At 36.9% G+C, this 72089-nt stretch overlaps 1 protein-coding gene across 1 annotated transcript; it reads left to right on the top strand.

The window, feature by feature from the left end:
* Nucleotides 1-45530: 45530 nt before the first annotated feature.
* Nucleotides 45531-53146, top strand: LOC149187308 (protein CORTICAL MICROTUBULE DISORDERING 2-like). The gene is made up of 6 exons (XM_089409611.1): nt 45531-46393; nt 49393-49656; nt 49786-49877; nt 51513-51673; nt 51742-52569; nt 52780-53146. The coding sequence occupies exons 1-5, from the start codon at nt 45623-45625 to the stop codon at nt 52560-52562; spliced, it is 2109 nt and encodes a 702-aa protein (XP_089265737.1). The 5' UTR covers nt 45531-45622; the 3' UTR covers nt 52563-52569; nt 52780-53146.
* The last annotated feature ends 18943 nt before the right edge of the window (nt 53147-72089 follow it).

Genomic DNA, 72089 nt, shown 5'->3' with positions numbered 1-72089 from the left:
AAAGGACTGTCATTCCCAAACTGTTGCAAACATACAATTTCATTATCGTAACCATTTCCTAGAGATCCAAAATGTTACTAGCACACTATATTATTTTTAAAACAATTATATTACCAACACCCTTCCATTTTACAAAGGCTACTGTGTAGTTCTCGATGTCGAGCACTTGATTTTAATACTATGGCTTCCTCCCATGTACTCAACACTCAACCTGACTAAATACGTAAGGAAAACTCGTATTCATATCTATACAAACCAGACATATATGGATTAAAAATTAGCCCAAACTTCATTTCAAACTCCAATCAACAAATATATAGTAACATGTGATAAACAATATTTCTCCTTACTGGTATTATGATACTCAAACCAATGGGAAAATAAAAATAGAGCTTAGAACTATTAAAAATAACTTTCTTGTCTTTAGAATTTTGTCTTCAAATCTGCAGCAATAATGTACATTGATTTAGATTTGATCTTCACAAAAATAGTTGTTTCTAATAGGTTTACCTTATAGTTGTTGCTTGGTCTATAGGAAATTCCTTTTTCGCATGATCCAGGTTCCATCTTAATACTGCTTATCAATCACTGGGCCTCAACTTGCATTTACAAAAACTGATTTTTTCTTCATTATTGATAACTTGTCTTTAATGTACACATTGCATGATAAGATCTCTCATATCTGCAATATGTATTATGCATTTAATGGTAGCCTTGGTTTGCATTTCTCTGAATAGTTATTGTTGTTGTTGTGTACCACCTAATCTTCCACCTATCTATTGTCCTCGTTGACCTTGTCTCTAGAGATGAAAAGGGAGCAAAAAAATTGGCATGTGAACCATTCTAGGATGAATTCCAAGTAGTAGTTGTTGTTGATAACCAAATCTCGTAGGTTGTGGCAGAATTACACCATATAAAAATTGTTGGGGAGAAAGACTTGGAGCACCAAGATGATAATATGTAGATAAGCTAGTAGGCAATGTAGGTGTAACATCAATCAGAGCATTCATCTGAGCAAATTAAGCCTACAACCTTTCCCTTCTCTCTTCTTTCCATTGAGTCAAAGAAATATAGAGTGGTTCCCTTTCAACCATATTTCCATTCATCTCAGAAACAACACACATGGTTTCTTCTAGAGTAGAAAATGTCATTAATCTTGATCCCCTACTCTACCCTTGGGGATCCCTCATAACCTCACAATATGTTATAGTTCCAAAATCCAAAAATAATTCTCTTAGATTTTCACCATCAACAGAATCATCCAAATTTTTCAATGACACATTTTGCTGAGTCTTCTTGTTCAAAATGAACAAAACCATATTATTTTAACCTACAATTATTATGTGTGGCCACTTTGAAAGAAAGAATTGGACTAAAGCAGAGAACATATCATGCAATGCTCTGTTATCTATTAATTTATCAAGTTTCTTAATAAAAACATTTGCAAGCCCACTTTTACAAATGTTGGGATCACAGTGGGAAAGCATTATTCTCATTGGCTTTCCATTTATAGGACTCAAATTTAAAACATCTAGAGCACAGCTAGCTTCAAAACAAAACCCATTATTGTAATATCCAGAATGAGCTCATCTTTGAGCATCTCATGGAAACCATCCTTCAAATGGAGAACGAGCATTTTATCTTCGTTTTCTAATAGCCCTAATTGACCAAAAGCTCTGAAGCCATCAAGTTTGGACATAAATCAAAAGCCTCAAGCCAAGGTTCTCTTAAAAACTCTTCACGGGGGAAAAAAATCACTTGATTCTCAGATCTAGGTTGACGTAATTTGCTAACCCTTGACACTCTTGATCTGCAACAACCACCTAACCTTCAACCCTTCTTTCAAATTTCCAAAGATTGTAAGTTTCTTTTCTAAAGAGGAACTTTGAAGAATGATAAATCTCGAAGTTGGTAATAATTTCATCCACAATACCTCCTTGTGCCTGAGTTGTATCCCATAAACCATAAGCTATTTGTGGGGGGTGGGAGGGTCTAGGCAAAAAGTTATTTTTATGAGAGGGGTGCACACTTCACATCATGCTGCCACATAATGAAAATTGGTTTTTATAAAAACAACTAATTCCCCCGCCCCCCACATTAAAGTTTGAAAAGCAAGGGGGTGACACAATTTAACTCCATCCATTGATCTTTAACTGCCAACACCTACCATTGAAAGTTGCACATATTTTATCTTTTGTTTCTCCATCATATTGGATTGGTGACACCTGTTTGGATTTGGGTATTTTTTTTAAATGAATTGAGCATTTATGTGGACTCCTCCTCATCGATGTTCTTGGCACCTAACAATTGAAATATATCATTGTTTGAAATATTCACATTAAAGAAATTTTGAGGTCAAAAATAGGCCTCAAAACTAAAATGTAGAGCAAAATTAAACTTAATAGGAACCAATAGGATTCAACATGATGATGCCAACCATGGCGGATGATTCACTGTTTTTAGAGTAAAAAGGTAAAAAGATTAAAAAAATAAAAATATTATTTTTTCAACTCGTATTTTCAACTTATCTCCCTGTAATTTTACTCAAATTTCAAGCAGGAGCACTCGTTGGATGCAGAATATTTTGCATCCAAGGAGTACCCATGTTGCATACTTTCAATGAGCCCTACTATATGAAAAATGTGAAATACATGAAAAATGTGATTGCAGTCACAATTTTTCATGTATTTCACATTTTTCACGCAGTAGCATCCATCAAAAGTATGCAACATGGGTACTCCTTGGATGAAAAATTAAATTATACATCCAACGAGTGCTCTTACTCTAAATTTGAGTAAAATCATAGGGAGATGAGTTGAAAATATGAGTTGAATATTTTTTTTCTCTTTTCCCTCCAAAACTTGATGAGGTAATCTAATCTTATTTTATTATTTCCACTATTATTTTATAATATTCCTTAGGAGGTCCATTTTAGACCTAAAAAATTCTCTAATGTCAATTCTTCTCCTCTCAATGCATTGTATATACTAGTACTTCCTATGATTGCGTGATTATTGATGTGTTAAGCACTTTTAATGATGTATACATTGTTCTTTTTAGTTTTCCTTGGGAAAAACAATCCCACATCGATAGAGTGAAGAAGAATTTTGGTGTTTATAGACACCAAAGCTTGAGAGCCTTATTGACTTGTTGTATACCCTTTTAGCTCCTCTCTTAGCTTGGTGCTTGAGTGTCGAGCTTTGACTTGGCTTGTGATTAGTTGTTTGGTTGTTGCTTGGACTTTGATGGCATATATAACATGACCTAGACTTGGAGGTGGGCCTATGCCCAATAATTTTTAATAAAAAGAATTATAACCCTGCTAATAAGCCCGAGAATATAAATAGGCTTATAAAACCAATTTCTTTTCATAAAACTCTTAAAATTTTACATTGAAATTTATAAAATATTTGCATTTTCCTAAGAGTTTAGCTAGGAAACAAATTGGTGATTTCAAAAAGAATTGTAGCCTTAGTTTGACAAGAAAAAACTATGACACCAAGCCCTCACTTAAAGTTGGGAAGCCACCCCTACTACTAGAACAACTAAAAACGGTCTCTTTGTTTAAAGCGCTAATTTCCTAAATTACATACCCAAAACATCAGTCACTAATAAGGGGGGTGTGATTCTCCATTAGGAAATAGCACCACCAGTTTTGTCGCTCCCCCTACGACTTCCTTTGTCAATCCACCAACGTTGCATTAAAACTTCACTTCCCATGTAATTGCATGCATGAAGTTGCCACGCCACCTCTCCATTAATGTCTCTCGTGTTGCCAAAGTGATGAGTGTGGATACCCACACCCCCACTATTCTTAAGCCTCACTCATCAAAGATTATTATATATTTTATTAAAAATGTGTAATACAAAAATAATACCTACACCCTCACCTCGTTATGCTTAGGATCGTTGCGGAGGAATGTCGTAATGATAAATCCAATTTATTTTGTTGCTTTGTGGACTTTAGAAAGGCTTTCGATACGGTTCCTAGATACAACCTTTGGAATAGATTAGAAGAGCTAAAGGTTCCTCTCGAGTTAAGAGCTACCGCTATAATGTTATACGAGAATGTAATTGCCAAGCTAAAGAGCAATGAGGGGTGGTCAAAAGATATTGAGTGTAACATCGGAGTGAAACAAGGTTGCCCCCTCTCCCCTACCCTATTTGGCATTTACATCGATAAGCTTAAAGGCTACTTAGAGGAAGCAGGGTGTGATGGCACGATCTTAGCTGGGATAGTCGTTATCATTCTTCTCTATGCTGACGATATTGTTCTTTTGGCAAGGTGCCCATCTGATCTTGATAAGCAACTTAGGCTTCTTAAGGATTTCTGCTCTACCATGGGTATGACTGTTAACACTGACAAAACAAAAGTTATGATTATCAAATCCAAGAAGGACACTTACGCTAATTTTATGTATAACAATAATAACTTGGAGGAAGTGTATTCTTACAAGTACCTAGGAATTGATATTCATCACAAGCTCAACTGTAACCATAGCATTGAGAAAAGGTTTAATGGGGGGTGGAAAGCTTATTTTGGTCTTGAAAATAATTGTAAAACAACAAACCTCGTAATGTGGGATAAAAAGAAGTTCCTCTTTGAAACTTTAGTCACTCCTGTTATCTTATATGGCTGTGAGGTTTGGGGTTGCAGCATCTCCAGAGAATCATGGAGAAATATTGAGCAAATCCAGAAGCGTTTTATAACTTATAACCTAAAAATTAAAAGTAATACACCCTATCCTATTCTCCTTATAAAAGCAGGTCTTTCCCCTATTGAGAGCCTAGCTATGATTAGGTTTCTGCTGTACAAGCACAAACTCAATAACATAGACGATCATAGACTTCCTAAGCTAGCTTTAAATTCCAGCCAAAACCACCTAAGGCTCAATCGGGGGTGGCATAAAGACACAAGGGCCTGGTTAAACTATTGGGAGATCAACGAGAATGATGCATTGCAAGACATAAATAACGTTAAAGATATTGTTATTTCTAAGTTCAAAGAAAAAATGTAGTGTGAGAAAGATTTAGCGGCTAAAAGAAAATTAAGTTATTATAAGAAGGTCATCAACCCCACCCTAGAAGATCAAAAGTATCTCTCTATTTTAACTAGCTCAAAGAAGAAAATTAATATAGCAAAGATTAGAACGAATTCTCATGAGCTCCATAGTGAAACAGGTCGTTGGGCAGTTCCTAAAACGCCATGGATGGAAAGGATCTGCCATATATGTGAGAATAAGAACATCGAGGATGAAAACCACTTCTTCTTAGAGTGTCCCGCATACAACCACATTAGATCTCAGTTTCGCAATCTTTGTTACAACATTGACCTTCCTAGCGTTTTACAATGTCAAAATTATAGTGAGCTCGGAAGGCTTCTCTCCAAGCTTTTTGAGCATAGGAATAAAATCTTAAATCAAATTAAATAATTTGTTTTTAGGTTCGATAGACCAATGTTTGGTCTCAGAGGACGTTAACCACCATCATCATCATCATCAATTAATTATTGATATTTTAAATTAATTTAAATTTTCATTAAAAAAAATAAAAATAAAATAAAAGTAAAGATTTAGTCCTCTAAAATTACTATTGAATTCTTTATAAAGATTATTACTAATTATTTATTAAGGGATATGGCTATAATTTTGAGGTATTGTAAAATAATAAACTTGTTAGAAAGAATTTTTTGGTGTTCTGGTCGATATAACTAAAATTCATATGTAATAGTTAGTTATGTAAGAAACCTTGCTTATGATAAATTTTAATTTTTTAATTAAAGTATACTTTTATATTTATTTTTTAAATTAAAATAAAATTTTATACTTATTTTTTATATTTATATTTGAATTTAAAAATTATTTAATTTTAAAAATATTATACATAACAATGTAATTGAAATAATAAAAATTATCATAAAATACATAATTAAATATATAAAATATAAATATAAATTTTCGTTAAATTAAAGGAAATGTGTGGGTACAAAGTTATTTATAAGAATTTTCTTTTCTAAAGAGGTAGTGCAAAATAACAAATCTGTTAGAAGGAAATTTTTGGCGTTCCAATTAGAAATGGTTAATATAACTAAAATTCAGATGTAATAATTAGTTAGGAAGCAAATCTTGGTTTATGATAGAGTTTATTTCGTAAATTAAAGTAAAATTTTATACTATTTTTTAAATTAAAGTAGAATTTTATATTTATATTTATATTTGAATTTGAAAATGATTTAGTTTTAAAATATTAAACATAAATAAATATAATCGAAATAATAAAAAATGTCATAAAATATATAATTAAATATATAAAATATAAATATTTATAAATTAAATACAAGGAAATTTGTGAATACAAATTTATTTATATAAATTTTCTTTTTCCAATAAATTAGAAAAAAATCTATTTATTATTTTTTAATAATATTTTAAAAATAAAAATATTTTAATTTTAATAATGGTAAATGTAAACATTAAATACTTATTATAAAACAAATTTCTTTTCCAAATAAAATTTAGAATCCTTTTTACTTATTATCTTAATTTTTTTATATTTATTATGATTTTTTTAATATTATTTAAAATGTAAAAATAATAGTAATTTAATTTTAAATTATGGTTAATTTAAATATTAAATTAATATAGAAGATGATCCGGATTTAAATAGGAACATAACAAATTACAGAGATAACCATAAACACAGAGATGCAGCGGAAATAATACTTCATTTCTCTAATGTAAAATACTGAAATATGTTTACAAACAGAAATGGAAATACACTGGCTAAGGCGATGGTAGTTTATCTCTAAGAAGAGATGTGGCAGCTACATGCCTCTGAATTGCCTTACAATGAGGCTCAAGAGCCTTTTTATTATTGAACAATAAGAGCAAACCCTAAACAACCAAAACCCTAACCCAAGGAGATGTAACACCAAGAGTTGGACAGCCAACTTCCCGGGGTCATGACTTGGTCATATTATCTCCATTTGACGCGCATGATAACCAGTTGGAAAGATCTCTCCAAGGACTACGACGGAAAAGACGATTTTAGACAAAAAATCGCTCACGGTAGATTTCCAAAAAAACATCATTTAGGGCCTCAAAACGGGGCTCCAGAAGTTTAGGACTCGAAAAACTGCTAAAAATAGTAAAATGTGCTACAATTAAGGAAACTGAAAGACGCAATGGTGGGGGTCCAAATGGAATTGGCAGGTAGCCACCAATATCTACGTGGATCAGAAGATTTTTTTTTTAAATGTAACAGTTAAACAATAGTTTAAATAATTTGACAGGCCTATAAAGTTCTACATAATATATCTTTTTGAATTTTAATTTATATACATACTTTATTTTGTTTGAATTAGAATTTATAATTTTATAAAAAGTAAGATATATTTTATTTTAATTGATATTGTAATTAAAAAATATTTTATTGAAATTTTTACTAATTTATAAAAAAAAAAGTTAAATTTTAATTATTTGGAAAACCAAAATTATTAATCGTAAATGATTTTATTATTATTTAATATTATTTTTAATAAAGTAATAATAATAATCTATTTTTAAAGTTATAGTCAAACAACATACCAAATTGATATATGAAATCTCTTATCTATGGGACAAAGGACAAATCTGTAAAGAATGATTTAGCTAATAAAATATGAAGAAATGTACATTTTCACCTATTAAATTTGAACATTTAATCTCTAAAAAAACATACTCTTAATTAAATTAAACCAAAAAATATTATATTATTATTATTAATTTCAAATTGTAAAATTTATATAACCTTTTATCAATTAATAATGAATTTAATAATAACTACATATATTTATAAATTATTTTTTATATAAATATTCATCAACACCATAAAAATACAAAAATATCTTAAAATAAAATAAATTCCATTTACTACAAACTTTTACATTTTGTTTTATTGCATTCCACCCACTTTTATTTGGAAAGTTCCAATTACAAATAGATTTTCATCAATTTTATCAGATAAATATGGTTAAAAATCCACCCCCAACCCTTATTATTTTTATTAAAATAGATTCTAACCACTTTTATTGGGAAAGTTCCAATAAAAAATGGGTTTTCATCCATTTTATCAAATAAATATTGTTAAAAAAATTCTTCCTATTATTATATTTATTAAAATATTTTTGAAAATAAATTTAGTTGTTATTAAAATTATCAAATTTATCTATTAAATAAAATAATTGGGTTGAAAATTATTAGGTACCATCATCGTTTTTATAAAAATATTGAAATAAATAATACATTATCATAATCATCAAATCTATTTAATCTTTCATTTTTCAAATTCCAACTTAGTTTTCCATAAGAATACCCCTTCTCAAATTCCCACTTTGACTTAGTGATCTGCCATGCCATAATAATTGCAAGTCTTCGAAGCATATACCACCTGATGTGGGACTAAGTTATTGATGGAGCTCTAAGAAACATAACATGGTGGCCTACATTCCTACATTATCATTAACTGTCGAACCTCATTTTCATCACCACCAGAACCCATATGCACTCATATTTCGATTCCCCCATCGGGCCCCTTTTGTTGGGTGTGTGTTATATTCTTTCCACAACTAGTTGCACACATGGGGGGTCACAGGGGGGTGAGAGTCCCCCCTATTCGTTGCGCCAAGCATAGTAGGGGGGTCACATGGGGTCGCAGCCCCTGTTATCGGGGGATTTCAGGGGGGTGGTAGCCTCCCTACATGAGGTCCGGGGCAGTGCCCCAGTAAAAAAAAATGGACCCTATATTAGGTGGGTGGACCTACCGATGATTTTGTGCATGGGTTTTGCACATGGTTTTAGGCATGATGGTTTTTTGCCCATGGTATTTTTTAGATCCGGTCAAGGGAACTATGGTTATGTTCTAATCCAAGGTTAATGGATTGGGGTTTATGAATGCTTTGGCATGTATATATATGTATTGTAACATTGAAAAGAACATAATGAAAAATCAATCTAGTGGTCATGTTTTTGAGATCCAGGGGAAAATATCTGTGTATTTGTTTTATATTCTCGTCATTGTTTATTTTCTGTTTTTTAGAATTCGTCTGCAAGTAATTTCTGTATAGGGTTAAAACCTACACCTTCTACAAGATGTACACGTACTAGTAATTGCTTGTGTTAACGTGTGTGACACCTTATCTTTAGTCGTGTTTACTAGACTATTCCAATCCCTTGATGCTACGTTGCTTACTACAAAACAACAGTGCCCAGCGTATGTCACAACCAAAAAATCCACTAGATAACCGACACGATGTGCAATCAACCCGAGAAACTCGTTCACATGGCAAGTCATGTACACTGCCAACCACTCCACTATAAAATATGTTTATATGATATGTATATATGAGAATACTAATAGATGAAATAATATTAATATATAAATAAATAAAACAATAAATAATAAATAACTTATAATAATAGAAAATAAATCAATAATACAAGATAATAATAGTAAATAATACTAACACTAAATAATAAATTGAAGTTATATATATGTATATAGTAAGAATAAGTAAAGTTAACAAAAAGAATAAAAGAATTAAATTAAGAAAACAATCGAGTTAAATAAAATTTAAGACAAAGAAATAAAAGTTAGTAAATATGTTTATATGATATGTATATACGAGAATACTAATAGATGAAATAATATTAATATATAAATAAATAAAACAATAAACAATAAATAACTTATAATATTAGAAAATAAATCAATAATACAAGATAATAATAGTAAATAATACTAACACTAAATAATAAATTGAAGTTATATATATGTATATAGTAAGAATAAGTAAATTTAACAAAAAGAATAAAAGAATTAAATTAAGAAAACAATCGAGTTAAATAAAATTTAAGACAAAGAAATAAAAGTTAGTATGTTGACATATGGATTGTGTGCATGTGGATCTCTTTCCAATCCCCTTCCATTTTTGGAACGTTTTATTTAATGGACAAAAAAAGGACATTAGAAGCATGAATTCATTCTTTATAGAGGAGAATGTTGTGAGACAAAGGATTCCCTGTTGGTAGTAGTTGCATTAGGGAAATTTTGATGTATAAATGGGCCTCCTAAGGAAATTATAAAATAATAGTGGAAATAATAAAATAAGATTAGATTACATCATCAAATTTTAGAGGGAGAAAAGAAAAATCTATTTTTTTAACTTGTATTTTCAACTTATCACCCTATGGGTTTACTCAAATTTCAAGCAGAAACACTCTTTGGATGAAACATTTGATTCCTCATCCAAGGAGTACTCATGTTTCATACTTTTGATGGACCCCACTACACGAAAAATGACAAATACATGAAAAACGTGGTTGCAATCACGTTTTTTCATGTATTTCTCATTTTTCGTGTAGTAGGGTCCATCGAAAGTATGCAACATGGGTACTCCTTGGATGAGGAATTAAATTTTCCATCCAAAAATTTGAGTAAAAATTTAGGGAGATAAGTTGAAAATATAGTTTTATTATTTTTATTTTTTTACTCCAAAAATGGTGAATCATCCCCATGTTTGACATCATTATCTTGAATCCTATTGGTTCTTATAAAGTTTATTTTGGTTGTACAGTTTTCTTAGGAGGCCCATTTTAGACCTCAAAATTCCCCTAATGGTTGAGGGCTCGGGGGTGGCCAACTGTAGAAAGAATCTATGCCACAAAACCTACAGTTAGGTGAAGAGTCATCCCCAAAACTTTGTTGTAGTCAGCAGGATTCAATTAGTGCACAGCTCCATAATTGATAATAAGGCACATCTTCGGTCTACAAATAAGTATTCACTATCCGTGCTTTTATAAATTTTATGCTAAAAATAATTAAATATTTTTGTGTCAAATATTAATAGCAATATTGATATAATTAATTCATATAATTTAATTTTACATTATTACATAAACAAATAATTTTAATGAGATTTATTTGATAAAAAATCACCTTCATTTATTTTTCTTTTCCATCTTTTTGTTTTTTTGGGTTATCATTTAAAGTCATACCAACATTCTTATGGTGCAATAGATAATTTGTCGTGAAAAGTAATTTGTAACTAAAATGAATACTCCACCTCGACATGGACTCTATCAAAAATGAATAAACCAAACACACCCTTTTCTTGCTCATTTGGATTTGCATTTGAATTTTCTTAATGAATTTTTAAGAGTCTAAATAGTTTTCTTTTTTCATCTATAAGGTTAAGAATTAAAATTTTATGATTAAATTATAAAATACATAAATTTGAAAAAAAACAAACATTATTCCAAAATCATAATCCATCTCCCTAACTATTTTGATATTTTCAAAATTATTATTATAAACATTAAAAAATATCCTTAAATAAAAACTTATTTTCTAACTTTAGTCTAGCTGAAATTAATTTAATCTAGAGATTATGGATATTCACTCTCTCCAATTAAATCTACAAACCATATCATTTCTATCATAATTATATGCACATTGACATTAAAACAATAAAATAAAACACAAAAAAATATTATTATAGTTTTTTATAATAATTGTTTTAATTAATTTTTTCGTTTTGCGTATTACTTTAAAATTAAGTTAAAAATAAATTCAAAATAATTTTGTTATCATAAAAATGGGAAGAAATCATAATTATGACCCAAAAAGACTCTCTGCAACCTCCTTAACATTCTTCTGATCAAAAGAGAGTGCAAGTATCAGATACTTTATTGTTGAATCTTTTCTTCCCTTTTACCATTGATAATACTAAAACAATGTCAGACAATATGGTTTAAAAGTAAATTATTTGCAAAAATTCTTTTCTTCCCTTTTACCATTGATAATACTAAAACAATGTGAGGCAATATGGTTTACAACTAAACTATTTGCAAAAATGAAATTCAGTTGCAAATTTTATTTTTTAACAAGAATGGGTACTTTATATATATTTAAAATCTGGAATTATGCAGCGAGAACCACATTTACAAAACTTTCATCAAAACTGGTAGCAGTTTGTGTATCAATTTCCAGATTCCAGTACATCCACAAAACTAATTTCTTCCTTCTACATTCCTTGAACACTATTACATAACACTAATCATTCCCATAATATCTATAAAATAGACCTAATATAAACACAAAGTGACATAACATATGATAGACATTAAATTGAGCTTAACTTACTGACTTCCTTGCATTCCTCCTCCTGCCCACTTGATCCTGCACCTACATCTCCAGCTTCGTCTCGAGTCTCCAATTGAACAACGACCTCCTCAGGCAACCCAACTATGATCTCTTGCACTTCGCTAAATATGCTATCACTTATCAACTCTGAGTTGGAGGAAAGAAAGTTTGTTTCCATCTTCACAATTCTCCTTTCTAGAGTGCTTTCCACACTTTCGAACTTGGCATTAATTCACTCAGCATTCATTGAACGATCTTTCTCCAGTAACTCAACATGGTGTGTAAGGAGGTCCATCTTGCCCATGAGTTGTTTGAACAAGAACTCTGTAGCCCTTTTCCGCCTAGCTAAGTCCTCCACTGGGGGTTTCATGCCCTGAGCATTCTACAGCTCCATCACGGTACCCTCCCAAATTAGACTATGCTCACACTCATGCTCTCTGATTACCTCATCAATGAGATTCGATAGAGGCTACATCCATATATATACCAAAACTTATGTTTCATCCTTCACTCATGCTCGTGCCATAATCACTTGTATATCCTCGATTTGAAGGCCCATTAAATAATTATGCAAGTCGATGGATCTATCGAACCACCCCTACAGCCAATTCCCTGTAGGATAAGATATCCATCACTTCACCATTAAATTACATCTAATTTCTGCAGGCTCAATTCCTTGTTGAAAGGACAAGGGCGTTACTCGCTGAATCAGAATAAACCAAACCTTGTGCGAGCGAACAAAATGAATGTCCTAGGGATTTGCATGAGCTTCATGCATTAATACCATACATCATATCCACCATTTGTCCAGCCACCTTGCCACGAGTTCGCACATCTTCCAACCCTCAGGCTGATCGAGGGCGATCTCAACTGCTTTGATCAACATATTCTTATGGGATGAGGGTGAGATATATCTCCCCTCCATCTATCTCACACTCACCAACACCCAAGAGAACCCCGCGATTTTCCAAACCATTGGCAGTGGAATTGAGGTGACATAAAATATGAAACAATTTAAATTTATCAAATAATTTTAATTGAAATTCAATTCTTAATACAAGGGTTGATTTTTTATCCTTTGAATTTGCAACGAAAGGAGAGAACATCCTTAAGGCTAATGAGGAATCACGTATCACTTTAATGTTTTTTATCCCCCCTGGATAGAGTTATATCCAAGCCTTTCCACATTGATATCAATTCAACATTTTTGTTTGTTGCTACTCATAATCCCCGTGAGTATTTTGTTCCGACTTATTCGCCAAGGAAAAAAGGTACCCCTCCCACTCATGTCGCCCCTTTTTCTTAATTAAGTAGTTTAGATCCATCTTAAATTGGTATCTACCAAGTGCCAAAAGGGATCAAGTCCAAAGTTAAGATGAATCTAAGTTGACACTCTTGCAATGGCAAACGCAAATTATATTAACTCTAGAGGATGCACTTAATTTATATATTTAAAAAAAAAATGTTGCAACTTTGACATTATTTTTAATAAAATTAGTAGTATCAGATGTACAAAATATATTTATTAAATATTTATAAATTTTATATTATTTTATATATATATATATATATATTGTATTTTTTCATCTATACCAAAAATTTAGCATAGAGTTCAGTTATATATTGTCATTCAATGTTATGGTAGATGCTCAACCTATCCAGTGGGAAATTAGGTATTTTTTACAATCTTCCTATAGAATAACATGTTCGAAATTGTAGAAAATGAAGCATTTGCAATATAACTAGAGTATATATGAAAACATCAAACCATAAGAAAATAAAACTTAACATCTATCAATTTTTAGTTGGAAGAGGTAATGAGTGTCAAATCTCTTGCACTGGATCCTCGGGGTGCCAACGAAGTGGTATGTAAGGTATATGGTGCTCAAGTTGAGCTAAATGATTATCCATCTTTTCTATCTGGAACCTCAAATTTCTCTACTCTCATTTCACATATGCAAGCCTCACAAAAATATTATACTTATCAGTTTGTCTTTTCATCAGAGTTCTTCCAATCAAAGTTTTCAACTTCCAATACAAGAATAGAGCATGTAGGTTCTTTTTTCGACCTCTAGCAGGACCAGGGTCTGAAATCATTTGTATAGATTCCTCTAATAACTTCAAGTCTGAAAATGCATGTTTATCTTTAATTGCCATATTTTTAGGGTCAGAATCTCATTGTGAATATAATTGGGAATGGTTCTTGGGCTTGCTATTGGGTGCCAATTTTGTTGAAAAAAGCAGCACAAAATTCTCAAATTGATTTTTCCTTGATTAAACTGAGAAAAATTGAATTTCCACGTCAACAAACAACTTGGATGATGTTAACTTGTGTGACATGGCTTGTGTCAGCTAGTTTACTCAGTAAATTGGAGCTAGAAGAGTTAGAGTTCAGTTATGCATATGTTATTGCTAATTTGTAGCAATCAAGGTCAGTTATCTCAAGTTGTTTTCAGTTAAACTAGTTCCAACTTTTGGTGGAACTAGTGGAAGGTCGGTGAAGCAGTGGGACTTGAGTCAAACTCAATGATCATCCAACTAATTGATCAATCAGCCCAACATAGCTAGTTCATGTAGAGAATTCGAGTTACCCAGTTGAGGTGGAGATGTCAAGGCAGTGTAACATCAATTGTAAACCATTCTTGAGTATACAGGTGTTGCATGCAGTAAGATGATCAGCCTAAAGGAATTGCGCAATTCAATTGAGGGAATTTTCTAAATAATAGGGACTAATTCCTCAAGGAATAGCACAAGGAAATAGGAGCTCAAGTCGAGGCAAAATTTGACTAAGTTTTGGTTAGAGCCTTCAGTGAGAAGAGAGATAGGTTGTGCACTTGCAAGGTGAGCTCAGTTGAGCAAAGAAATTATAATGTACCTCTATTCATTTGATTAATGCAAGCAGGCATTGGGGTTTTCAGCAGATTGTGTTCCCGAGATAAAAACACTTTTTGTATGTGTGTTATTCACTCTTGCGTGTCTAAGATTTTTTTTTCTAAATTGTGAATTAATGTCTGTAGAGCAGTAGTGTAGATTTGTGTCTTGTGATTTTGATTAAAACTTCATGAGCAATTGCAAATTTACAACCTAATTTCTACATGGTATCAGAGTTGGATTCACATTAGAGTAGAAAATTTGAAGTTGTTTCTCAAAGGTTCAAATTTGAAGATCAATGTAGCAGGATTTCTTCAAAGCTGGAAGATGACCTTCAATGGACTAAGGCTAGAATATGCCTTAAAAGGCACCTCTAATTTTGTTGCATGGAAGGACTGCATGGAGGAAGTATTGGATGACAATGGATTGCTAGAATACATCAAGAAAGATGTTGCAAAACCACAAGCATCTAATTCCTAGAACGTTTCTGAGTAGAAGAAAGATGTGTAGTGAAGGTGAGGAGAATAATCTTGGAAGGAGTATAATATCATATTGTCTCAAATATCCATGGAAAATAAACTCCATCCACAATATGGAAAACACTAACATAATTTTTTGAGAACAGTAGTGACCATGAAAAGTTGGCACTCAAGGATAAACTTCAGAGTATCAAGATGTAGAAGAATGACAAAATTCTACAGTATCTGAGCAAGTTTACACAGTGTCGTGATCAACTTGTCGGGGTTGGTGTTAATGTCCCTGAAGAAGAGTTGGTAACCTTAGCCTTTCTGGGCCTTCCCAAGAGTTGGCATAGCTATCAAGATTTTGTGAATGGGAGGGAGAAAAGTTGGAAGCACTTATGGTCTAATTTGGTATAGGAGGAAACAAGGAGGAATACCAGAGATGGGACTTCATCCAAGGGTGAGGATAAAGAGAAATTTGCATTCGCTGGAAAGGAAAATAAGGAAAAGGGAAGAAATCCCAATCCAAACCAGAATCCATTCAGTGGGGAAGAAGAAATATATGTCAAAAATTAAATGCTTCCATTTCCATGAATTGGGGCATTATGCCACAAAGTGTCCACACAAGAAGGCAAGCAAGAAGACCTTAGGAGGAGCAATAGGTGAAGCTTTGGCTTAACAGTTTAAGCTTAAATTTACCCTCATTACATGTATGGGCAACACAGTGATGGAGAGTGTGTGGTACTTGGACTCAAGTGCATTGTTCCACGTGACGGGCAATAAATATTTTTTTAGTGACCTGGAGGAGAAATATTTGCAGATACACAACTAGATGGGGGAGAACAAAAGTTATAGCATGACCAGGATTGGATAAAGTCACCTTTCAAAGGGGGTTAGGCTCCCCCCCAGGCTCAAGGATGTCATGTTTGTTCCAAGCCTAAAGAAAAATATGGTCCATGTTGCAGTTTCGGAAGATCGTTGTTATGATGTGATCTTTAGCAAAGGAAAGGAATTCCTAAGACACATAGCCATGGGATAGGTGAAGTAGATCGAGGTTCATGTGAAGAACTTATACAAGATAGCTGTGGAGGATTGTGTTGCATCGAGCACAAAGTAGGAGAAGGTTGATGCAGGGTTACCCCCGCACATACCCACAGTATGCATAAATATGCATAAAAACATCTGTCCCAGGTATTTGACTCTCAAAGGAGTCAAATATTCAAACCATAAATGATTAAGGCCCCTTTATCATCGGTTCCTTTGTATCGGAACTCAATCACCCCGCTTAAACCTCCTATCGGGACTATTTATCTCCTCATAACCTTCATTATCCCTTTTATTAAAGCCTTCCATTAATTCTTCCTTATCGGGACTTTAAAACCCTTCGTAACCTTTATACAACCCTCTAAGCCACATATATATAACCTTTCCCTTTAATACATTGGTTACATATGTTTTAACGTATAAAACGCTCTTTTCCTTTATAAACCATTTACAAAGGAAAACCCTGCAAAACATACCTTTTTCTGGCTCGGTACGGTCTCTGCACACTTCCCGAGGATTTCCTTTATCGCAATCGGCTATCGCTCCTTTTGTAGGTCATTCATACATGCCTCATCACCCCTCCGATTCCGATATGCGACTATCGGAATCATTAATATATGTTTTAGCCTTAAAAAGGCTCTGCAACACATCTATCGCCAATACATGGAAATACATTGAAATCCCGCTCCGAACACATATAAGTGGATCTCAAATACTTTCCATCCGCATCTATAACTTCATCGGGTTCGCACCTTTAGTCGCTCCACAGCGCTGCTTCTCTGAACTCCGATAATCCAGATCTTCAATCGTCGATTGGCTTTATCGCTATCAATGCATCGGCATTTCACAATCCTCTAGCCTTCGACCTCTATCTAATGTGATTGCGACTAGATCACGACCATTGATCGGTTCTCGATCCAACTGTCGATATCCTTTCCCGATGCAAAGTTGCCCGACAGTCGATCTTCCTCCTTCAAATCTGACGGTTGCTGTTTATTTCAGACAGACAACGAGCACGGGGTTTAACCGCCTGATAAAGCGGTTTTCCCTTATTCCTCCGCTGCTACATGTCCTCCGATTAGTGGAATCGGCGCTCGTCCTTCAATACCGCTTACGGTTTTGAGGCCGCCCAAAATCCACTTTCACTGTTACAAAACTGCCTTCCTTCATTTAAAGTTCGCCGATGCGATATTTCTCCATCTCCTCTACGATTGGATCCTAGTCGTTGATCTATAAGATCTAACGGTTGTTGTTCATCGAGTTCTTCACTTCACTGATCTTCCTTTCACTTGCGTTTTTATGCTATTTCTTCAATTTCTCTTTGTGGTTCAGTTTTCTTCAAAGGTTCTCGTCCTCTGCTAATTCGTTGCACACTCTTCCTCCTGGCTTAACTTCGTATGCTCCTTTGATCACTGTCCTCTTGGATCCTTCGAATGGATTCAATGATCCATTACGATTCTCTGTATCATTTTCTCCCTCTGCATGTTCTGCAAAACTCTGCCTGCAACCCCTGTTACAGAACCTACGAATTCATATACAATTCAACACTCGAAACACACATTCCAACTCGAAATTGAGTTGATTGTATTAATAAATATCAACAATGGTTACAGAATGAGACCTCTGTCTCTCACAGGCCTGTTCTTCAATATCAGTGGCCTCCTCTTTGACTCTGCCCGTAGGCTTACATATATGCCAGTGAGTTCTGTTGAACTCATCCTGGTTTGACTCCTAAATCCTCTATCCACTTCTACTTCAATTAATTCCTAAAATCTCTCTCTCATTCCTTGAATCCTGAAACTATTTTAAGAGTCCTAATTGACCTCTATCTCTTGTCATTTATTCACCACTCATGTTCTCCTTTAATTCGAGAGCATTTACAACTTCCTCTCATTATCTAATTAAATCACTTAAAGGTCTAATATTACATTAACTTGAAACTTAGGAAACTAACTTCTCTAAAGATACATGACCCCCTATGTCTACTTAATTACAATGATTTTCTCTTGGGTTGAATGCTCTTGTATCAGACTCCTAAAGTATAAAATATTCATGATCTCCTGATCATGTGTCTTCTGATCTTTGTCTTCCTGGATCCCATACTTTGTTTTGTAATTGCTCAAATGTTTTGCTCCTTTGCTGTTGTTGTACTTCTATTGTCTTTTGCTCCATCTTCTTCTTCTTGTCAATCAGGTTCAAACTCTGATTGATCATGCTTCCTTCTACTACCATTTTCCTCCATTTGGACTGCTTCATCATTAGCTGCCACATTTCTTCAATCTCTGTCTCCAGTACATCTTTGGACTGGTCCATATTCTACTTCTTACTTCTTCCTCTTTCTCTTTGCTTTAGGTTGTTGCTGTTGTCCACTAGTTCTTTAAACTACTGCTGGTTACTTTCTCTTTGTAGCTGCTAGTTTACTTTTTCTTCTTCTTTTTCTCTTGTTCCAACTTTTGCTTTGCTTACTATGCTTACTGCCTCCCTATCATCCTTACCCTCTTTCATGTTTATTTCTGTCTACTCTGAATCATGACTTTGCAACATTCTCTCCAGCAATTTAGCATCTCTGTTCCATGGATTAAATTCTTCCATGGAATCTTCTTCTTTCATTTTTATTTGGCTGTTCATCTGTGCCAAATTTCCTCCAGCATCTGCAACTAAACCTGCATTCACAAAAAACTTGTTAAAATAAAAAACATAAGGCTTCAGTGCCTTATCTTCCTTTGGCAACAATTTAGTTTGTTGCTTTGTTTCTTTCTCCTCTGTCAGCACATCAATATGTTGTTTTGAATTCTCAAAAGAACTCATGAGGCTTTCAACTAGTCTCTCTTCCACATCATCTGCTCTAATGATGTCTTCCTGCTTTTTTCCACCATACTGAACTCCTCCCTTTGCAGTGTCAATTTGCTGAACTTTCATATCCACCTCCTTTTTCTTATGATTGTCTTTCATGACAATGTTTTTGTTTTCCTTTTTCAACAATCTCTCTTGAAAATCTATTCTCTGTTTTTCCAACTCCCTTCTTTGAAAATATAATTTTCTATATAACTCAATAATTTCAATTGGAGTAGATTTTGGAAATTTCACACAATTTTCCATACCTTCCTTTGTTATTGATAAATCATCATATGTCCTTTTTCCCTTTGCTAAGATTTTTGCATAGATTTCTTCCTTCTTAACATCTTTCAGTAGATGTCCTTCTCTTTTTCTGACTGTCTCAGCAGCTTCCATGGCTATTTCCACTGTTCCTATCATCATTGATGATCCTTTACTATGTTTTCAGCTAACATAGTCTCTTTTTCTTCAGTACATTTTGCCTTGCTATCCCTTTGTAACTCTTTTTCTAGAGTTATCCTTGTATCACCATCTACATTAACATTCTCCTGTATTTGGTTTTCATCAATAACATTAATCAAACTCATTTGATTAACTTTCTGAGACAATATTCCTTCATTCTTCATCAGAATAACATCTTGATTCTTCATTTCTATGACAGCTTCTTTAGACTCATCCATAGTCTTTTTCTTCTGTATGCAGTCAAATTCTTATTCTTCTGAGAAGTTTTCTTTTTCACCTTTTACTTCTAGATATTCATCTACTCTAAAGATATCTTCAATAGGTTGCCTTGCTCCTACAATACCTACCATCATACACAAACTATCAGTTTTAAAAACATAAGACCCTGCTGTTAAAATTGGCAACCAGGGCAAAACTTCATGTGGTTCATCTTATTCATGGCTAATAATATTTTTATTAGATTCCTCTCGTCAAGAGGTGTATGATTGATATAAATATCATCCAATTCCGATAAGTATTCATGGAGATATGAATTTATTTTGATTATGGAATTATTATCAAGCCGACCTACAACTCATGTAGGCTCAGAAGCCCAACAGTCGCATCTATTCACCCACCAACCTTGTGTATAAATATAAGAGGACTTTTCCTCATTTAGACTCAGTCATCTCATCACATCTCTCTCTCTCTACTGCACAGATATGAGTCTCTTCTCTACTGCGCTAAAATGGGTCTCTCTCTCTCACACATGTGAAGCCGAAAGCTGTTGAATTTGAAGCTGCAACTGCAGAAGTAAAGAATGACTTGCGTGGCCTAGAATATCTCCTCTTTGGAACTGTGTTGTAGGTTCATCTGAACCTCCTTTGGAAGCCGAAACTTTTGGTGGTGGAAGGAAGTCAATCCGACGAACGGTTTGCAAGATATCGACTGCCCTAGTTTGAAGCCAGAAACTGCTGAAACTGAAGCTGCAACTGCAGAAGCAAAGATTGACTTGCGTGGCCTAGAAGATCTCCTCATCTGAACTGCGTTGTAGGTTCATCTGAACCTCCTCTAAAAGCCGCAACTTTTGGTGGTGGAATGAAGTCAATCCGACGAACGGTTTGCAAGATATCGACTGCCCTAGTTTGAAGCCGGAAACTGCTGAAACTGAAGCTACAACTGCAGAAGCAAAGATTGACTTGCGTGGCCTAGAAGATCTCCTCATCTGAATTGCGTTGTAGTTTCATCTGAACCTCCTCTGGAAGCCGAAACTTTTGGTGGTGGAATGAAGTCAATCCGACTGTCGGTTTGTGAGATATGGTCTGCCCTAGTTTGATAATGAAGCCGCTAATGCTGATGCTACTGATCTAGGGTTTGCTACTGCTGATATGAATCAGATTTATTGTACTATTTCTCTCTGCTGAATTATTAAAGATAAAAGAAGATTTGATCAAAGGTTTTCCCCACACATTGTGGGGTTTGTCCCTGGCTAGCCGCCACATCTTGTGTCTCTTGTCTTGGCTCGTTTTCTGTCGATTGTTTAATGTTCTATCTGCACTTTACTTTATGTACATGTGATTGCTAATCGGTGGAATATAATAAAAAAAAGAAGTAAACTGTTATAAGCATAGAACATACCATAACTTAACATGGTATCAGAGCTGAGGTGAAGACAAAGCCCGAGCAATAGCAAGAGCAATCATTGAAGAGAAGATTGGTAAGGCTATCCTAAAAGAACTATGGGGTCCTCAACACTCTTTCCTGCTGAAGACAAGCTCCGTGAGAAAGCTGACTATCACAGATGGAATATGTCTATCGATCTAACCCTTGAAGATCAAGGAGTGTTGGACCATGTAAGAGGCAATATTGTTGAGCCTTCATCAAATGCATCTGCTGCTCCCTGGAACAAATGGAAAAATGGAGAAGTCAAAACAAAGAAGATCATCCGGGACTCTATCGACAAGCACTTGGTGGCCTACATCTCTGATCTAGACATCTCCAAGGAAATCTATGACAGACTGGTGAGTTTATTTAAAGTCAATGATGCAAATCAAGTTTTGTTTCTTAGAAATAAGTTGAGGGAAATCAAGAAGGGTAAAGATGCAAGTATGCAAGTATACTTCTTAAGAATAATCGAGATCAAGAACGATCTCCTATCTATTAGGGAAACCATTACTGACAGAGAAATGGCACTCAGAACTCTCGGAGGATTACCATCTGAATGGTATGTGTTCAGGACTACTCTTCTGAACAATAATGTAATTCCTAGTTTCGAGGAATTAATGGCTAGATGCATTCAAGAACAATCAAGGGTAGAAGAGCAGGAAATGCCCTTGCCTAAAGGTCCTCCTGCTGCCTTTTCTTCTCATGCAAAGAGAAGAAAGGACTCACACCAGGACGATGATCAAAATCCCTCTGATGGCAAATCAAAGGAATGACAAATTCAACAACAAAGGTAAGAGGAGAGCTGGGGATCGAGGAAGAGGACAACCATTCAAGAAGGCTAGAAAGTACAGGATGTATTAAATGCACCTGACCTCAAAAGGAACCTAGTGTCCATCTTGGCAATGGAAGACAGAAGCTACAAGGTTACCTTCAGCAATGGCAAGGTATGTATATGGAAAAATAATGTTAAAGATGCCTTTACTCTTGGGTTTAGTGTTGATTCATTATATCAGGTCGATGGAAGTCCGCTAGGTGTCATGTCTTGTGACACAACTCTTTAGTCTGAACTTTGGCATCAGAGGTTTTCCCACCTTCATTACAAAGCTCTACCCGATGTAAGACAGATGGTAACAGGGATGCCCGAATTCCAAGTAGAGAAAGAAGGTGTATGTCCGGGATGTGCCAAAGGAAAGCTCAAAAGGGGACCATTCCCCTCAAGCCAAAGAAAGACCTCCGATATATTGCAGTTGGTTCACTCAGGCATACCTGAGGTTGGCATTAAGAGGGAGACTACTACACCACATACTCCTGAGCAGAATGGTGTGGTGGGAAGGAAGAACCACACGATGATGGAAGTTGTCTGGGCCATGCTACATGATCAAAGACTTCCAAAGTTTCTATGGGTTGAAACTACAATCACCGCCGTATATGTACAAAATCGATTCCCTCATCAAGCATTGGATTCCTAAACTCTTGAAGAAATGTTCACCACCGGTCAAAGGGAAGTTGTGATTAGTCATGATGTCACCTTTGACAAAGATATGGCTCTCAGCAAGGTGGAGAATCTATTGACTTTGAGTAGCTCTCAAGAAGCCAACACCAGGGAACCGAAAGAAAAGGATGATGAATCAATGCCTGATGTAGAATAACCCATGGATCTGATTGATCCTCATCCATATGAGCCTTCCTCTTCTAGGAAGAGGCCTTCATGGCTTAGGGGGATACTTGATGATGCTGAAGGACATGCTGCACCCTGAGGAACCTTCCATCAAAGTAAGAAACTTAACAGGTATCAGGGATACCTGACCATCATGAGCACGATCATACAAAATGAACCTTCATCATTCTCAGATGTTATCAAGCATTAACTATGGAAGGATGCTATGACCATAGAATATGAGTCTATTATGGAAAATGATGTCTGGGAAGTAGTTCCCAGACCCTGGATAAGACAATTGTTACTTCAAAATGGCTTTACAAGATAAAGCATGCAGCAAATGGAAGTATGGAAAAGTATAAGGTTCATTTTGTTGCTCGTGGTTTATCCCGAAGGGAGGTATAGACTATGATATTTGCACCTGTTGCCAGATATACGACCATCCGCTTGATCATAGCCCTTGTGGCTTCACAAGGATGGAACCTACATCAGATGGATGTTAAGACCGCGTTCTTGCATGGTTCTATCAAAGAAGAGGTCTATGTGGAGCAACCTTTAGGATTTGAGATTTATGATTGAAAATCTCATGTATGCAGGTTGATGAAGGCTCTCTATGGGCTGAAGCAAGCACCCCGAGCATGGTATGAGAGGATCGATAGCTACTTGATGAAGCTGGGATTCACTAGGAGTGAAGTTGATCCTAACCTTTACTTTAAGGTTGAAGATGACAAGCCTCTCATATTGGTGTTGTATGTGGATGACCTCTTTCTAACAGGTGCAAACCCTCTCATTCACAAATGTAAGAGGGAGATGGCTTCTGAATTTGAAATGAAGGACCAAGGACTTGAAGTGTGGAAGAAGCCAAGGGAAATTTTCCTATCTCAAGGAAAATATGTGGTAAATATGTTGGAAAGATTCGGTATGATGGACTGCAAGCCTGTGACTTCCTCGAGGATCTTAACTTTTAGAAGTTATATGGTAGTGATGTCGGACCAGACTTGGGAAATGCCTCTGAGTTTCAAAAACTCATTCGCATTGATGTTCTTGGTGAACCTCCGTCCGAACATATGTTTTGCAGTTAGCATTGTGAGCTCATATTTGGTTGAGCCTCACTGGATTGATGCCAGGAATCTTCTGAGATGTCTTTAGGACACAATCTCTCATGGATTAAGTACACTGCCGAAGATGTGAGACTACTTGGATATACTGATGTTGATTGGGTAGGCAGTGTGGTGGACCGTAAGAGCACTTTCGGGTACTGTTTCACCTTGGGATCTGCTTCGATATCCTAGATGAGCAGGAAGCAGAAGTCGGTGGCTTTGAGCACCATCGAACCAGGATATATTGTTGCTAGCATAACCTCGTGTGAGGCAGTCTGGTTGCGAAAGCTCTTCAGTGAGCTGTTTGGATTTACATTGGATACCACTGTGATTCTCTGTAACAACCAGAGGTGGGATTCGATTATTGAGGAATCCCGTATTCGTCAATTGCTCCAGCAGATAGACATCATCTGGGATATGGTAAGTTGATGAGCAAGGAAGTTCCATCACATTAAGATGATGTACAGGTTGATACACCTTGTCAAAGCCCTGAGGAAAGATCTAATCTGTGATTTTCCTAAACGACTTGGAGTCGGCAAGAAACCCTTGTACAAGGGTCTTGCATGTTGCATACATTGAGCTCTGGGAGCTCTGAGGGCTTGCGGTTCCTACTGGAGCAACATATGACCACATGGTGACTCACCCTCCCCTGGTGGTGCACACTGGAACAAGATGATTCGCTCTCTTGTGGGACAAGATGATTCGCTCTCTTGTGGAACAGGATGATTCGCTCTCCTGTGTAGCAGGATGATTAGTTCTCCTGTGAGGCCTGGATTGATGTGTTCTCCATGGCAACCTGTATTGATGTGTTCTCCATGGTTATTGTAGCAGGATTGATGTGTTCTCTTGTGAGGCCTGGATTGATGTGTTCTCCATGGAAATTGTAGTAGGATTGATGTGTTCTCTTGTGAGGACAGGATTGATTAGTTCTCCTATCGAGGCATCCTACCCATGCAGTCTGGGACTCATGGGAAGTACCTCTCATCTGATCAATGAGCAGGGAAATGAAGTTAGGGACCATAGTAGTATCGATGGACGCATCGTTGTAACTACCGTACTCCCTACGCTAGGATGACCTCCATTGATTTGGGATCAATGATATTGGTCTGGGACCAGTGGTAGGAGTTGTACCATACTATGACGCTGACTTCGGGTCGGTTGAGACTGGTCTGGGATCAGTGGTACATACTCTGAGACTGACTTTGAGTCAGTGGAGGATGATATTGGTCTGGGACCATTGGAGTTGTACTCACTATGATGCTGACTTTGGGTTGGTTGAGACTGGTCTGGGACCAGTGGTACATACTCTGAGACTGACTTTGAGTCAGTATGATACATCCTCGATCATTTCTTCTTCTTCATAATTCGGACAAAAGCAGAGCAGAACAGAACAATGCAAGAGCAGAGCAGAACAGAGCAAAACAGTATAGATCAGTGCAGGGCAGAACAAGACAAAGCAGAACAGGCAGAATAGAGCAGAGCAAGGCAAGGGTCAGGTTGTACAGGGCAGTGCATTTGATGGATGAATAGTAACGACCGTTAGACAGATTGCAGATGAAGTTCTCCATGGTTGAGAGGGAGTGTTAAAATTGGCAACCAGGGCAAAACTTCATGTGGGTCATCTTATCCATGGCTAATAATATTTTTATTAGATTCCTCTTGTCAAGAGGTGTAGGATTGATATAAAGATCATCCAATTCTGATAAGTATTCATGGAGATATGAATTTATTTTGATTATGGAATTATTATCAAGACGACCTATAACTCATGTAGGCTCAGAAGCCCAACAGTCGCATCTATTCACCCACCAACCTTGTGTATAAATATAAGAGGACTTTTCCTCATTTAGACTCACTCATCTCATCACATCTCTCTCTCTCTACTGCGCAGATATGAGTCTCTTCTCTACTGCGCTGAAATGGGTCTCTCTCTCTCACACATGTGAAGCCGGAAGCTGTTGAATTTGAAGCTACAACTGCAGAAGTAAAGAATGACTTGCGTGGCCTAGAACATCTCCTCTTTGGAACTATGTTGTAGGTTCATTTGAACCTCCTTTGGAAGCTGAAACTTTTGGTGGTGGAATGAAGTCAATCTGACGAACGGTTTGCAAGATATCGACTGCCCTAGTTTGAAGCCGGAAACTGCTGAAACTGAAGCTGCAACTGCAGAAGCAAAGATTGACTTGCGTGGCCTAGAATATCTCCTCATCTGAACTGCGCTGTAGGTTCATCTGAACCTCCTCTAAAAGCCGCAACTTTTGGTGGTGGAATGAAGTCAATCCGACGAACGGTTTGCAAGATATCGATTGCCCTAGTTTAAAGCCAGAAACTGCTGAAACTGAAGCTGCAATTGCAGAAGCAAAGATTGACTTGCGTGGCCTAGAAGATCTCCTCATCTGAACTATGCTGTAGGTTCATCTGAACCTCCTCTGGAAGCCGAAACTTTTGGTGGTGGAATGAAGTCAATCCGACTGTTGGTTTGTGAGATATGGTCTGCCCTAGTTTGATAATGAAGCCGCTAATGCTGATGCTACTGATCTAGGGTTTGCTACTGCTGATATGAATCAGATTTATTGTACTATTTCTCTCTGCTGAATTATTGAAGATAAAAGAAGATTTTATCAAAGGGTTTCCCCACACATTGTGGGGTTTGTCCCTGGCTAGCCGCCACATCTTGTGTCTCTTGTCTTGGCTTGTTTTCTGTCGATCGTTTAATGTTCTATCTGCACTTTACTTTATGTACATGTGATTGCTAATCGGTGGAATATAATAATAAAAAGAAGTAAACTATTATAAGCATAGAACATACCATAACTTAACACCTGCGGTCTCACTAGATGCTTCAACCATCATATCTCCTTGTTGTTATAAATCCTTCATATGATTTAGAAATTCTTCGATGGTCTCCCCTTCAATCTCTTCAAGCCCTTCACTTGGTTGCCTGATATCTTTCCCCAACTGTATATGAGACCTATCTATTTGATCCTCTTCTAGAACATAATTTAGATTATGTTTGTCTTCTTCCTCCTTTATGACAATATCAGCAAATTGTTCTTTACCTGTTTCACCTGCAATCATACACAAATTGTCAGATTTAAAACCATGTGACCCTTTGGCCTCACTTGAATTTTCAGTCTTCATCTTCACTTTCTCCCTATTCTAGTTCACAAATGGACTCCTCCATTTCCAACTTAGTTTCTTTGAGTTTTTCCATCAGCCACCTTACTTGTCTCTGTTGTAGCTTTCTCTACAATTTATGCCACTTCACTGGCTTCTTCCTCAAGACCCAACCTAGTCTCTGGCTTTCTTCTAGTATCCTCCTTAATGCATCGAGTTGTTCTTTTAACTCTGCAATCTCTTTGTCAATTTCCTCTTGACTCATCCTCTTGCCATCTGCTTTGGCATCCTCTTTCTTCATCTTTCTTCTATTGTGGCTTCTCTCTAAACCTCTGCTATGACTATCAGTAGTCATCTTCTTCTCCTCTTTCTTCATGAGCTCCTTACTCATCTGCAACAAGCCTCTGCAATAACTAGTCCTCCTCGCTGCAATCTTACCTCACTAAGCTCTCCTCACTCAGTATTTTGGTAAGCACGGGTCCTCTGTCTGGAACCTCCTCTTGAGCAACACCTTTGCTCCTTCTAGGCTTATGAAATCTTTTACTCCCTCTTGAGAACACTTAAGTTGTCCTCTCTCTGTCCAATCTTTTGTTTAACTTTTCAGGTTCACTACCAATTTTTCTTCAGAGTGTTTTCCTTACTTTGTCTTCAAGAACACATTTGGTTCTCCTCTCATAGCTTCTCTTCCTGTCCTTTGCTGAGATACTTCATCTGCAACCACAATCTTCAATTTCAATTTGAAACCAAACACACTATCTTACCTCCAAGATCTATGTATGATCTTCTTCTCCCATTTTTCTGCACTTTGAATGGATTGTCCTCTATTTGGTCTCCAAGTCCTCTTTCCTTCAGAACTTGTACTAAGCAATCTTGCTCTCACTTTTCTTCAAGGAATCCTCTGTTCTTATCTACTCCAAGCCTCTAGTGGAACTGCTACAATCTCCCAAGAACTCCAAAAGTTCCCCTACAATCTTCTGTTGTAGCCTTATGCACATTACTTTCTTCTGTGTGCAACCTCCTTTTCATAGGAAATCTTTCCCCGCTCTGATTACAATTCTGCTCTGATACCACAAATGACGCAGGGTTACCCCCGCACATACCCACAGTATGCATAAATATGCATAAAAACATTTGTCCCAGGTATTTGACTCTCAAAGGAGTCAAATCTTCAAACCATAAATGATTAAGGCCCCTTTATCATCGGTTCCTTTGTATCGGAACTCAATCACCCCGCTTAAACCTCCTATCGGGACTATTTATCTCCTCATAACCTTCATTATCCCTTTTATTAAATCCTTCCATTAATTCTTCCTTATCGGGACTTTAAAACCCTTCGTAACCTTTATACAACCCTCTAAGCCACATATATATAACCTTTCCCTTTAATACATTGGTTACATATGTTTTAATATATAAAACGCTCTTTTTCTTTATAAACCATTTACAAAGGAAAACCCCGCAAAACATACCTTTTTCCGGCTCGGTACGGTCTCTGCACACTTCCCAAGGATTGCCTTTATCGTAATCGGCTATCACTCCTTTCGCGGGTCATTCATACATGCCTCATAAACCTTTCGATTCCGATATGCGACTATCGGAATCGTTAATATATGTTTTAGCCTTAAAAAGGCTCCACAACACATCTATCACCAATACATGGAAATACATTGAAATCCCGCTTTGAACACATATAAATGGATCTCAAATACTTTCCATCTGCATCTATAACTTCATCGGGTCTGCACCTTTAGTCACTCCACAGTGTTGCTTCTCCGAACTCCGATAATCTCGATCTCCAATCGCCGATCGACTTTATCGCTATCGGTGCATCGACATTTCACAATCCTCCAACCTTCGACCTCTGTGTAATGTGATTGCGATTAGATCACGACCGTTGATTGGTTCTTGATCCAACGATCGATATCCTTTCTTGATGCAAATTTTCCCGACAATACTCCACCGTCGATCTTCCTCCTTCAAATCTAACGGTTGCTGTTTATTTTGGACAGACAACGAGCACAGGGTTTAACCGCCTGATAAAGCGGTTTCCCTTCTTCCTCCACTACTACGTGTCCTCCGATTAGTGGAATCGGCATTCATCCTTCAATACCGCTTATGGTTTTGAGGCCACCCGAAATCCACTTTCACTATTACAAAACTGCCTTCCTTCATTTAAAGTTCGCCGATGTGATATTTCTCCATCTCCTCTGTGATTGGATCCTGGCCGTTGATCTATAAGATCTAACGGTTGTTGTTCATTGAGTTCTTCACTTCACTGATCTTCCTTTCACTTGCGTTTTTACGCTATTTCTTCAATTTCTCTTTGTGGTTCAGTTTTCTTCAAAGGTTCTCATCCTCTGCTAATTCGCTGCACACTCTTCCTCCTGGCTTAACTTCGTATGCTCCTTTGATCACTGTCCTCTTGGATCCTTCGAATGGATTCAATGATCCATTACGATTCTCTGTATCATTTTCTCCCTCTGCATGTTCTGCAGAACTCTACCTGCAACCCCTGTTACAGAACCTACGAATTCATATACAATTCAACACTTGAAACACGCATTCCAACTTGAAATTTAGTTGATTGTATTAATAAATATCAACAATGGTTACAGAATGGGTCCTCTATCTCTCACAGGCCTGTTCTTCAAGATCAATGGCCTCCTCTTTGACTCTGCCCGTAGGCTTACATATATGCCAGTGATTTCTCTTGAACTCATCCTGGTTCGACTCCTAAATCCTCTGAACTGACTCCTAAATACTCTGTCCACTTCTACTTCAATTAATTCCTAAACCTCTCTCTCGTTCAGTGAATCCTGAAATTGTTTTAACAGTCCTAATTGACCTCTATCTCTTGTCATTTGTTCACCACTCATGTTCTCCTTTAATTCGAGATCATTTACAACTTCCTCTCATTATCTAATTAAATCACTTAAAGGTCTAATATTACATTAACTTGAAGCTTAGGGAACTAACTTCTCTAAAGATACATGACCCCCTATGTCTACATAATTACAATGATTTTCTCTTGGGTTGAATGCTCCTGCATCAAAGGTGCACAGTCATGATTTCAGTGAAATTTTGCATAGAAGAATTGGCCATTTGCATCATTGCGCTTTGAAGATCATGCGACAAATAACGATATGCCTCCTCAAAGGAGCACTTGAGCAACATGATGTATGCAAAGGATGTACTTTTGGGAAGTACGAAAAATCCACATTCGATGATCGGGACAACAAAGCACATGCAGCCCTGGAAAGGATCCACTCTGATGTCCACGGACCTTTCTCGACAACCTCCATGGCCATACACAAATATTTTGTCATTTTTATTGATGACTTCTCATGGAAGTGTTTGATCTTCTTCATGTGGAAGAAGGATGAGACATTCTCCAAGTTCGTAGAAATCAAGGCACTAGTTGAGAAAGAAATGGGTAAGAAGGTGAAGGCTTTCAGGAGTGATAATGGAGGTGAGTATGTGTCAAATGAATTTAAAAATTTATGTGCAAAAGAAGGAATTCAATGATAGTTGGCAACACCCCACAACCCACAACAGAATGGGGTGGCTAAGAGGAAGAACCATAGCATTATGGGAGAAGCAAGGGTGATGTTGCATGATCAAGGCCTACCTTTGCATTTGTCATTCGAGGCATGCAACACAAAAGTCTATTTGTAGAACTGGAGTCCTCATTGGATTCTGGGCATTATTACATCAGAGGAGGCTTTCTCAGGGAGAAAGTCAGATGTGTCGCACTTTAGGATTTTTGGAGCCTCTGTTTACTACCATGTCTCCAAAGAATCAAGGAAGAAGCTAGAGCCGACATCATAATTGGGGGTGTTTTTGGGTACACAAAACTCCCCACAACTACCGTGTGTACTTTCCATCCCTTAGAATGACAGTTGTGCGAAGGGATGTAAAATTTGATCAAGACAAAGCGATGTGGTGATCTCTTGAGAGGGATCTTCATATCCCACCAGAAGAGGATATGTTAGCTCCAAAGGAGTAACCTCAAGAAATTGTGGAGTAGCCACTAGTTGAGGAGCAGAGAGTGGAGATATCCACTCAAGCAGAACCATCCAGAGAAGGTAGGAAATAGACCAGGGAAGCTGAGAGACTTGTGCAAGATGTGAGGGAGAATGTGGGTGCTCCTTGAAATTAGTGCAGGAAGAGAAGGTCACCTAATCAGTACACTAGGTACATGGCTCTAATGACTGAGCTTGTAGAGACTGAGTCATCCTCTTTCTAGGAAGCAGTAAAGTAACCTGTGTGGGTTAATGCAATGCTAGAGGAATACAAATACATTATAAATAATAGTGTTTGGGAATTGGTCCCAAGGCCAGCAGATAAATCAGTTGTGGGTTCAAGATGGATCTTCAAGGTAAAGCATGCAACAGACAAAAGCATAGAAAAGTATAAGGCCAAATTTGTGGCCAAGGGGTACTCTCAAGTTGAGGGGATTGACTGTGAGGATACCTTTGCTCCTGTAGCAAGGTACTCATCCATCAAATCAATTCTTTCTTTGGCTACATAGATAGGGTGGAAGATCCAATAGATGGATGTGAAAACAACATTCCTCAATGGAGTTATTGAGGAGGAGGTGTACATAAAGCAACCAAAAGGCTTTGATACTTTTGATCGGGAGTCTCATGTGTGAAGACTCAAGCAAGCGTTGTACGGTCTCAAGTAAGCACCCCATGCTTGGTACACCAGGATCAATAGCTATCTCACCAATTTGGGATTCACCAAATGTGAAGCGGATGCCAACCTCTATCATATCTTGGTAGAAGGTAAATTGTTAATTATTGTCTTATATGTTGATGATTTGATTTTAACTACCGATGAGAAGTTAATCAGATCTTGCAAGGAGAACCTTGTAAGAGAGTTTGAAATGAAGGACATGGGTATCATGCACTTCTTCCTTGAATTGGAAGTATGGCAAGGTAATGGGGAATTTTTTGTCTCTAAGGGAAACTATGTCAACGAGATACTTCAGGGGTCCCGCATGGACATTTGCAAACCCATGGAGATACCTCTAGTGACCAACTAGAGGAAAGAGGATGCCACTATTTACTAGAAATTAGTGGGTTCACTAATGTATATTATGAACACATAACCAGATATGTGCTATGTAGTAAACCAGCTGAGCCAATCTATGGTTAGGCCAACCAAACTATTTTCGAGGGAAGCTAAGCATGCTATAACTACCTCATACTCACTACCCAGTTTGGACTATGGTATAGATGGACAGAGGGAGTGAAGTTGTGTGGCTTCACAGATGCAGATTGGATGGGGATTCCATCAGACCAAAAGAGTACGTCAGCTGGAATTTTAGTGTTGGGTCCACAACGATTTCTTAGTACAGTAGGAAATAAGGATCTATGGCACTCAGATCGACAGAAGCAGAATACATGGTTATCAGTCAAGCAAGATGTGAGGCAATATGGATGAGAAAGATACTTGTTTGATTGTTTGGTAAGATCATGGATCCAACTGTGATATACTGTGATAATCATAGTTGCATCAAGCTCTTTGAAAATCCCGTTATTCATGATCAATCCAAGCATATATATCTATATTCTATGTCACCATTTATGGGACTTTGTGTAGAGGTGGATAATGTTGTTGCAGTACATTCTGATAGAGGAACAAGATGTTGATATTTTGAAAAAGGCCTTGTTAAGAGGGAAGTTCGAGTTCCACGGGTGTAGGATAGGGGTGGTTGATAATCCCTTTCTTGTTGAGAGGGGGTGTTGAAAAATGCAGCAAGAAATTCTCAATTTGATTTTTCCTTTATTAAATTGAGAAAATTTGAATTTCCACATCAACAGAAAACTTGGATGATGTTAGCTTGTGTGACATGGATTTTGTCACCCAGTTACCTCAATAAATTTTAGTTGGAAGAGTTATAGTTTAGTTATGCACATGTGATTGCTAATTTATAACAATCAAGGTCAGTTATCTCAAATTGCTTTCAGTTAAACTAGTTCCAACTTTTAGAGGAACTAGTGGAAGGTTAGTTAAGTAGTGGGACTTTAGTCAAACTTAGTGATCATCTAGTTGACTGATCTATCAATCCAAAGTAGCTAGTACATGCAGATAATTCGAGTTACCCATTTGAGGTGGAGATTCCAAGGCAATGTAACATTAGTTGTAGACTAGTATTGAGTGTACAAGTGTTCCATGCAGTCAGATGATCAACCTAAAATAATTGCACAATTCAATTGAGGGAGTTTCCTAAATAATAGGGGCTAATTTATCAAGGAACAACACAAGGAAATAGGAGCTCAAGATGAGGCAAAATTTGACTAGGTCTAGGTCAAAGGCCTTCAGTGAGCAAAGAGATAGGTTGTGCACTTGCAGGGTGAACTCAATTGAGCAAAGCAATTGTAATGCATCTCTATTCATTTGATTGATGTAAGAAGGCAATGCGGTTTTTAGCAGATTTCTTTACCCAGATAAAAATACTTGTTGTATGTGTGTTATTCCTTCTTGCATGTCTGAGATTTTTGTTCTAAATTGTGAATTAATGTCCGCAAAGTAATAGTGTAGGTTTGTGTCTTGTGATTTTGATAAAAACATCATAAGCAATTGCAAATCTACAACCTAATTTCTACAACTATGACATTGGGGCCCTCGGCTAACCCCCCTCCTCTTCGACTCCTCATGTGTTGACCCTGCATGGTGACTGGCGAAGAGGGGTCTATCAAGAAATAACCAACACACTTTATACTACTGAAGGTACACTAGGGTTAAAATCTTGGCTAGACTCTAAGCATTGATACTCCAGGAAAATCAGTCTAGCTAAAATGAAAAGAGGAAAAAGATCTCATAACAAAAATCCTAAAGGCAGCTAGGTCTCAACTACCACCACTACTAGCATATCCCTGTGTTCAAGACCAAACTCCAACTGACTTTAGACACCACAATTATACCAAATCACGCAAGCAATAATCCAAGTCCCACTACTGTCACTAGGAATTACAAGCAATCCATTGAACCATGCCCTAATAAAGAAGACACTTGTAAAACAAAGGAGTTTGAGAAAGTTTAGAATTACTCCATAGGAATCAAGGTCCACTTTTGCAAGCAAGGAGTGCAAGATGTTCTAAGAATTCCAGGAATGATGCTCACCCTCAAACCTTCACTCTCCTCTATCAATTGAAGCTCTAGGTTGCAATCCATTTCTCCTAGTGCAGATTCTAAAAGATCCGTGGCATGATTGTTTAGGTTTCTTGTCATGCAGAGTTTTGCTTAATACTTTTGGTTTTCTAGGCCCTCACTTAAAGTTGGGAAGCCACCCCTGCTATTAAAACAACCACAAATAACCTCTTTATTTAAAGCACCAATTTCCCAAATTACATACCCAAACTTTAGTCACTAACGAGAGCGGAAGGCAACTCTCCACAAGGTAATAACTCCACCAATTTTGTCACTCTCCTATGGATTCCTTTTTCAATCCACCAACATTCCTTTAAAACTTCACTTTGCATGCAATTGTATGCATGAGATGGCCACTCCACCCTCCTCCATTAATGTCCCTCATGTCACGAGGGTGGTGAACACAAATACCCACACCACTATTTTTAGCCTCACCCTATTAGGGATTATTAAATAATTTTATTAAAAATATGTAATAAAAATAAATTTTTATTAAAAAATTTAAATTTCCCCGAATTAGATATATTTCGTTTTTTAATAATAATAATAAAATGTATATGCTAAATTGATTTAAAATTTGATCAAAATTTAAAAACTTAAAAACGAAAGTTGAGTCATGGTAAAAGTAGTTTTACTTCTCTATAACATTACCACTGAATTCTTCATCAAGATTACTCCTAATTATTTATTAAAGGATATAAGTGTAATTTTGAAAGGAAGTGTAAAATAATAATATTTTTACGTGGAAGTTTTTGGTGTTGATATAACTAAAATTCATATGTAATAGTTAGGTAACCAATTTTGGTTTATGAGGAAAAAAAAAAATCATTAAAATATAATTATTTATTTTTGTATTTATATGTATATTTGAAAATGATTTAGTTTTAATAATAATAATATTATTAATATTATTTAGTTTTAAAGATATGGTTAAGTTAGATATCAAATTGGTGTAGGAGATCTTTTTGTTTGTGGGACAAGGGATTCATTTCGGTCTGGTTCTTTCATTGAAGTCTATGAAAGTATACATACTCTGCCTTTCTAGTTTTGAACTTATGGGACTACAATTGAAAATGTGATTTCAAAGAAATCGTGCAAGTGATTTCATTGCCAAAAAAACGTCGTTTAGGGCCTCAAAACGGCTTCGAAAGTTCAGGACTCGAAAAAATGCCAAAATAGTAAATTGTGCTACAATTAAGGAAAAAAAAGGTCCAAGTGGAATAGGCAGGTGGCCACCAATATCCACCTGGATCATTCCCCCCCGCCCCCCAGGAATAAATGGTCTCCATTGCATTGAGTTCCTCCATGAGATGAGGAAACTTCTACTGAACTTGGTCCCTTGTGAGCCATTTTCCTTAGTGTAGGAGTTGGACGGCTTTGAAAACTTGATACAGTTGGATCTTTTGCTAGCAAGTGTTCTTGATATGTGTGTCCATGATCTGATCAGTTGCAGCTTGTTCCATGCAATCTATATTTAACTCTGTTGGTGTGAGTTGTTTTGCAATGTCGAATGTGTCCAGTAATGGTGGAAAGTATGGCCGAAGGCGATCCACATTGAACACTGGGTGCAGGCCAAGGAATGGGGGAATGTTGAGCTCAAAATCATTATCTCCCATAGCCTTGGTGATGGTGTATGGCCCATATCGAAGCGGGTGAATCTTGCGGTGGGGCCCAACGAGGCACTCCTTCTGCAAATGTAGCCAAACTTTGTCGCCCACCTGGAACTTGTGTGGCACCCGATGTTGATCATGCCGCTGCTTGTACTTAGCATTGGCTTTGTCCAATATGTCATGGACCTGTTGGCAGATGTGTTGAATGTGCTCAATGAATCTATTTGCCTTGTTAGCTTCGGACTAGACATGAACCAAAGCTGCCCGAGTCACTGCAAATGGTATGGCCACATCAATGGGACATAGTGGCTGGAATCCCAAACCCACTTGAAAAGGGTTGTGGCCAGTCGAGCTGTGGAGAGCCCGATTGTAGCTGTGCTGGACACAAGGGAGGCTCTCATCCCATGTGCGTGGATGCTTTAAGTTGTACATACGCAGAATGTGTACGATCATCCTATTGACGACCTTTGTCTGGCCATTAGTTTGGGGATGGAATGTTGTGGACTTAGTGAGCTTGGTTTCTAGCATCGACCAGAGACTGGACCAAAGTGTATTGAGGAACTTGTTTTCCTGATCTGAGATGATAGACTATGGGATCCCAAAGTGCATCCACACTCGTTCAAAGAAGAGTTTAGTAGTGGCTTCTACTGTGATAATCTTCTTTTAAGTCGCCGTAATGGCCATCTTTGAAAATATATTGACGACCACAAAAACACAGTCGTTGTCATGCTTAGTAGAAGGAAGGCCTTACATGTAATCCCAAGGTCGACTAGGGGTAGGCAGTAGAGTATAGAGACCTTGCTTCTTGATGGTCGGTTTCACAGTGGCGTAGGCAGTGCAGGATCTGATGTACTTCTCAACATCTTGTCGAGGATTCAGCCAATAGAATTACTTCTGCAATACTGCCACCATTTTCTTGACCCCGAAATGCCTAGCATCTTGACTGTAGTGCACTTCCCAAATCATCTTCACATGCTCACTTGAAGGAACACAAAGGTGTCCAAGATGGCATAACAAAGCATCTTGGAGGTGAAAATATGGAACTTTTTGACCCTCCAAGAGCGTATGGTATGTGTGGCTGAATTCTAGGTTGCTTTTGTAGAGAAGTGGCCAACCAAAAGTCTCGTGCCCACAAGAGTTGAGCACGGTGGTTAACGCCATGATCGGTGGTCAGCTGAGGCAGTCTGCAGCATTATTTATGCTTCCCTTCTTGTACTTGATATTCAAATGGAACTATTGCAGGTATGTGGACCACTTCTAATGGTGATCATTCTGCAACTTCCCTTGCATTTGTATGAACTACAGGGGTCGATGGTATATGTGGATGACTGTTTCCTTCCCCAAAATGTAATTCTTCCATTGTCAGTAGGCCTTCACAATGGAATACATATCTTTGTATAAGTGGAATATTTCCAAACTGTGTCTGAAAGTGTCTCACTGTGATATGCCACTGGATGCCCCTATTGAGTAAGGACTGCCCCAATAGCATAGTTGGAGGCATCTGTCTCAATCTCAAATGGTTGTTGCAATTCTGGTAATGTGAGCACTAGTGCAGAGTAGAGGCGATGTTTCAACTCTGTGAATGCCTTCTGTTGAGATTCAGACCAAAATATTTTTTCTTTCACTCCTCCTTTGGTGACTTGACTCAAGTATAGAGTGATGTGAGAGAACCCCAGCACAAACCTGCGGTAGAAATTGGCAAGACCCAGAAAGCTGCGAAGCTTTGTCGGAGTGGTTGGGACTGGCCAATCCTGAATGACTTGGATCTTGGTTGGATCCACGTGCACCCCCCGGTTCATCAATAATGTATCCCATATACTGAACCCGGGTCATGCCAAAAGTGCATTTCTACAAATTAGCACACAGCTTGTGTTGCCGCAATGTTTGGAGAACCTATCAAATGTGGTGGAGGTGCTCTTCCCAACTCTGGTTGAAGATTAGGATGTCATCCAAGAATACCACTACAAATGAGTTGGTGAATTGATGCAAGATGTCATCCATCAGCCTCATGAAGGTTGCAGGAGAATTCGTCAACCTGAAAGGCATAACCAACCATTCGAAAAGGCCCTCCTTGTCTTTGAAGCCAGTCTTCCACACATCGGAGGGTTCGATAGCTACCTGGAGATATCCAGACTTCAAGTCAATCTTGCTGAAATATTCCCCCCCGTTGAGTTGGTCCCTAAGGCCATCAATCCATGGGATCGGGTACCTATTCCAAACAGTGATCTTGTTCAGCACCTGATAGTCAATACAGAGTCTCCAAGTCCCATCCTTCTTTTGTACCAACATGATCGAGCTCCCAGAGGGCGATGAACTAGGCCAAATGTGACCTTTCTGCAGAAGCTCTTGAATTTGCCTCTTGATTTCATTGTTCTCTAGAACGTAGCACTGATAGATTGGTCCATTGGATAATTGATCAAGCGCTCAATATTTAGCTCAAAAATCATAGTTCTCATAATGGCTCAAAACCTAAATGACCGCGTTCGTCTCGGAGAAACGATCCTAACGCAATTCATTTCACTGAAAACCAAGTTTGTATGAGGAAGTTATTATGTTTTGTTTGCTTTGAAAATAGTGAAAATTTGCAAAAAAAATACATGGTCACTGCACAGTCACCAGTCCGTATTGCTGACGTGGCAGGTGACTGTGCAAGGTCAACTTTGGTCAACATTCAATCATGGATCGCCAAGTGTCGTGATATGATTGGTTGCAGTTGGTGATGTGGCAGGTGTATTGGCGCAATTGGGTTGGTTAGTTTTGGACCAATGAGAGAATGCCATGTGGCAAGCTTGGAGGCCACCACGTGGCACCTCCCAATGGCCTAGGCAGAGGGCAGTTCAACAAAATTTTATTGCAGGTGCCGGGGTTCGACCCCATGACCTCCCTCCACAGACCAAAGCTCTCTACCACCTCCGCTACCACATGTTTCTTAATTGTATAATCTTCCACATATATTTAAACTGTGATGTGTTAAGGGTTGGCAGTTAGGGGAGGGCCAGCTCACAGGCCAACCCTCCCCATGTGAATGCGCCCACGGTTACTACAAACAATTAACGCAATGGCTCCACAAACCATTACCCCGACAGTTAAGTGTATACCATATGAACGCGCCACAACTAACGGTTAAGGTTATGGTTAATTAACCCAGCGGATAATGTGACACTAACCACAACATGTGACCCTCCGATGAAACCGCCAATAGTTTCGGAAACTGTCAGTCTTATCCACAGTAATGAAGCACTAATCCACCAATTAAGCGCGCTTAAAATTAATTAAGCTCCAGTCAGTGTTTAGGCGGTTCTGACATTTTTGGCGCCAACCCCAAATTTAGTAGACCTAACTACATTTATTCGAGTTTTAGAGGAGCTTTTCTAGGGAAAAACTAGCAGAGGCATAACTGGAGCAATTTTTTACCAAATTGAGCTCAGGAAGAGGTGTTGTTAGCTAATTTAGACATTATGAACACATTGGTGCAGGTATCAGGAGCAGTAGAGCTTTGTAAACAACAAATTTTCCCATATTGAGCTAATACAAAGGCCCAAGCCATGGAAGCTGGACCAAGGAGATGTGGCCCAAGAGGGGCGAACTCCTTCATCAAAACACTATGTTATGTGTCTATTTGTGGTTTGTTGTACTTTTTTATTGCTATTTTTCAACATTATTCATTTAAGTTATTTTTCTTATGAATTTCACTTTAAACTTGATGCAATTTACCTGTTTCAATCACCTAACAACCTAAGGAAATCTATGCATAGGAAGCAATGAACAAGCACATGTTTATAAGTCTGTAATTGAAATTATCACAACAAAACTAACATTCAATAATAGGTCAGTAATGACACACCTGGGCTCAGATTGATGGAGTGCTTGACTTGACAGTGTAGAGGCACCCCTGCGGGGGAGGTGAAGATGTCCTCCCACTCCTCCACAAACTTGTCCATCTATTGTTGTCGTGCGGAGGGGCCCTGTTTGGAGGTCGTGGCCACCGTCTTCTTCTTTCCTTGAGGGTGTATCATCAGGAAAGAAAATTTCTTGGTTTTTGAAATGAGCTTACTGCATTTTTTTTTAGTAACCATATAGATGGCAGTATGTGGTGCTACCTTTGACATCCTGTACAACTTATTTCCCAATGTAACAATAATAGCGTGAGGCCTTGAATTATACATATCATGTCGCTTCCACAAGTATGGTTGGCCTAATAATACATCACAAACATCAAGGGGAGCAATGTCACATAATACCTCATCCGTGAATGGCTTGATGCTGTATGGAAGGCGACATTGTTGGCTCACGCACAGATCCCGTCCTTGGTGAAGCCACCTGATGGTGTACGGTTGTGGGTGTGATGTGGTCGGTAAGCCCAGCCGCTTCATGACCTCTGCTGCAATGAGGTTCTTTTGGCTCCCATTGTTGACAATGAACTGTAGCGGGGAATCCTTTACCCACATCTCAGAGTGGAAGAGACGCTCCTCATCCTATGTATCTTCAGGTTCCTCCTTCTGGATCTTTGTGGTGGAAACGGTGGCGTTGGGCTCTACATCAATAATTTGCTTCCCTTTATCATTCCCCTTGTCGGGTTTTGACTCAGAGTCGGAACATGCATCTAATTCTGAAGCCTTCAGCTCAACCACTAGTGACTACTTGGCCCGACACTCACTTATGTTGTGGGTGGAGCTCTTATGGAACTCACACCACTTTCCCGTGTCCTTCTTCGGCTTCACAGTGTTGTCCTTTTCTTGTGGCCTTGGCAGGTTGTCTTGGGCTGTCCAGACTTGGATTTGTACTTTGTTATGCAGTTTGGGGGCACCTTTCCCTTGCTTCAGATTCGCAGATCCAAAGTCTCGCTTCTTCTGTTGTATGTTTTCCCTTCCACAAATTGAGTAGAAGAAATTTGTGTCTATTGTTTTCAATCTAAATTCATTAGCATCCACAAATTTTGAGTTATTTCTATATATTTTTAGAAATGTTTGAAATTAATCTGAATTGAAATGAGAACTAATATATAATAAAAACAATAAAATAAAACCTAATATATTTTGATGAAAAGGTAATAATCTTCTTTTTATTCAAGGGAAAGATGCAAAGGGGAAATTACTATTTATTTAATTAGATAAATTAGATATTTAAGTGTTTCATCTCATTAAAAAAAAACTCATTCAAAGCAATGGAGGAGATGTCTAGGAACTCCATCTCGTCTTGGATGTATCTATGTAGGCAGTCGCGGTACTTGAGTACCAAATGTTTCTCATAATCCTTGATACCCAACTTCGTGCGAAGGGTATGAAAAACATTGGTAAACTTTGGCACATCTTGGTCCCTTCCCTACTGCAGCGTGGTCCACTTTATGTATTTGTCCTTGTAGCTCCTGACAGGGTAGTACTGCTCCTTGATGGCATCCCAGAATGAATTCCAAGTGGGAGCGGTTGAAAACAGTGAGGTCGTACTTTCATCCTTTTGCTCACAATAGGTTTCCCACCAGTCCTTGACGTGGGGGGCGGCTTTGAGAAGAGCAAAAGTAATCTTTTCTTGACTAGAAAAATCATGAAAAAGAAATATCCTTCTAGCAGATTCAACCATTTATCTACAATGTTTGCATCTATTTGGCCCTCAAATATGGGAATGTCAAAGTTTACTTGTAACTTAAAAGGTGTGGAGCCTCCAAAGCGGCTGTTGGATGTGGATGCGCTGCCGGCAGGAAGCCGTTGAAGGATCTGGGCAAAGTTATCCATCATCGCGTTCCTTTATTTCTCGAGGGCCTCCTCGAGAAATATTTTGATAGGATCTCTTGCTCCCTTGTCTTTCTTTTCTTCCCCCATGGGAGGCCGTCAGGATTTACGAGGTTGGTCTTGCAAAGGTTCAACCAGTTCGAGCCCTAACTCCATATATTTAGACCTCGTTGGGGACATGGAAAGAAAACTAGAGAAAGAGCAGATTGCTATGATACCACTAATATGAATTTAAACAAGAACACAACAGATTATAGATATAACCATAAATACCAATATGCAGCATAAATAATGCTTCCTTTCATTAATATCAAATAATGAAATATGCTTACAAACAGAATGGAAATGAGACTAGCTCGGGCAATGGTAGCTTATCTCTGAGAAGAGATGTGGTAAATACATGCCTCTGAACTGAGTTACAATGAGGCTTAAGGACCTTTTTATTATTGAACAATAAGAGAAAACCCTAAACAACCAAAACCCTAATCCGAGGAGATGTAACACCAAGAGTTTATGGGCCTTGTTGGGATTAGTTGGGCAACCAACTTCTCGGGGTCGTAACTTGGTCATATTATCTCCGTTTGACGTGCATGATACCTCGTTGGAAAGATATCTCCGAGGACTACAACTAAAAATGTGATTTCAATGAAATTGTCCAAGCAATTTCACTTCCAAAAAAACGTCGTTTAGGGCCTCAAAACGGCTCCAGAAGTTCAGGACCCAAAAAACTGCAAAAATTAATCAATTGTGCTACAATTAAGGAAAAAAAAACTGACAGAACAATGGTGGGGGTCCAAGTGGAATAAGCGGGTGGCCACCAATATCCACCTGGATTAGCTGGCATCGAAGACTGTCCAACTGTTCTAGAATTTCATTCTGAATGTACTAGATGTCGTTGATGTAGGCTACTAACTCGTAACGATCCTCATATCTATGCTCCCTCAAAATGTCCATGTTCACTTGGTTCTTGCGCCACTGGGATGCAATGGACTCTAGGGTGCATGGAGCAATCACATGGCCTAGGGAATGGGCTGGAGTGATAACAACTGTCTCCTCCGTTTCCCAGCTGTCAGAAGTGTTCGTGGGCGACTAATTGCCCGGGTTCGGTTGCTCAACATGGCGGTGATTGCTTCCCCCCTGATGAGGGCGTCCCCTTTGACGCAACATGCTGTCGAGCCAAGGCTGTGAGAGGAAGGGACAGGTTGGAAAACAGGAACCACAAGAACCGTGTATGACCCAATAATCAAACCTGTAGAAAAACCACCGTTGAGATATATAACACCATGCAATACAACCAAACACAAGAATCCTGGTGGATGGCACGAGATTGCACTCCCAAGGCGAGCCTAAGCATGGGGCTTTCCTCCACACCCACAATTTTCTGATAAAACCACCCCAACCCCTGGACATAAACAATTTCCACCACTGGTTTGACACTATGCTCTCAGACTCTCCTTCGTGATTGCTAAGGGGCGCAATGTGACTATGTAAGTTCCGAAAGGAGTATCACCACAACAAGCCTGTAGCCCAAGACGAGCCCAATTGCATCGCTGGGCACTCTAACACTTGGAACACAAATTGCAGGGGGTAAAAACTAGCTTACCTCGAGGACTAGGCACCTCCTCCATCGTCGAAACTAAATTTTCATCCCTCAAATAGAGGTTCCAAGCAGGAAGACAAAGAGACTCAACATTATCGCTCATGCCAAGATTCCATGGATAGTCCCTGGCCTCAGTGTTGTGCCACCCCCGACTATCCCATACAACTGTCGCTCTGCATACCCACTGCCTTGACCTCGGTAGGGCGTTCGAATATTGAGTACCACTATGCTCTGCACTCCCAATTCATCACCCGAAACATACAATTGGAGAATTTCCCTATGTGCCTGGGTATTTATCAACAATATGTGCGAGCAGGGTGTCCACCTGTGGGCAATTAGAGCATGCTCGACTCTTCATGGAAGATTAATAGAACACGTGGAGGCCAGACAAGCTTCGTACTCAGGCCACATAGTCAATTTAAACATTAAAATTGTATATAATATGTTTTTATTTATATAAAAAAGAGAATTACATCTAGCACTTAAACAAAGTCTTAAAGAATTTGACAAACCTATAAAAATGTACATATATATATATATATATATATATATATATATTGGATTAAATTTATAATTTTATAAAAAGAAACATATATTTTATTTTAATTGATATTATAATTAAAAGTATTTTATTAAAAATTCAAATTTTAATAATTTTATTTTTGGTAGATAAGCACCCATGAAGGATTTGAACTAGTGACCTATCACAATTCACTGTTAATCAAAAGCCCCATGGGCAATTTTAATAATTTATAAAATCAAAGATAAATTTTAATTATTTCAAAAAAAAATATTAATACTAAATAATTTTATTATTATTTAATATTATTTTTAATAAAATAATAATAATAATTTATTTTTAAAATTATACTCAAACATGATACCAAATTGATACATGAAATCCCTTATTTATAAGATCATGGAAAAATCCCTTATTTATAAGATCATGGAAAAACTTGTATGGAATTATTTGACTAATACAATGTCAAGGAAGCTACATCTTTTACCAAGTGATTTGAACATTTAATCTTTCAAGAAAAACACACACTCTTAATTAAATTAAACAAATTATTATAAAAAAATATTATTATATTATTAATATTAATTTTAATTTTAAAATACGAATTATTAAAAATTATATAATATTATATTTAAAATTTTAAAAACATTTATCCGTTAATACTAATTTTAATAATAACTATTCCTATTTATAAATTATTTTTATATAAATGTTCATCGACAAGGTAAAAATACCATTCTATTAAAAACTTTGACATTTTGTTTCATGTGATTCTAACAACTTCTATGTGGAGAGTTCCAATTAAGGTGGATTTTCATCAATTCAATTGGTTAACTATTTTCTTATTAAAATAAATTAAAACAAATTTAGTTGTTATTAAAATTATCAAATTTACCCATTAGATCAAATAATAGGGTTAAAAATTCTGTACTACCATTATCATTTTTTAATATAAAAGTATTGAAATAAATAACGCATTATCATAACCATCAAATTTACTTAATATTTCATTCTTCAAATTCTACCCATGTTGCAATTCCAACCTGGTTTTCTATAATAATACCCCTTCCCCAAATTCCCACTTTGACTTAGTAAACTGCCCTGCCATAATAATTGCAAGTCTCCATAGCATATACCACCTGATGTGGGACCAGGTTAATGATGGAGCTCTAGGAAACATAACATGGTGGTCTATATTCCTACATTATCATCAACGGCCCAACCTCATTTTCATCTCCTCCAGACCCACATGCATTAAGATACAGTTGGGGCCCTCAACAAGACGTACACGTACCGGTAGCTGCTTGCGTTAACGGGCATGACAACCTATGACAACCTATCTCTTGTCGTGTGTTCAAATCCCTCGACGGTAAGCCACTTACTGCCAAATCAGTGGCAAAACAGCGGCGCCAAGCAGATATAGCAACCACGAAATCCACCGGATGACTGGCACGCCGTGCGGTCAGCCCGAGAAACCCGTTCACATGGCAGGTCATGTGTCATGACAGCCACGCCACTATAAAATACGTTTATACCATCTGTATATACGGGATGTTAAGCAAACCAATCTGGGCTGGGACTGTTACTGTTCTGTTATATCACGGGAGGAGGTTGGCAGAAATCCCGTGAGGGGCGAAATGGCGTCTCTAACGCCTGGAGTTCTGCTGAAGCTCTTGCAGCACATGAACACTGACGTGAAAATTGGCGGCGATTACCGAAAAGTTTTGCTGCAGGTCATTGGCATCGTTCCCGCCCTGGATGACGAGGAGGAGCTGTGGCCCAATCATGGCTTCCACATCAAGGTCTCTGATTCGGTGCACGCAACGTATGCGGCCCTAGCTGAAGAGGATCGCCACCTCATCCTCGGAGACAAGCTGAGGCTGGGTCAGTTCATCTACGTGTCGCGTCTAGAGGCTGGTTCACCTCTTCCCATCCTACGTGGCGTCCGGCCAGTCCCGCGGCGGTACCCTTCAGTCGACATTGGGAATCCAGAGGACATCTCCGGTTCGAATCCGCTCGGCTCCCTATTGGAATCGCCGCGGGGCGGCGGCAATTCTTCTGTTAGCTCTCGTAGGTCCGTTGATGGAAGCCGGAGGTCCTTCGACGGTGGAGGAGTGGCGGCCAAGTCTGGCGTTGGATCTCCGCGGCTCAGCCAGCGGAGGAAATCTGTAAGTTCTATGGACGAGAAAGCTGCTGGTTTTAACAAAGGTGGAGATCAGGTGGTCAAGTCCTGCAAAGACAGAGCTTCCAACACCGACACCATGCGGCAGCCGTTGGGGAATTGCGGAGGAAATGCAGCGAATGCGAAAGAGGCGGAATCTAAGAGCCTCAGACGATGCTGGCAAGGGATTCCACGCCTTAAAGATGTGAAGGAGAAAATCACTCCGAAGACTGCTAGCGTCGATTCTGTATGTCTTTTCCTCATCCTTATTTTGATAGAATTTTTACGCGTGCATTTTATTCAACGAAAGGCTAAATCTGCTAATTCTGTTAAAAACTTTTAAGCCTGCATTTTATAAAACGAGAGGTTAAATCTGCGAATCCTCTTAAACTTCTGACAATGGATTTTTTGAAATGCGATAAATCTGGAAGAACTTCTAATAGGGTGTATGATTGAGAGGTTAAATCTGTAAATACTGTCAAATCTTCTGACGGTGCATTTTGTCTAATGACAGGTTAAATCTGGAATCTCTTTTAAAATTTTAACGGTGAAATGTTAAATCTGTAAATTCTGTTAAATTTTTTAACGGTGAAATGTTAAATCTGTAAGTTATATTAAAACTATAGCGTGTATTTTAATTGAATCATGGATTAAATCTTCACTCTGTGAAAAAAACTTTTAACGGACCATTTTATTGAATGGGAGCGAAAATCTGCAAAAGGACTTCAAACTATTTATCTGTTTGGATTCTGCTACATTGCTACCTTCAATCTCTTAAAGTTTCATTTGTCCCTAGTTGAGGTTTTTGTTTTCTTCGAAGAACTACTAGTAAGATATTTCATGTGAAATGGCTATTTGTAACGGCTCTAGAAACGTGATTGCGAACTCTTTGTCGAACACTAAAGCACAGAATAGCTAACGGTGGCTCGCCGATTGCTCAAAGGTGTGGTATTTTGGTTAATTCTCTTCAAATTCGAAAGATATGCCATTGCTTGTGAAAGGCTGGTGGGTGAGGTGTAAGTCTTGGGCAACTCTAGTGGACTAGGCCAAGGGGAAGTTCTGAGAAAATTTGGCGAAATATATATTTTTATTATTGGCCTGTTAGCAGGTTAGATATCTCCACTTCTGCTACTGCTTGTGAAAAACAGGGAAGACCAGGTGGCCTGTTAGCAGAGGGACGACTTCCGTAGCCTATACATTGAAGACGCATGTTGGCAAAGAGGTGACTTTATTAACCTATACACTGAAGATTATAATGAAGAAAGAAAAAGAAAAGGCAGTAGCCTCTCCATTGAAGATAAAAAATAAAGCAGTTGATGCTGCTTGTTCTTGTTAACCGGAAGCAATTCAGTCACAAAAACATCTCAGTATTATCACAGTTACAAGGGAAAATTTTGAGGACCAAACTGGTCTATTTCGATAGTGGGAAAGATTTTTCTCAAATAATTTTAACAGATATTTGGAAATTGAGACGTTGCCCAAACCGAATGCTATTTGCATATACATTAAACAGAAAAGCTGCAAGCACGATGATGTTTTTCTTGGAAAACGCTGTTACATTTATTTACACTATTAAAAATTGCTACAGCAAACTATATCAGAGCAAAAGCACTCTGCTACAGATTGAAAAAAACCAGTATGAATGAATGCAACTGCAAAACAAACGGATCCACGCCATCAATCAAAATCAGTGATTGATCACTAGAGAAGAATCCTTTCGGCGTGGAAGAACACTGGGAAATACATTAATGAAAAACTAATTTACAGACGGTTCTTGGGCCCTGATACCGGCAACAAGAATTATATGCTCTTTTGTGTCTGCATTTTCATTGTGACGGGAGACTTTTTTCAGCCTGTGCTGCCTCCTTCTGACTACAGCCTCCCCTCTCCTCCTACCACTGTCACTTCCCAAAATTGTTCTTTTCTAAATGTTTTTGGTGAGACTGCTGCGAACATGGCATGAACCCTCGTGGCTTTGTTTCTCACTTTTTAATAATTATGAGGAATCATAATTTACTTGTAAGTGTAGAGTAGCTATTCTTTATAACTCTCAAAATACTGCAAGAAACTGTGGTGGATTTTTAGAATTTATAAGGATTTCACAAGAAAATATTTCATGTAGAGAAAATCTAACGTTTTGGTAGAAATAAATATTATGCAAAATGGAAAAATATTATCCCCTAAAGTTTTCTCTGCGGCTAACTCTTAGTTAACCCTTGAGGAGGTGTGACATCGAACCACAGAGTCTACAGACCTGCTACCTTCACTCTGAATTCATGTAAATGCCAGGTTATTGGCTTATGAACGTTCCATATGATAGCAACATGAAGGTCCCTTAGATTGGTCAAGGGAGCAGCAAAGCCTCTGAACTTCCTGCCACTTCCCTGGTCCATTCTGCCCCCCACTGGCCCTGATAGGGCTGCAGAAGATTTCTGTGCTGCTTACACAACTGATCAAGAACGATGCTAGTTCAAGAAAACAGTTGGTATTTGCATACTTTTCAGTTATTTTAAACTTCCTTAACAGCCAAAATGGCTCTAACTGGTCTTGCGGTTGGGTAGCCAGCAAGTCCATAACCACCCTCTCCAGTGCCCTTAGTATGCACTGGAAGTATAGACTATCTGCCATCAGAATACTCTGCAATTACATGGAGGAACCTATATTGTGTTTTAAAGTTGTCCATGGTGTAAAGTAAGTCCCAAGATTAAGGCATGGTGAAGGCTGAAACGATCCTATATCTGATTGGGAAACGCTCAAATTTAGCCAAATGATTAGAGTAATACATGACGGAGGGATGGAATCAAACTGAGCCAAATAAGATAAATACATTACTGAGGAAAAATAAAAGGAGAAGTGTTCAATGAATGGATCCCGCAATGTTACCCACTCATCATGAGTTGATTTTCCCACTTGCTTCCTGACCCTTGTCTAAGAATTAGTTGTATGTGGGATCCCAAAACCTCTGATATTCAAAGGAATGATCTGTAATGAATCTAATGTGATTTGAACATCAATCAGAAATAATTTTATAAGTTTATGTGCGCCACAGTAGTTTGAAAAGCTTCTCTAACCATAACATGTTCTCCGTATACATGATAGATGTCAGTCATGGAGGGCTTCAATTCTTTATGGTAGTAGGTATTTTTTAATCCAAAAAACCTGCTTTGGCTGTGAACCTTTTGAACTTTGAGCAAATGATATTTTTTTCTAATCTGTTGGCATATCATTTATGCCTTGTAATTGCAGATTTTCTCGAACAAAAAGTCTCCTGGTAGCACTGAATCAATACAAAAGACACAAAATATAGCTTCTTCACCATCAAAGGTGGGAACTGCACAAGGAGCTATGAATGCAGGGTGTATTAATCCATCATCTCAGAAGAGTTCTAAGTCATCCACCAATGTAACTCCTCCTTGTAATCTGGTCAAGGCAACTGTCAATCACAAGAAATTGACTGATAGCAAAATTTCATGGGATGCACTGCCATCCAGTTTTGTTGGACCTGGAAAGGTAGTTTCTCTTTTTTACATTGATTTTCCTTAGAAGCATATTTTCCCCGTATGGCTAGTTAACAGAAACTCATCTGTGTTGGCTTAGTATCAGTTTTGATTTTGATTTTGTTTATGATCTTCATTTCAGGAAGCTCTGCAACGACGAGATGCAGCTCTTTCAGCTGCAGTAGAAGCCTTACAAGAAGCATCAACAACAGAAAGTGTTATTCGATGTTTAAGGTAATTGCTGACATGCTTGAAAGAGCCATCTGCATTTGTCATTTATGTATGACAGTCAAGCCTACTAATGTACCAGCAATGTAATTCATACCATGAATATATGCCTGTTATATGTTTAGCAAAATTGCAGTCATAGACACATCAATACCCAGTGCTGCCACTTCTCATGATCATATGTTATAAAATACATCTGTAGACACATCAATATCCAACGCTGCAACTTCACGTGTGAAGATGTTCTTGAGTATCTTTTGAGAGGAAAATATTTTATGTGATGTGAGTAAATTTTGGAGTGGAAAATACAGAGGATGGTATAGGTTTTTCAAACAGAGAACACTATTTGCCAATTGCTGGGGTTAAATCCCTTAAGCAGTGAGGCGGTGTCAAATCATGTGTTAAGTACAACCCGAAAGATTGTCATTGAATTCGCAAAGCTGTCATAGGCTTCATGTATTATTTCTTGGTAAGGGTAAGTGCTTTTTTCATCCTTGGAGAGCTATAAACCCCAACTCTGCATTATTGCAGTAAATTCTAGTTTAATCTGAGGGCTGTCAAACTTGGCCACATGATCAGGGCTCTATATTATTGGGGTTTGAACCTGGCTCATTATTCTGGAGATGCCCTGCCAGACAAACTCACAAGATTCTGCGTATTAAGATGGTGAAATTTGCTACAACAAAGTAAGAAGTGCAAAACAAACTAACATAACAATATTGGTGCTTAAGGAATTAGCCATACTAAGTGTCAATGGAGCCTCAGGGGTGACTTTGAAAATAATAAATGATTCTATATAGCTATTGTTCTATTTGAGGCAACCATTATTATCAAAGTTTTCATTCATGACTAAGGCGTCTCAGGTTAGTTTGTAATTTTGTATTGTTTCTGTTGTCGCTAGAGATCTGTCATTTTTTTTTCAATTTTCAAACCGATGGTACGCCTTCCATAGTTGCCTTATTTCTGTTTTAATTTAGTTTGCACAAACTGTGAGTTTTTTAACAAATCATATCCTAATGTTATGTCGTGTGTCCTGACTATTGGCCTTTGGGAGTTGAAGCTCTCTTATCTGATAACTTTTTTAACCCATAGATAATTTGATTTCAGCTTCCGGGAAGTTTGCTATGGCAAATATTAAGCACCATGCAGTAAGCCAATGATTGGTTGACTTCCTTTACATCTTGTTCCTTGGATGAGAATAAAATGATAGTCAATGGATAGGATTAAAAGTCAGTAAAGCATTCATTGGCTTAGTGCATAGTAGTGCTTAATATTTACCAGTTTGGCTACTAAGTTAAAATCAGTTTCTATCAGACAATGTGAAAATAGTCATTTTGGAAACCATAAGTAAGACTTTACCAGTTTGGCTACTAAGTTAAAATCAGTTTCTATCAGACAATGTGAAAATAGTCATTTTGGAAACCATAAGTAAGACTTTAGGTTAATTGCATATAATCTTTTGGAAACTTGCCTTTAACATATGTTACTAATATTATTTTTGCTAGGAAGCTCACTATATGGGCTGATATGATATCATTTATCAGTTATTATTCTTTTCATCAATATTGACCTCTCTCTATTGTTTTTTTTTTTCTAGTTTAAGACTAACCTAGCTTAATTAAATTCAAATTTGTTTTGTAGCATTTTTGCAGATCTGCGCTCATCAGCAAAGCAAGAAGATCCTCAACCTTCTGTGGAACAATTTTTAAATCTCCATGCTGGGTTGGAACAAGCAGCATCAGTAGCAGATGCCCTAGCCAAAACTAAGAACACTGAAAATGTATCCCAGGATGACAACAATAGCGAGAATCCTGCAACATTTCTTCAGACAAAATAAAGAGTGCAACTTCATGGGTCTGTGCAACTTTAGTTACAGACTTGTCTCAATTTACCCTCCTTAAGCAAGCACCTACTACTGGCCAGAAAGAAGCATCCAAAGAAAACCCCACTAGTAATCAAGTATTTCTTCTGCTTGAAAGTTCTTCAAAAACACCTGAAGTCAAAAGTCAAATTTCTTCATCATCATTTTCACCTTCAAAAAAAGTGTCTACCACCTCACAATCTCCACCGAGCAAAGGATTCGGCAATCCACCGTACTCTCCTAGTGAAAAGAAACACCCTGTTCTAAATGATTGTGAAAGTGGGGAAACAAAATCTCTTCTATCATCAAAATTAGCAGGCATTACCACCCAAAGGAATTTGCGCAAAACTCCTACAAAGACTGCGACTGGAAAAAATCTAAACAAGAATGGCCATGAACACCCTCCAAAGGGTCCTCCTGTTATGGAGTGGGTGAAAGGGAAAGGTTTGGATGAAACTGCAGATTTAGCAAAAGAGTTGATGTGGAAAGCACAAAACTGGTTCATTAATTTTATGGAAGGTGCCTTAGATAACTGCTTCCAAGATCTAGATGGCAATGGAAGTGGTGTGCACAGTGGAGGAACTAAATTGGGTGTACAACCAGATAACAGTCAAATAGCAGCCATGTTGTCACAATTGAAAAGAGTAAATGATTGGCTAGAAGAGACTGCGTCTCAAAATGACCCTCCTGACAGTGACAAGAAAAAAATTGCAGATCCAGAACGAGCCAAGACCTTGGCCACACTAAGAGGGAAAATATATGATTTTCTTCTCCAGCATGTTGAATCTGCTGCATTGGCGCTGGGCAACCAAACTTTCGCCGGGGTTTAAATGGCTGGTTTGTTGAAATAGATGTTTTTGTAGTCTGCTTTGGTCTTTATTGACACGTGTATAATCTATTGAATGTTACATTATTTGACCAAGTCATTCCAGATTCCAAATATTTGAGGACACACATTGCAGAGATATTTATTGCAAGTCTCATTGAGGCACGAGTAATGCTAAAAATCACTGCCAGTTGGTAACTTGCGCTCTACGTCGGATGCAGGAAGATAAGGAGCACACCAGTCATTCTCTTCTATTTATCCTCGCACAGAATGCGTTCCCGTCAAGGAAAGATTTATCGCATGAAGATATTTGAACAGCAGCCCAATTTTAAGCTGCACAAGCTTGGCTGAACTGTAAAACCTCACAGGCATAAAATGGTAAGAAGTTCTGGTGTAGAAGCCACTTAAATCCATTTACAAGCTTTCGATATTTACACGGGCATAAAATGGTAAGAAGTTCTGGTGTAGAAGCCACTTAAATCCATTTACAAGCTTTTGATATGAACTTTGTTAATACTTACATGCAACCTTCCAGTGATAGATTCAGCATAAGTTAAATCAGTAACACCGCTGCTTACTGTCAAATGATGTATAAATGTTAACCAGTGATGCTTCAAGAATTGTCGAAACTTTTCTGGTAACTGGCAACTTAAAAATAAAAAATATCGCAAGAAAGCCGAGCCTAAATCGAGGTGATAGAAAGGATCTGTAACATTTGATTATAACTTATGCTCAAATATATTCCATATTTACATTATAAAATATGCCCGAACTTTCAACTTACCAACATTTACATGAAAAATTATGCTATTTTCGTAAAATATGCGCAGAGATGATATCAGAATAAAAAGTACATGCTTTAAAATAGAGAAATGCTTCAAACCAGGAATATTTTAATAATATGGGATCCTTTTCAGGGTAAAGCGCCAATGACAGAAGTCCAAATCCATTATCCATTAGTGCGGTATTCTTTTGATGGAAAGAGGCCATGACAAAAGGCCATATGCATTATCCATTATAGAATGACGAGTGTATGATACGGAATAAAACAAAGGATTCGCAATTATTCGAAGTAAATTTTATATGCAGTCAGTTCCATTTAAGTTTTAAATGATGTCACTCTTTTGTTGGATGTTGCATTCGATTCGATCACTATTCAAGACTATATATCAACATCGTTCAGGACCATAATCAGTCTAGGACGCTTTTTTAAAGTTCTTTTTGCATTTCATTTCAATAATTATGGTTATTTATGATCCAGTATAGCTGTAGAGCATGTCGGGTCCTTTTTCCAATAAAAAAGGGGTTTCATAGACCAATCAAGTGTTTGACTTGGAATGGAATTTAAAAAAAAATTGTCTCTAAAATATAATTCTATAATAAATTGTCTCTAAAATATAATTCTACAATTTCTTTATTTCTTTATTTTATTTTGTTGGTATCACCTCACTCATACTTCAAATAAAATTAATGGAATGACAAAGAATTGAATAAATGTAGAATTTCGCAAGTAACAAATATGTATAAGAGTACACTTTACTTAAATTGTAAAAAGCATAATTTAGTTATGAAATGTTTTGTTATTCTTTTGCATATTTTTATTAGTAAATTCGATAAGGATTTTTTGGGATTGTAATTTCCTGTATGTAATTAGTAAATTCGATAAGGATTTTTTGGGATTGTAATTTCCTGTATGTAATACATTGACAGGTTTTTTAGGGGGTTAAATTTGTTTATCCATTTAAAAAAACACATTTTAAATAACGAAAATTTATTATTTTGTTAAAAATTTACCATTGTGTAACAATGTTTGGTTAAGTTTCCATGTAAATAAAAGTAAAATCAAGGTCACATGTATTTCAAGGTGAATAAAGGGAAAAACATTATATTGTGAATTATTTATGGTTTATTATTGGCTACGGAAGTTGACATTGGTATTGGTATTGGTATTGGAAAAGGCAAAAGGCAATAAATGACAATTTAATACAAGAAATGAAGGAAAATAAGATAAAAGGAAGATAAAGGGACAATAATATGCATGCAAGGAAAATGAAGAAAAAGTAAAGGAAAAAGAAAAAGTAAAAGTGAGAGACAACATTTACTAACACTCTTGGACATTCTAGCAGAAGAGGAGCATCAGAGAAAGAACAAGCACTTAGACACAAGGAGAACTCAAGCAAGCAAACAAGGAACAAGCAAAGTAGCACAAGAGAGGTTTGGACAGAACAAGCACTTAGACACAAGGAGAACTCAAGCAAGCAAACAAGGAACAAGCAAAGTAGCACAAGAGAGGTTTGGACAACAACAAGCAAGGGCACAAAATAACTATGGATTTGCAGGTAACAGTGTGCATGTGAGATTTAGTGTAAGGACCAACCCTATAATTTTTTATTTTTTTATACTAAAAAAATACAACTATAAGAAAATAATATTGGGAATTCAAAAAATTATTCAGAATTATATAATTTTTTTTTATTGAACATATCATTTATATGTTATTAACTAAACCCATAATGAAGTCATACAAAAGAATATTATAACAACATAGGTATCGTTCACCAGGAGGCAAGATTCAAACTTGACTTGCCATTATTTGCCCTCCTTTGTCATCGATGGCCTCCAAGTGTGAATGTTGACGTGTTTAATTTGAATGCAGTGACCCATCGGTTGACCTCCCAACCTATTTCTTGGATACTTTCCTTCCCTGCAGCCCCCCTAGTCGCAATGGGGTTGTACAATGAAAAAATGTATTAGCTAGTAGAGGAGAGCACTTTTTGGCTCAAGAGTCTCTTCTCTAAAGTCCTCTTCCTCACTGTAGCTCGTAGTCACTACTCTGACATAGTCTCATCCATCCAACAATGGGGTAAAGAAAAGTCCCTTCTCCCATGGCCTGCCCCTTCTTTTATAGGAGTCCTCATAGGTGACACTTGGCATTTCATGCATAATTAATTATTTTTGATAATTCAATAGTTTGATTATTCACCCACCCATGTGTCACTTTCTCATCAAGGGTTTCTGAAATTATTTACTTAAATTTTAATTTAAAACTAATATATTTTTCATACCTCAACAAGATTCATATTTCTTCTCCTAGTTGTCTTTTGATCTCCCTTTTTACTCTTTAATTTGTGTTAATTACTAAAGTCAATTGATAAGTTAAGTTTTGATCCCGTATCTTCTCCCTAATTTAACTCAAGTTATTTCTTATGTGGATATTCTTATGTTAGTTGTTGCCACATGGAGGTTCTCTAAATTTATCTAAAATTTAATTTTTTTAATCTTATTTTAATTCACCATCATTTTCTCTTGATTAGGTTTAAGATTATTATTTATCTTTACATTTATGTCCCTCTTTCCTCTTTTTACCTAATTAAACTACATTATCTACTTAATATTTTCCAACATGGGAAAGATAGAGTTTTTAAGGTAAAAATTTTTTATTTCTTCCTGTGATCCTCTTAACCCAAGTTTTATTCTTGATTTAACTACCTTGGTTTCTAACATCATTTACCTTTGATCTGAATTTATTTGGTTTTCATGTCTTGATTATATTTATTAATTTATTTATTTATAATGATTCCAAGGGTGCCAAGTTTGGTCGTGCCCTTCAAGAACTTCCCTTGAAGTTCCAAGGATGTCACGCCTAACATTTTATTTGTGATGCTAAGGGTGCCAAGCTGGTTGTACACTTCAAGAATTTCCCTTGAAGTTTCAAGGGTGCCATGCCACTTGCCCTTCAAGCATTTAGTGGCTACGAGGGGAAGGTATAGGTGGAACGACAGAGACCATTATCATCTCTTATGTTGTTTGCTATAGTGAGACTAATGGTGTCAGGGACCAAGGAATGTGCCTTGATGCACACGCCCCGGTAAAATCCTCATGAGCGACTCGACTTTGGGACTTGCCCTCATGACATCGTGATCTTCAAGGCGAAAGTGTGTCAATCTTTCCAGCCCAAGTTACGAAGGGAGTGCTAGTGGGTGAGATCAATGACACTACTGCACCCCTCCCATGCAGTGCCATTCAATAGTACAACCCCGTCACCCATGTGTGAGTCATTTGACCAAGCAACTAATATGTGCTTGCATCCACTAACATGTTATCAGAATATAGATAAACATATATAACAGGTTTCAAAATTGACTTAGAATTTCAAAGACAAAATAATATAAATTTTCATCAAACTAGGTGTCATCAACTCCTCATATGCGAGTGCCTTTAGTGGTTTCCTACCATACTTAATAATCATCAATAACAAGGTTTCTTAGTGTTAGTCATTATCATAATAGCATCATCAACATCACCTAGTCATTTGCATCATTGTTCATTGTGAACCAGAACTAATGCAAGTAGGTAACATAGGGGACACATCCATCATAGCTATCATCATCATAACATCAATGGAAACATACATATCCATCAAAGCTATCAACATCGTAACATCAATAGGAAACATACCTATTCATCAAAAATATCATCATCATGATATCAATAGAGAGCATACATATTCTTCACTGATATCATCATCATAAATTCCATAGAGACCAAACGTAACCATTTTTGCTACAATCATCATAATATTAACAGAAAACATGCATAACCATTAATGCTACAATCATCATAATATCAATAGAGAACATGCATAACCATTAATGCTACAATCATCATAATACCAATAGATAACATACATAACCATTGAAACCACTAATATCACAACCACTAATAATAGAGTCATGTGTTCGGATCTTCAACCTGAGGTCCTCAAACAATAAAGTGTGGGCCTTAGGGCTAAATAAATGTTAATGGCATATCACTGTCAGTTGACTAGGGCGGTGCACTACATACACCCCCTCTTAATATTAGACTTCGTGTCGAAGTCCTTGGAATAGGTAAGGAAAATGGTGATAAGCAGTGCTGAAGTTCAATTGGGTTCCTAAGGCTTCTTGGAAACTGTTCTAAAACCTTCCTGTAAACATTGTTCCCCTATCAGATATGATCTTCCTAGGCACTCCATGCAATCTCATAATCTCATCAATAAAAACTCTCACTATTCCCGGTGCCTTATATGTAGTCTTAACTGGTATGAAATGGGCACTTTTGGTCAACGTGCCCACCACTACAAATATGGCATCATGTTTTCTTGAGGTCATTGGTAGTCCCACAATGAAGTCCATTGATATAACTTTCCATTTAGATTTTGGTATCTCATGGGGTTGCCATAATCCTGCTAGATGTCTGTGTTCAACTTTTACCCGTTGACACTCTAAGCATCTTGCTACCAAGTTTACGATGTCCTTCTTCATCCCTTTCCAAAAGAAGAGTGGTTTTAAGTTTGTACTCATCTTCTTAACACCAGGGTGTGCCATGTATACGGCGTGATGTGCTTCATTCAAGATTAACTGACGTATATCTTCATTCGGTGGTACATATATCCTTCCTCGAAATCATAGTAGCCCATCGTTATCAAGGGAGTATTTTTCATATTTTGGGACCCTCATTTCATCCTCCCTCAAACTTTTGCTAACCTCTTGGTACCAAGTGTCTTTAAATTGTAAATCAAACAGTGTCTCCCTCATATTTGTCTTCAATGGAATCACTGAAAATATATGACGCCTCCTACTTGAAGCATCAACCACCCTATTTACCGTTCATTTTATGTAAGTGATATCAAAATCATATTAACTAATTAGCTCAAACCATCGTCTTTGTCTTGCATTTAAGTGGTTTTGAGTGAATATGTGATGTAGCCCACAATGGTCAGTCCTAAGATCAAACTTCCTTCCTAGATGGTAGTGTCTCCAAATTTTTATTGCATAAACAATTGCTGCCATTTCTAGATCATGGGTTGCGTAGTTTTCTTCGTGGGTTCTAGGTTTCATTGATGCATAATACATTACTCTTCCTTCTTGCATCAACACACAACCCAACCCTTGGAGGCATCAGTGGAAACCAAAAATTCTTGTTCCATATTCGGCACCTTCAAAATTGGTGTTGTTGTTAATAACACCTTTAACCATTGGAATGCCTCTTCACATTTGATCAAACAAGTAATCTATCCTTGGCAGAGGGTATTCATTTTTTTAAAGCCACTTTGTTCAACTAGCAGTAGTCAAGGCACAGTCACCAAGACCCATCCTTCTTCTTAACGAAAATCACAGGGGCTCTCCATGGAGATATGCTAGGTCGTATGAACCCCAAGTCCTACAGTTCCTTTAATTGGATCTGCAATTCCTTTAGCTATGGAGCCGACATACGATAGGGTGCCTTTGCAATAGGCTCAATGCCTGGTTTAAGGTCGATGGTGAAATCAATTTCCGTTTTTGGGGGTAGCTTGCGTAGTTCTTCGAGAAATGCATCGTTAAATTCAACAAGAAATGGATGTTTATCAAGGTTTTCATAATCACCATTATCGTTTAGAGCTACCATTGAGAAAATTTGACATCCCTTTCGCCTATATTTCATTAGTTGCATGGAGGAGATGAAACTCGGGGACACCCCTCGGTTCTTTCCCCTTAATGATTTTCTTTGGCCGTCATTGTCTGTGAAATGTAGAGTCTTGTCTTTGCAGTCTAGGAGTGCCTCATGTCGTTCTAACCAATCCAACTAATCTCTTAATTACAGAAGAAACATTACAATTCTCCACAACTATTTTCTGATCTAGTTTTACAGAGGCAATAACAGGATCCTCCACATATGTATTGTCACTCCATGCTGATGTCATTTTACAAAGTGAACTGAACTGAATAACAGTGTGCTGATCTGGAACTACGCTGATTAATAGAAGGTCAGAATTACAAGTGTGTTTTCCATCAGGACCGAGTTTATTAAATATTTCACCAAGACACATTTGTCCATAAATAAGAGAGAACTATGCAACATGTTGGCATTCATTAACTATAATCAATCAAAACTCTGCATACTAACAATGGAATGAAACAGAATGTGGAACACAGGTAATAATACAAGGGCACACAAACTTATTTTGAGAAAACATTGATGGGTATAAAAACTCACAACACTAAAATGTATAAACTCTTTTCTAAATGTCGAATCCAGAGTATGCCTTACAACCTGTGTCTATAGACTTACAGTGGGATATAACCAACGATTGTTTCTATGTTCAGGGTAAGACTACAGAGTACCCCATCTATTGTTTCAACCTTACAATTAGAACAAGTTAGAAAACTTCCGAGGTGTTGCCTCTCTCCTTCTCATTTCCAACTGTGCTCTCCTTCTATTCTACAAGCCTGTTGCCTTTCTCCCTAACCTTCAACCCTGGAATGGTCAATTAATTTTTGTCTTTTTTAGATGTCACACAACAAAGAAATTTTTCTTTTGTATAAACATGCTTTTTTGGGCCGAGTAAACCAAAGATGGGCAGAAACAAATGATTTACAACTTTTACAAAGATATCGCATAGCCTATTGCAGGCTTCAGAATGCTTTCATGTGAAGGATTCTTTCATATTCAAATGCAAAATGATGAAGGTAGAGAAATAAAATAGAACAATAGAAAGGTAAACTGGTATACCTTGTAATTTGTGGTTTGTCCAAGCTTGGGAATATTTGCTACTTGTATATTTTTCCTTAAATTTATATGCTTAAAACAACTAAACTTACAATATGTAATGAAACGATCCTTGTTTCAAAAGATACTTTTAATAACAAGCTAGTCGCAACATCACACTGCTAATAAAACACAAATATTGTTTGAACTCTAAATTTAAATGCTAAATGGGATGATTCCAACTTTAAGAGATACCTCTATCAACACGACATCAGTAATATTAGAATGTTAATCAATCATTCACTACTCATGGACTTTTTTTTTTTAAAGTTAGATTGAGCTAAAAAGAAAACAAAATTTTCCAATAGATAAGAATTTAAAGATAACATCTTACAATATAAATTTTTTTAACAAATTAATATATATAATAAAATACATCTACATTAATAAACAATAGAATAATGCAAAATAACCATTGATTCTATCAGAGGTAAAATAACAGTGTTTCAAAACACACAATCCTTTGTTTCCAACCAGTATCAGTTTCTCAAAGACACACAATCCACTATTTCCAACCAATTTCAGTTTCTTGAAGACACACAATCCTCTGTTTCCATTCAACCAGTATAAAGTTGCACCCCCCAAATATTGAAATGCTTTTCAAAACTTCATAAACAACAAATTTTAAAAGACTAACATGTTTTTTTTTCTTCCCTTTTCTTTTCAAAATCACACTCACATAGACCATAAACAATAAAATATAAACCCAAAATTACAAGACTCGTACAGACAAAAGAGAACTGAAGGATTCAAACATGTACATATATATTCTTTAGAAATTAGGAAGCACAGAAACCGTACTCAATCTCAGTCAAAATTCTTTAAGTTTATTCAGTAATCGGTTGCCATGGAAGCCCTGCTCACCCTGCCTGGCTTTCTATGGAAGTTTGTTTTGTGGATTTTCTGGGAGTCTGAATGATGGGTGGATAAGAGACGATCCCTCCGCGCAACTTCTCCATGGATGGAAATTACCCCTGATTTGTATGCCGGCGACAACGAACTGTGACTCTTGCGTGTTAAACATTATGTGGATCACATTGGAGATCGCCAAGCTGTAGTTCCAAACTGTAGTCGAGCCGGAATTAATGCTCATCTTTGCTAGAAATTCTCAACCCATAGCTTACCCAACTTCGGCTCATGGAGATCTCTACTTTCTTCCATGAGTTCTGTTGCGTGCATGTAATATGTCCAATGTATAGTTGATTTAATGTGAGATCGTGCAAGAAGAGATCTCTTTCGTATATGTTGTATCACTGATGACACCATGAGGCTATCCTTTACATGCTTTCCAGATTGAGCCTCTTAAAAATCGAAGTTTCAGGGGGAAAAAAAGCATCGTCAAATCTGTGTGCCAGCGAAAAGCACTTGAAAATAGAGAGAAAACGCGTAAAATTGCCTTTGGAATTATGTGCTCAATTTTTTTTTTTTGGTTGTAGTTTCTTTTATATATTATTGTGAATTGATTTGCCTACGAACAATGGTTATGAGGGTTTTCATAGATTTTTTTATTGTTCACAACTCTTTGTATTGTGATTTCATATTCAGTGGAACTCTGGACTTGGTTACTGACATGCAAGATTTTACTGAAGAATGTTGTCTATTTAAAATAGATCGTTAATACAAGCATTAAACGTAAAAGGCTATTTGTTTGAGACTATAACCCTACACATTGCATTGTTGAAAGCTTCTCCTAAATAAAAGGGTTGAATATAACTCTGAGTGTCCATTGCAAGTAATTTGATTTCAATGTTATTCAAGAAAAATTTGGTTGGTAGCCCCAATTGTCAAACCCAATAGTACTTATCGTCTCTCGGTCACTGTTTTGGACAACGTTACAACTGGTTTGGCTAGTGTTTTGGGTCATTTGGGAGATGTTTTTTTTTGTTTTGTTTTTTTTTTTTTTTAACATTAGAAATTAACAGTTTGAGTCACTAAACATATTAAAGAAATATCTTCTAAACAAAAACTCTGTTACCGGGAAAAAATTCATTTCCAATGCTACTCGTTAGAAACCATTTTTTTACGTCTACCTTGGCAACTTAAAACTGAAGTAGAATATTCTCAGTCCACATGCCCTAGCACATAAGTCCATTGTTCATATGGAATCAAAATATACATCAAAGCAGCCTACCTTATGGATTAATCATAAAATGTGTGCTTATTTCATAGCACATTGACTTGCAATACATAATTTTCCAAATATCTAGACCTCAACATCATTTTTGTACATAAAAGGGATTGCATGTGAGGTGTCTATGCAAGAGTGCATCCATGATCCACAGATGTAAATAAATGTTGCCCATCTACAACACTGAATGGCCCTCCCATGCATTGGCATAGGGAAATATATGTTGCATGTTTCAGAATTTGTCTATACCCCTTCTAAGTTGAAATTTCAAAGAAACGTAATGCTAGCTGAACCCTCATAAGTTTGCAACTATATAACACAATGCCAAATACTCATATGCCCTCATCGCTCTATCTGCAGTAAATGGCTTAATATATTTGAGGCAGGATTGGCTTTATTTTAGTGCCAAGTTCCTGCTCAATCTTGTACAAATTAAACCGATCCTCATATGTAATCAAATTTAATGCGAGTCCTAGATGACCAAACCTTCCATATTGCCCTACTCTATGCAAATAAGTTTATGAATTCTTAGGAAAGTCAAAACTGATAACAACATTAACTACTTTAATATTTATCGTAAATCGATATGAAGACCCCATATTTCTATAGGCACCATTATGGAAGTCATGGAATACTCTATTTTAGTGAGATTGTAACATCTTCACATGGATGTAAAAGCATGAATATCCAAGCTCCGTATTTTTTTTTTTTTAGCCAAGAGTTCTACTCGATTAACATAATTGCAGAAAATTATTGATTGGTTGATTTAGAGCTTGGAAAAAAGTTTGTTGAGACAAGGAACCCTTTTCCTCTCCTCCACAAATACACAAAACTGTGTGATAACTTTGAGAGTTAGTTCATCCATAAGGTTTATCACATATGGCTTTTGCAAAAACCTATCCTTGAATGGCTTGGCAGTGACTGGAAATGTAGCAGCGAGAACAATAATATTTGGCAGGTTTTAGGAAGAAATCTGATTAGCGGTTCCACCAAAGGTTGAAACTATGGAGAGAGAAGTTTATCAACCTCATCCATTACAAGCTTGCAGTGTGCAACAAATGCTTGCATTATATGGTAAGTATTTTGGACAAGCTTGACTGCTGTTTATGTTATACGGGGAAAGTTTTGGACAACCTTGTTTATGTTATATAGAGAACAGCCACACCGTTTATGCTATAAAGTAGCTCCACCCACATTTACTTAATGTTTATGTTATATAATAGTTCCACCCACATTTACTATTTACTTATTCTATGCATATTTTGGAATGGAATATCTTGGAAGATTTTAACAAAACTAGTTATGCATGCATGGGCCCATAGGTCTCAAGGGTTCAACATAGATCTGATACCAAGTGTAGGGACCAACCCTATAATTTTTTTTAAAATTTTTTTTATACTAAAAATACAACCATAAGAAAATAGCATTGGGAACTCAAAAAAATATTAAGCATTATATAAAACTTTCCTGAATTTCACTTTATTGAACACATCATCTAATTTACATGTTATTAATTAAAACCATAATGAAGTCATACAAAAGAATATCATAACAACATAGGTACCATTCACTAGGAGACAAGATTCAAACTTGACTTGCCGTTATTTTCCCTTCTTCGTTGTCAGTCGCCTCTAAGTGTGAATGTCGACGTGCTTAATTCGAATGCAATGACACATCAGTTGACCTCCCAGCCTACTCCTTGGGTACTCTCCTTCCCCACAGACCCCCGAGTTGCAATGGGGTGTACAATGAAAGAATGTATTAGTTGGTAGAGGAGACCACTCTTTGGCTCAAGAGTTCCCTCTTTAAATTCCTATACCTCACCAAACTCACTACAGCTCGTAGTCACTACTCTGACATAGTCTCATCCATCCAAAAATAAGGTGAAGAAAAGACCCTTCTCCCATGGTCTGCCTCTTTTTTTATAGGAGTCTTCATAAGTGACACTTGGCATTTCATGCATAATTAATCATTTTTTTTAATTCAATAGTTTGATTATTCACCCACCCATGTGTCACTTTCTCATCAAGGGTTTCCAAAATTATTTACTTAAATGTTAATTTAAAACTAATATTTTTTCTCACCTCAACAAGATTCCTATTTCTTCTCCTAGTTGTCTCTTGATCCCCCTTTTTACTCCTTAATTTGTGTTCGTTACTAAAGTCAATTGATAAGTCAAGTTTTGATCCCCTATCTACTCCCTAATTTAACTCAAGTTATCTCTTAGGTGGATATTCTTATGTTGGTTGTTGCCACTTGGAGGTTTTCTAAATTTCTTTAAATTTTAATTTATTAATCTTATATTTAATTCACCATCCCTTTTTCTTAATTAGGTTTAGGATTAATATTTATCCTTACATTTATGTCTCTCTTTTCCTTTTTTACCTAATTAAACCACATTATCTGCCTAATATTTTCCAACATGGGAAAGGTAGAGTTTTTAAGGTTAAAATATATATATATATATTTTATGATCTTATTAATCCAAGTTTTATTCTTGATTTAATTACCTCGGTTTCTAACATCATTTACCATTGACATGAATTTATCTGGTTTTCATATCTTGATTATATTTATCAATTTATTTATTTTTAATGATTCCAAGGGTGCCAAGTTTGGTCGTTCCCTTCAAGAACTTCCCTAGAAGTTCCAAGGGTATCACACCTAATAGTTTATTTGTGATGCCAAGGGTGCCAAGTTGTCGTGCCCTTCAAGAAATTCCCTTGAAGTTCCAACGGTGCCATGCCACTTGCCCTACAAGCATTCAGTGGCTACGAGGGGAAAGTATAGGTGCAACGACAGAGACCACTATCATCTCTTATGTTGCCTACTATAGTGAGACTAATGGTGTCAGAGATCAAGGAATCCATCTTGATGCGCACCCCCTGATAAAATCCTCATGAGTGACCCAACTTTGGGACCTTCCATCATGACATTGTGATCTTCAAGGCAAAGGTGTGTCAACCTTTCCAACCCAAGTCATGACGGGAGTGATAGTGGGTGGGATCAGGGAGACTAACCCACCCCTCCCATGCAGTTCCATCCAATTGTACAACCCCATCACCCATATGTGAGTCATTCGGCCAAGAAACTAATCTATGCCTACAAGCACTAACATATCATTAGAATATAGATAAACATATATAGCAGGTTTCAAAATTGACTTATAATTTCAAAGATAAAATAATATAAATTTTCATCAAACCAGGTGTCGTCAACTCGTCATATGCGAGTGCCTCTGGTGGTTTCCTGTCATACTCAATAATCATCAGTAATAAGGTTTCTCAGTATTAGTCATTGTCATAATAAAATCATCAACATCACCTAGTCATTCGCATCATTGTTCATTGTGAACCAAAACTAATGCAAGTAGGTAACATAGGGGACATATCCATCATGGCTATCATCATTGTAACATCAATGGAAACATATATATCCATCAAAGCTATCAACATCGTAACATCAATAGGAAACATACCTATGCATCAAAAATATTATCATCATGATATCAATAGAGAGCATACATATCCTTCACTGTTATCATCATCATAAATTCCATAGAGACCAAACTTAACCATTTATGCTACAATCATCATAATATCAATAGAGAACATGCATAACCATTAATGCTACAATTATCATAATACCAATAGAGAACACGCATAACCATTAATTCTACAATCATCATAATACCAATAGATAACATACATAACCATGGAAACCACTAATAATAGAGTCATGTGTCTGGATCCTCAACCTAAGGTCCTCAAACAATAAAGTGTGGGCCTTAGGGCTAAATAAATGTTAAAGGCATATCACTGTCAGTCGACTAGAGCGACGCACTACATACATCCCCTCTTAATACTAAACTTCATGTCGAAGTCCTTGGAATAGGTAAGGAAAACGATGATAAGCAGTGCTGAAGTTCAACTGGGTTCCTAAGGCTTCTTGGAAAATGGTCTAAAACTTTCCTGTAAACACTGATCCCCTATCATATATGATCTTCCTAGGCACTCTATGCAATCTCATAATCTCATCAATAAAATCTCTTGCTTTCCGGTGCCTTATATGTAGTCTTAACTGGTATGAAATGGGCACCCTTGGTCAATGTTTCCACCACTACAAATATGTCATCATGTTTTCTTGAGGTCATTGGTAGTCCCACAATGAAGTCCATTGATATAACTTCCCATTTAGATTTTGGAATCTCATGGGGTTGTAATAATCTTGTTGGATGTCTGTGTTCAACTTTTACTCATTGACACTCTACGCATCTTTCTACCAAGTTTATGATTTCATTCTTCATCCCTTTCCAAAATAAGAGTGGTTTCAGGTCCGCACTCATCTTCTTAATACCAGGGTGTGCCATGTATATTGTGCGATGTGCTTCATTCAATATTAACTGGCGTATATCTTCATTCGGTGGTACATATATCCTTCCTTGAAATCGTAGTAGCCCATCATTATCAAGGGAGTATTCTTCATATTTTAGGACCCTCATTTCATCCTCCCTCAAACTTTTTCTAACCTCCTGGTACCAGGTGTCTTTAAATTGTAAATCAAGTAGTTTCTCCCTCACATTTGTCTTTAAGGGAATCACTGAAGAGGCCTCCTACTTAAAGCATCAACCACCCTATTTACCATTCCTTTTGTGTAAATGATATCAATATCATATTCACTAATTAGCTCATACCATCGTCTTTGTCTTGCATTTAAGTGGTCTTGAGTGAATATGTGTTGTAGCCCACAATGGTTAGTCCTAAGATCAAACTTCCTTCCTAGAAGGTAGTGTCTCCAAATTTTTAGTGCATAAACAATTGCTGCCATTTCTAGATCATGGGTTGCATATTTTTCTTTGCGGGTTATAAGTTTCCTTGATGCATAGTCTATTAGTCTTCCTTCTTGTATCAACACACAACCCAACCCTTCCTGGAGGCATCAGTGCAAACCAAAAATTCTTGTTCCATATCCAATACCTTCAAAATTGGTGTTGTCGTTAATAACACCTTTAACCATTGGAATGCCTCTTCACATTTGATCAAACAAGTCATCTATCCTTGGCAGAGGGTATTGATTTTTTTATCTCCACTTTGTTCAATTGGCGGTGGTTAATGCACAGTCGCAAAGACCCATTCTTCTTCTTAACGAAAATCACAGGGGCTCCCCACAGAGATATACTAGGTCATATGAACCCCAAGTCCTATAGTTCCTTTAATTGGATCTGCAATTCCTTTAGCTATGGAGCCGACATACGATAGGGTGCCTTTGCAATAGGCTCAATGTCTGGTTTAAGGTTGATGGTGAAATCAATTTCCCTTTTTGGGGGTAGCCCGAGTAGTTTTTTGGGAAATACATTCTTAAATTAAATAAGAAATGGATGTTTATCAAGGTTTTCAGAATCACCCTTATCGTTTAGAGCTACCACTGAGAAAATTTGACATCCCTTTAGCCTATATTTCATTAGTTGCATGGAGGAGATGAACCTCAGGGACACCCCTTGGTTCTTTCCCCTTAATGATTTTCTTTAGCCGTCATTGTCTGTGAAATGTAGAATCTTGACTTTGTAGTCTAGGAGTGCCTCATGTCATTCTAACCAATCCAACTAATCTCTTAATTACAGAAGCAACAATACGATTCTCCACATATGTATTGTCACTCCACATTGATGTCATTTTACAAAGTGAATTGAACTCAATGAGAGTGAGATGATCTGGAACTACCCTAATTAATAGAAGATCAGAATTACAAGTGTGTTTTCCATTAGGACTGAGTTTATTAAATATTTCACCAAGACACCTATGTTCATAAATAAGAGAGAACTATGCAACATGTTGGCATTCATTAACTGCAATCAATCAAAACTCAGCGTACTAACAATGGAATGAAACAGAATGTGGAACACAGGTAATTATACAAGGGCACATAAAACTATTTCGAGAAAACCATCATGGGTATAAAAACTCACAACACCAAAATGTATAAAATATTTTCTAAATGTTGAATCCAGAGTATGCTTGACAACCTGTTTCTACAGACTTACAGTGGGATATAACCGACTATTGTTTCTATGTTCAAGGTAAGACTACAGAGTACCCCATCTATTGTTTCAGCCTTACAGTCAGAACAAGTCAGAAATCCTTCAAGGTGTTGTCTCTCTCATTCTCATTTCCAACTGTGCTCTCCTTCCATTCTACAAGCCTGCTGCCTTTCTCCCTAACCTTCAACCATGGAATGGTCAATTAATTTTTGTCTTTTTTAAATGTCACACAACAAAGAAATTTTTCTTTTGTATAAACACACTTTTTTGGGCTGAGTAAACCAATGATTTACAACTTTTACAAAGATATCACGTAGCCTATAGTGTGCTTTAGAATGCCTAGTATACCTTGTAATTTGTGGTTTGTACAAGCTTGGGAATATTTGCTACTTATATATTTTTCCTTAAATTTATATGCTTAAAACAACTAAACTTACAATATGTGATGAGATGATCCTTGTTTCCAAAGATACTTTTAATAACAAGCTAGTCGCAACATCACACTGCTAATCAAACACAAATATTGCTTGAACTCTAAATTTAATTGCTAAATAGGATGATTCCAACTTTCAGAGATACCTCTATCAACCATATATTAGCAGAGATACCTTTATCAAAAAGATATCACTAATATTAAAATCTTAATCAATCATTTGCTATTAATGTGTCATTTTTCCTATCAACGAGATGCCAACAACATTCAGAGATACCTCTATCTACAAGACATCAGTAATATTAGAATGTTAATCAATCATTCATTAGTCATGGACCTTTTTTTTTAAAAGTTAGACTGAGCTAAAAAGAAAACAACATTTCCCAATAGATATGAATTTAAATATAACATCTTATAATATAAAAATGTTTATCAAATTATAATATATATATATTTCATTTATTAAAATACATCTACATTAATAAACAATAGAATAACGCAAAATAACTATTGATTCTATCCCAGGTAAAATAAAAATCTTTCAAAACACACTATCCTCTCTTTCCAACCAGTATTAGATTCTCAAAGACACACAATCCACTATTTCCAACCAATTTTAGTTTCTCAAAGACACACAATCCCCTGTTTCCAACCAATTTCAGTTTCTCGAAGACACACAATCCCCTGTTTGCAACCAACCAGTATAAAGTTGCACCCCTCCAAAGATTGAAATACTTTTCAACACTTCATAAACAATGAATTTTAAGAGACTAACATCGTCTTTTTTCTTCCCTTTTTTTTATTTTTATCAAAATCACACTCGCATCGACCATAAATAATAAAACATAAACCCAAGATTACAAGACTCGTACAAACAAAAGAGAACTAAAGGATTCAAACACGTACATATATATTCTTTAGAAATTAGGAAGCATAGAAACCGTACTCAATCTCAGTCAAAATTCTTTAAATTTATTCAGTAATCGATTGCCATGGAAGCCTTGCTAAGCTTGCTTGGATTTCTCTAGAAATTTATTCTGCGGATTTTCTGAGAGTCTGAATGACGGGTGGATAAGAGAAAATCCCTTTGCGCAACTTCTCCATGGACGGAAATTACCCTTGATCTGTATGTCGACAACAACGAATTGTGACTCTTGCATTTTAAAAGTTATGTGGATCCCGCTGGGGATCATTGAGATGCAGTTCCAAACTATAGCCGAGCCGAAATGAATGCTCATCTTCATTAGAAATTATCAACCCATAGCTTATCCAACTTCGGCTCATGCAAATCTCTACTTTCTTCCATGAGTTTTGTTGCCTGCACACAATATGTCCAATATAGAGTTGATTTAATGTGAGACCTTGCAAGAAAATATCTCTTTCATACATGTTGTATAACTGGTGACACCATGAGGCTAATCCTTTATATGCTTTCCAGACTGAGCCTCTTAAAAACCGAATGAACTTAAAAGCCGAAGTTTTAGGTTGAAAAAAAAAGCATTGACAAATCCATGTGCAAGCTAAAAGCACTTGAAAATAGAGAGAAAACGCATAAAATTTCCTCTGGAATTCTGTACTCATTTTTTTTTTGTAGTTTCTATTATATATTATTATGAATTGATCTGCCTATGAACAATGGTTATGAGGGTTTTCATATATTTTTTTATTGTTCACAACTCTTTGTGTTATGATTTCATATTCATTGGAACTCTGGACCTGGTTAATTACATGCAAGATTTTACTGAAGAATCTTGTTTATTTAAAATAGATCATTAGTACAAGCATTAAACATATGAGGCTATTTGTTTAAGACTATAACCCTACACATTGCTTGTTAAAAGCTTCTCCTAAATAAAAGGGTTGAATAAAATTTTGAGTGTCAACTACAAGTAATTTGATTTCAATGTTATTCAAGCAAAATTTGGTTGGTAGCCCCCAAGCCCAATAGTACTTATCGTCTCTCGGACCTTGTTTTGGACAGTGTTACAGCTGGCTTGGCCAGAGTTTTGGGTCATTTTGGGGATATTATGTTTTTTTTCTTTTCTTTTTACATAAGAAATTAGTAGTTTTAGTCACTAAACATAATAAAAAAAATATCTTCTAAACAAAAACTCTATCACTCGGAAAAAAATTGTTTCCAATGTTACTCTTTAGAAACCATTTTTTACGTCTACCTTGGCAACTTAACACTGAAGCAGAATATTCTCAGTCCACATGCCCTAGCACATAAGTCCATTGTTCATATGGAATCAAATTATACATCAAAGCAGCCAACATTCTGGATTAATCACAAAATGTGCGCTTATTTCACAACACATTGACTTGCAATACACAATTTTCCAAATATCCAGACCTCAACATCATTTCTATACATAAAATGGATTGCATGTGAGGCGTCTATGCAAGAGTGCATACATGACCCACAGATGTAAATAAATGTTGCCCATCTACAACACTGAATGGCCCTCTCATTCATCAACATAGGGAAATATATGTTGCATGTTTCAGAATTAGTTTGTACCCCTTCTAAGTTGAAATTTCAAAGAAACGTAATGCCAACCGAACCCTCATTAGTTTGCAACTATATAACACAATGCCAAATAATCATATGCCCTTATCCCTCTATCTGCAGTAAATGGCTTGATCTATTTGAGGTGGGATTGGCTTTATTTCAGTGCCAAGTTCCTACTCAATCTTGTACAAATTAAACTAATCCTCATATATAATCAAATTTACAGCGAGTCCAGGATTAACAAACCTTCTAGATCACCCTACTATGTGTAAATAAGTTTATGAATTCTTAGGAAAGTCAAAACCGATAACAACATTAACTGCTTGAATATCTATCGTAAACAGATCTAAAGACACCATATTTCTATAGGCACCATTACGGAAGTCATGGAATACTTTGTTCCAATGATATTGTAACATATTTGAATGGATGTAAAAGCATAAATATCCAAGCTCCGTATATATTTTTTTTTGGCCAAGAGTTCTACTCGATTAACAAAATTGCAGAAAATTATTGATTGGTTGATTTGGAGCTTGGAAAAAAGTGTGTTGAGACAATGAACCTTTTTCCTGTCCTCCACAAATGCATTACACTGTGTGATACCTTTGAGATTTAGTTCATCCATAAGGGTTTTCGCATATGTCTTATGCAAAAACCTATCCTTAAATGATTTGACAGTGACTGGAAATGTAGATAGAACAATAATATTTGGCAGGTTTTAGGAAGAAATATGATTAGTTCTTCCACCAAAGGTTGAAACTCTAGAGAGAGGAGTTTATCAGCCTCATCCATTACAAGCTTGCAGTGCACAACAAATGCTTGTATTATATGGTTAGTATTTTGGACAAGCTTGAC

The sequence above is a fragment of the Pinus tabuliformis genome, chromosome 3_1 (genome assembly GCF_031772625.1).
Source record: "Pinus tabuliformis cultivar Carrire ecotype Pingquan chromosome 3_1, CPIR1, whole genome shotgun sequence".
Taxonomy (NCBI): Eukaryota; Viridiplantae; Streptophyta; class Pinopsida; order Pinales; family Pinaceae; genus Pinus; species Pinus tabuliformis.
The sequence above is the reverse complement of the archived record's forward strand: the minus strand, read 5'-3'. Positions and strand labels throughout refer to the sequence as shown.

Excerpts from the sequence above, each read along its gene's own strand:
- LOC149187308 (XM_089409611.1), top strand. The coding sequence starts at position 45,623 with ATGGCGTCTCTAACGCCTGGAGTTCTGCTGAAGCTCTTGCAGCACATG. Across the intron at positions 46,394-49,392 it reads AGACTGCTAGCGTCGATTCT|ATTTTCTCGAACAAAAAGTC; the intron begins GTATGTCTTTTC and ends TTGTAATTGCAG. Across the intron at positions 49,657-49,785 it reads GTTTTGTTGGACCTGGAAAG|GAAGCTCTGCAACGACGAGA; the intron begins GTAGTTTCTCTT and ends TCTTCATTTCAG.